This window comes from Lycium barbarum, chromosome 5, assembly GCF_019175385.1.
Source record: "Lycium barbarum isolate Lr01 chromosome 5, ASM1917538v2, whole genome shotgun sequence".
NCBI classification, from domain to species: domain Eukaryota; kingdom Viridiplantae; phylum Streptophyta; class Magnoliopsida; order Solanales; family Solanaceae; genus Lycium; species Lycium barbarum.
The window spans coordinates 143,213,596-143,269,874 of record NC_083341.1 but is presented as its reverse complement, the minus strand read 5'-3'; the positions used below and the strand labels follow the sequence as shown (position 1 = coordinate 143,269,874).

Sequence of the window (56,279 nt, the reverse complement as noted above, 5' to 3'; positions counted from 1 at the left end):
TTTGTGTTTGGTTTTAAATTTTTAAAAACAAATAACATTTGGTTTGGTTTAGCATTATTAAAACAAAACCGAAGGAAAAACCGAACCAAACCGATAAATTTTATATACAAATTGTTGTAATTATATATATACAATATTAGTAGTTTTATAAATAGTTTCAAATACTTTGTATACTTCATCAAAGTTTTATTTATCTCTAACAGGTTAATGAACTTACACCTTAATTAAACTAATTTCTTAAGAGAAAGCCATGAATCCAAACCATTTATTCAAAGAAACAACAATGAAATTTACCTAACATTTTTTATATTTCTCATAAACTTTATTCACATGATTAATACTTATAAGTCCTAAAACATTTTCTCCATAATCCAAGAAAATTATAGTCACTACATAGAAGGGTAATAATGAATTATAAGTTGGAAAAAGATGAAAAATTCTTTCCTAATTGTAGGAAAAAAAATAAAAGAGAAAATTATAATTAAGTTTCTTAAAAAACCGAAAAATCAAACTAAACCGAATCAAATCTGACTACAACCAAACTGATGGTTGTTTATTATATTTAGTTTGGTTTGGTTCTAATAATTTTAAAACCGACTAGCTTGGTTTGATTTTGGTTTTAACTAAAAATCGACTCAAACCGAACAATGAACACCCCTACCAGGGGCGGAGCTAGGTGGGCTCCAGGGGTTCATCCGAACCCCCTCGGTGAAAAATTATAGTGTATATACAAGGTTAAAATTATTTTTTTATGTATATATAGTAGATGTTGAAACACCTTAGTTTCTTCATGTATTTACTTCTTATTTTTTTGAACCCCCTAGATGAAAATCCTAGCTCCGCCACTGACATATAACTAATAAACACACTCCTACTATGCATATAACTTAAGGAGTACTTTTCTCAGCCAAAAACAGACAATATTTTAATTTAAAGACAATTACATGCTCGAACACCGGTAAAAACATGCATATAACTAATAAAAGCACTCCTACAATGTATATAACTCTAAATTTCTAAAAAACCACTCCTACTATGGATATAACTTATATATACTCTAAATCATGTTCAGAGATACAAAAAATAAAGACAAAAAAGGAATTTATACATAAAGATAGTTTACACGTCTACATGCATAAGGTGATGATGTTATAGTCCGTGATACTCATTTGTCAACAACAATAACGTACATCTATTTTACGGAATCATATCAACTCACGAAAATTAAAGACTAAAAAATATCTGCTAAACCAAAAGACACCCTTAAGGAAAATGAAAACTATTTCTTGCCTTTATATAATTTTTTTGGTTGGTGTTCTTTGAGCTTCTCTTTCACATATTTATTGAATTAGCCTACATTTAATTAGTTAATGGACTCTTAAATTCTACAGTTTTTTTGTATTAACGAAGAGGTTGGCTAATGAAGAAACGAGTTACTAAGTTGTATAGAAGATGAAATGTGAAAAGTTAGAATTGTAAACAAAAATAAGAAAATAAAACGGATGACTCATATTAATTGTATACTGAATACTTGCTGATGTGGCCATCTTTGATGTAACAACTCTTTGGCTAATTTGAGATAAAACTTCATAAACCGTCTTTTCCATACACTGATGAAGAATTTAGGGGAGGGCAAATGAGTCAATCAACTTTTAAAGGGTATTTTCGTAATCTAACTTTAGGCTTAGGGGTTTTTCATTTTTAGTATAATATGATATGATGATTAGTAAATCACATCCGAGTTGGAACATTCTATTCTGATGCTCTATGAATTTGTGGAGAATGGATTGTGTCTTGTAATGATCCAAGGTATACAAATAAATACGGCATGTTTTTTAACTTTCATTGGTGTTCTACTCACTTTTACCTTTTGTCTTGTCATAGTAGATAAAGTATTTGTAGTATAGTTCAGCAAGGTGTTATGAGATGATTGAAAATTCTTTTTCCTTTTGTTGTACTATTATATCTCAGCAAGGTGTTCAGGTCAGCTTGCGCGGATGCGATTATTTCAATAGAACATTTGCTATCTTTTACAGTTATCGGGTAATTTTGTCTATCAAAATCTGAATACAGAAAATAAATCGTCTTGTATTTTTACTTTCATTGGATTTGAAGCTGAAACATTATGATTCTTAATCTACTTTATTAACCATCACGTCACACCTTTAGCCAAAGTTCTTGTGTTCAAGACCTAGGAATGCAAAAATTTCGATCGGGAGCAATTTACTCCCTCAAATATTTCTTTGTCATGGGCAGATATAGTCTTTTGGTTATGAGTTCATCTAACTCATTCTTTCTACACCAATTATAGATATATAAGTAAAAACCTAAAATCTCAACAGATCATATGATATTTGAACCCATAATTTTAGCAGTATAATGAGTTTAATGCTGAAAATTTGAAAAGTTGAACCTATTAAAATTAGTTCTAAATTCACCATTATTCTTTGTATTCTTAATCGTCATGCGCGATCAAATTTTAAAAGTTGAACCTATTAAAATTAATTCTAAATTCACCATTATTCTTTGTATTCTTAATCTTCGTGCGCGATCAAATTAAGTCATATAAAACGAAATATAAAGAGTAATAATAAAAGAAGGTTTATTTATGTGCTCGGAGGGACCTGTTAATTTGCTTGTGCTGCACATTTCTAACTTAAGGTAGGCATACTTATTAGATAATACTCTTGTCTTAAAGTTGTCGCTGCCTTGAGAATCTTGAAGGGGCTTTCATGATTTCGTCCTATGCCCTTGGCTTTGGACAAGAAGATTGGATCCATATTCCAATGGAGATAGTACTTTCAATTAAGATAACCAAGATCAATTACGAGGTTCGAATTTTCAGTAAAGGGATTCAAATTCTAATGAAGTAAATAGAAGAAGTCAAGAGAACTCAACGTTTACTATATATACATAAAAAATACTTAATTTTTAACCTTATATATACAATGTAATTTTCCTACAAATGAGGTTCGAATGAACCACTTGTATCCCCCTAGCTTCAGCCCTAACCAAGATTGATTGATAGGTGAATGTAACATATGCGCAGTGAATACATATTATAATTTAATACCATAAAATCTTGGGTTCATCTTTGTTGTGGTATTAGTGTAGACAAAAAAGGGGATCTTTATACAAATAGCTGGCCGGATTTACTGTTTACTTTTTTCAATTGGTACGCATACATAATACACCAATTATACATCTACCTGCTATTTTTAGTTTAAACAATCGAGTGAACTGCTATTTAGGTTAATTCTTCCAAAAAAAAAATCCAACCAAACAGAACAGAGTCCTTATCTGCTAAGCAAGACAAGCCCATAAAACATGGCAATGATTTTAAGTGTTGAACTACATAATTTAATGTTAGAAAACAGCAAGCTTTAGATAAGTGGGCTCAAAGATACAATCTTTGTTAAAGGTTAAATTTGAACGACAAGAGTGGGACACTGCAAAGAGAATGTTTACCAAAATATAAGTGTTTAAAGAAGATGCTTTGCTCTACTTTAAGATCATAGCTGGCTGTATAAAATTGATCCTATAACATGGATAAACGAGTATGTATGTTCTTCTAACTTTTCTATATTCTCAATCCTTAAAGAAAAACCATTCCTTTCTAACCCTCAAAACCTTTAAAAAAAATGTAAGCCACAAGATTACTGGATTTGATAGTGATATTAGTTAAGTTTGTTAGGAGTTATTTATGTTAAAAGATACTCCCTCCAGTCCACTTTACTTGTTGAATTTTTAGTTTACACTTCCCTTGAGAAATTATGTGTTTTGACTATCATAACCTTGTAATAATCTTTAATCATTTAGAATGTTAATTTCTTTTTAGTAAATATTCTCTCTTTAATCTCTTCACTTAGGTTTTCTATGCGAATTAGTCAATGTTTATTACTTCCAAGAATAATTATTACTAACGTCAAAATGGGAAGAATGTACTCAATTATATTTTGATTTTTTAAAATGATAAATATTTTGGACCATCTATTTTTAGAAAGAGCGACAAGTAAAGTGGACCGGAGGAAGTAGTTTTGTTTGTGTTTTATACTTTAATCATCCTCGTGAAGAATCGCATTCTGATACATCAAATATTTTTTGTAGTAATAGTTGGATTCACTTTTGCCTCGTTCATTGAATATGATAAAGGGAATGATGATAAGAGTAATGAAAATATAAGGATGATAGTAGGAAATATCATCCGAAAAATCTAAATAGAAGATTGTTGTTATCAAAGATATTGACGTTGGCCACATACACTTTATTAATACCAACTTCGAATTTTAAGTACTTATATGGAATCATTTGCCATTTTATGTAATAAGAACGGTAGAATATCATATGGTAAATTTCAAAGACCTTCTTTCAAATTTATTTAGCATTTATCTTCATTGTGGTAAGGATATTGCATTTGCTTTTTTTGTTTGATATTTTTCAAGGGAGAGAGAGAGTCTAAATTTGCCCTTGCACTATAGTCTAAATTTGCCCTTGTACTATTTGAAATTGTTCAATGTTGCCCTCCGGTTTTTGATCATTTATACCCTTATCATTACAACACATTAAATCAACTTGTGCGTTGTCATCACCAGAGCTTCATCGTGGAATAGATGGACTTCACACATCCAAATTCTTTCCTCTCAAGTTTTGACTATAGTTAAAATTGCAATCAGATTTCCATTAGGTATCAAGGTAAAAAATGAGATTGTTCTCAATGCTTAAACTGATTGATCTAAGTGAGCTACGAGGTTAGTCTTCAAGGATCAACTTGCTTCAAAGTGTCCTCATAGCTTTATTCCCGACTAGAAATCTATAAAGGGCTTTAAGGGAGACCTTCTCTCTCTATCTGCTTTCCCTACTGGGGGCACAAGAGGCACTTTTTGTCTCGACCACTCCCTCATCCCACCTGGCTCATGCTAGGGGGGAATAACCTCAATCTGTAGAAGTTGCATCCTCAAGAATTAAGTGATTGTGCCAGTGATCAAGATATCAACCACATAAATAGGTAGTAAAATGGGTATGGATCCATGTGCCGCTAGGGGTCAGCAGCGTCGGGAGGCGAAGGTGAACAACAAGGACTCTCCCACCCTTCTTCCGTTTGGATGGGTTCGGGCTTAAGCCAACTTGGCCAAGGGGGAAGAGTTTTGAGAAGGATAACTCCTTTTCAATAAGAGGAGTGTAACCTACTACTAATGTATGTAGACCAAAAACTTTTCATTTGACAACGAGGGCAATATTAGACTAAAAGTCTAACGGATGGCAAAGTTGCTCAATTTCGGGTAGTACACGGGTAAATTTGTCCCTTAGCTTTGCTTTTTTGTAATGAGACCAATTTCAAATGATACTCTATATATAATATTACAAACTACCCTTTTGTGGAACAAATTAGTACTGCATGTTGTAACATATATATCTCTCCTTTTTTTGGCAATATATACCTCTCTTTTTATGTTTTAGAATTTGATCTCTTCTATAAGGGCCCTCTCTCAACTACAGTACTGCATCTCCCCGTTTTAAAGCCAAACAATTCTTTAGTATTTAACTTATCATTCCTTAATTATATGTGCAATAATAAAATAATTTTCAAACAATGTGGATGTACAGATTTGAAATGATTTAGAAATTAATATTTAACTAAACAGATGAGTTCTATCAAGTTTATGTTGAAACAGGTATTGAGGCCAGGGGAGTGAAAATATATTGATGCTCATATACCACCTTTTGGTTGCACCAGCATGAAAAGTAATTACTTATTAGGAAATGAAAATATGAATTTGAAACTTAATTCGACAATAAATGTGCCTAGGCACCAACAGTTTGTAAGCTGAAAGTGGTAGACAAAAATAATGTAACTTCAACTGATATAAAATTAATTAAAACAAGATGAAACTATCGTATGTTTTATGAACGTATGTAATCTTAGGAAGAAAATAATAAGACAATTCTTCATGGGGCAAGAAAGGTTAATAAAAAGTGCCATACATAGATAGATATAAAATGAAAAGATTAATATACAGCTTACTGACGTTAATTTTTTGAGTAAAGGTGAGATGGTAATATTGTCCAGAATACAGATAAACAAATCTAGCATAAGGCAGCATTTAGCTTCAAAATAATAGACTAAGGACGACCCTCTTATCGTTTAAACATGATCCACTGAAGCAGGCGCTGCTGGTGTAGCTGGTGCAGCTGATGCTATGGTAAACTGTACACCTCTCGACTGTCCAGAGTGTAACACAAATGCAAATTGTGTTGCTGCCAATGCTGCAGCTTCCTGCTCCACCAAAACCATGAATTTGAATTTTTCGATCAGTTATAACTAAATAAAGACGTACATCACACTTTCTTGGAAACAATTTCATAGATGCAGGAAGTTTACTACTCCCTCCGTCCCAATTTATGTCAAAGGTGTTACTATTTGGGGAGTCAAACAAAATTTCTTTGACTATAATTTTCTCAAACTTCTTAAAAATATTCTAAATCATTAGCCGAATTCATGTAGTACTTTTCATATAGTTTTCAAGTATGTAAATTTTATTTTAAATATTTGAAGAATCTATACCCGAATTCATGGTCAAAATTAAGTGTTTTGACCCTCTTACTCCGAACACCTTCACATAAGTTGGACACAGGGGCTAGTAAATTGTTTCATCAAGTTGGAAAGTCATCTACAGCAAATATTACGACTAGCAACCAAACTAACACCCACCTCTCTTTGCCTACGCTGCTGCAAAATGCTGATGGCCCAGAGCATGATGTAGCAGGGAAAAAGAAAGCCAACTGCCCGAAGCAAGAAAAGCTGCAGATACGAATCAATTAGATCCACCATCAAGAAGAGAACTTTTTAATGAGAAATAGACAGATAGTAAACCATGTAGGTATGCGTAGCCAACTTACCGAAAAGAAAGCAGTTGGATCTTCATCGTCTCCATCCGTGTCTGTCATTGGTAATGCATGGCGCAATAGTAGAAGAGCCATCAACTGTCAATGAAAATCATCATTTTTAAGACTGACAATCATTAGACTGAGAGGGGAAAGGATAGACTAAAAGATAAGGAGGAAATAAACAAGATATGGTCCCTAATCCTGGACACCCAATAACCATAAAGGAGAGACCAGTCGAGATAGATCACCAGGAATTGAGACAGCCAATCTTTCATATCTTGAAGAAAGCTTAGGTTGTAGTAATGGGGTTCAGGTATATAAAGCTTGAACAAGCTATTGCACTCTGCATTTTGGTTGATGTGTCTTCACATTTCATTTTCAAAACCAATTAATATGTGAAAAATTGAACTCCGAAATAAAAAAGCAACTAAGCACAACGGGAAAAGAAACATTTTTTCTTCTTGCCTATCACTTGCTTGCCTAGAAATTCAGTTAAGAGAAACAAAACCCTGGATTGGACTAGTGTATTCTTTTGACTGAAATTCAACCAACGAGAATATACCCACTGCTTGAAGGTGAACCATTTTATGAAGCAATGACATGTTTGGTAAATAAGTAGTACAAGTGCTTACAATTAAAGCAGCGGATCGGCAGAATGCGGCACCACTTGCATTTGCAGAATTGTAATCATCGTATTCAGCTTCCAGAAGTTGGCGTTCAGCCTCTGCAATTGCCAAGACGCGAGGATCATGTAAATCCAAAGGAGTACCTGAGATTTGCCATCCTCCGCTGCACCAAAATAAGAAGGCTCATAAAATTAGTTTTTTTATAAAAAAAGTAAAAGTGAATGATTTGCGCCCTTGTGTGGCCTAGTGGTCAATGGTCAATGAAGTCCAGGAAAACCATGAGGTCAATGGTCAATGAAGTCCAGGAAAACCATGAGGTCTCTATAGTTCAAATCCCAGGACAAAAAACACTAGGTGATTTCTTCCATCTATCCAAGCATTGGTGGACAAAATTACCCGGTACTTCAGTGGAATTAGTCAAGGTGTGCGCGCAAGCGGGGCCAAACACCACCATGACAAAAAAAAAATGTAAAGGCGCATGGTCAAGCCTCATGACTAATTCCACACCGACTAGCTAATATCACAACCAAAGAGGTCATCACATTAATCGTGGGTTATTTGAACTGAGAGGCTTGCAGAAAAAGAGAATTTTTCAAACAAAGTAGTGTACAAAAATAAATGAAAGATGAACCAACTTATACTCACCCAATATCAATAATTGTCTCCTCAACCACAGTTCGAGGAGGAACAGTATAACCAGGCTGGTATTGCTGCATATTGAAATTGAAATTTATCAGAAAAGAATCATCTAATGAGCTGATACAAAAGGAAAGAATTTCAAATGAATCAAGCTCAGTCTGTCGAGTTCTCTGAAATCATCACGAGTCATACTATTTATTTTAGAGAAATATTGAAGGTCAAAGCACTATGGAATAGGGCTAAGCAAGAGGTTGGAGTCACTTGCATGATCATTTTTAGGTTCAGTATTCACCGAAAGCAGGTGACAGAAGATTTCTAACTATGCAACTTGAATGGTTGTGTAATTCACTAATTCCTCAAACTACAGGGAAGGAAAAGGTGAGTGCCACACTAACTTTTTTTTTAAATGGTTGCATGATCATTTTTAGGTTCAGTATTCACCGAAAGCAGGTGACAGAAGATATCTAACTATGCAACTTGAATGGTTGTGTAATTCACTAATTCCTCAAACTACAGGGAAGGAACAGGCGAGTGCCACACTAACTTTTTTTTTAAATGGTGACGCCCAAGCCATCTTGCACGCAAATTGACTAATCCACCTAATACTCGCTGCACCCACTAGCACAGATGGAAATAAATCACACAGCTTTTTTTTTTTTTTTTGTCTCTACTAGGATTTGAACTATGGTAGGTCTTAAATTGCAGTCTCATTGACCGCTGGGTCATATCCTAGGGTGCTGCTAGGATTTGAACTATGGTAGGTCTTAAATTGCAGTCTCATTGACCGCTGGGTCATATCCTAGGGTGCTGCCATGTCATTTCTGAACTAGGAGTACTAGTAATTTATCCTTGTCCATTCACCCTACTGCGACGCATTAAAGTACTATGTGACTCGTGCAAAATCAGCAAGCCAGACATTCTGGGCCACTAATTCTCCACATTTTATCTCACATGATCTAATCTCAATGGACTGTATATACCGTCTAAACTCATCTCAATTACCAAACTACTCCTAAGGGTAAAGGCCATTCAATATTTTAATACACAAGACAATATGGAAACCAACTGGGAGATTGACACATACCTGATGGCAAATCTCACAAGTAATATCCCCCTTCTCATTGCACCAGTGTTGAACACATGCTCGGTGTGTGTACTGCAGTAAATGTTTTCCACCAAAATAATCAGCAGAGAGACAGAGAAGAAAGGTGCTACCATCTATGCAATTAAAGTACGATTAAGTAGATAAAATCAAATAGTAAGCAGAAAAAAACTTTGATGAGGATGAAGATGTATAAAAAAGAAAGCAACTGCAACAGAAGAAAAGCATTGGCAAGGATATTACAGCTATATCTCATTAAGTGCTGCCACGGAATCAAAAAGTTCCAGGCGAAGTAGAATATGATATGACTATGCTAATAGTCATATTAGCATCTTTGGCCAAGCTTGGAAGCCTAAAGTGCTTATTTTTCTTCAGAAAATGTTTATTTTAGAAAGTTGAGGTGCGCCAAAAAAAAAAAAAGTATTTTTTTCCCCAAAAGCACTTTTGGAACATTGGGCAAACAAAAATTCTGCTTTAATATAGGAAAAAGTGTTTTTCAAATTAATTAGTGAAACACAAACGGCTACTCTCCAAAAGAAAGTTAAGATGTTTAGCACATCCACTAGCGCAAAACTAGTTGGGATCCACTTACCAAGTATCAATATTTAAACAGTGTCAATGAGTTGATAGTCAAATGCAAGTATGAGCTTCCAAGGCAAATATGAAGAAAACAAAGAATAGAGAAAATCTAAGCCCACATTTCCCTTTGACCTGTAAACAATTTTTCTAAATGAAGTGAGAAAAAAAAGACTTGACCTTGAGACTTCCGCTGCAAGCACAGGGAGTCTCCAACTTGTCCAAAGAATCTTCCTCCTGGCAAATCCTGCACTCTCCTCTACCAATTAGCGGCGCCTCCTCCTCCTCCTTCTCGTCTACAGCTATTGACGTAGATGGTCCCACCATTTGCGGACCCTCAAGCCCATCCATGTGCACCACTAAACAATCTCCCATTCTATTCCTACACCAATAATCACTTCCAAAATTCATAAATCAAGATTTTCTAAAATGCACAATAAAGTTAACATCTTTAATCACAACAACTACTACTTGTCAATTCTGCTATATGAATCTTCTATAACCATTTCCACCTATTTGAATTACTTTCTTTCCAATATACCAAAAAATATTGTGCACAAAACCAAACCCTAAAGATAAAATGTAACCTCAGCGAGATCAAGGAATTTCTCAAAATTAGCAGAATTAAAGTATAAATTAAAAGAAAGAAAAAAAGAGAGCAAAAAAAGCAATTGTACCTGGGGAAAATGAAGAAATTGAGGAAAGGAGATAAAAAAAAAAGATTAAGCTAAAGTAATAGAAGGGTGCCTTAGGTTTTAACAAAACAAAGCTAATTAGGAACCACCGAATAATGGTTGCTGTCTTGTTCGTATAAAATGATTTAGGCTTAGGAATTGGGGGTCTCTTTCTATGTACGCTCTTTATAAATAAAAAATACCATGTGGATGAGTACAGCCTAATATCCCTATTTTTTGTTTACAACGGCTCCTTTTGTCTCCCTTGGTTTTGCTGCTTTAAATGAAGTTAGTGCTTTCAACCTCTTTTAATAATTCTTTTTTTTCAACGGTTTTAGAATTTTATCGATGGAAGGGGCAAAGTTGGCAAATTGCGGATTTCTCTCATTTTTGAAAGGACTAAATATGTACCAAATTAATTATCCAGTTTTTTCTTTTAATTTTTGCCCCTGAGTAATGAACAAGTAAGTCACATATCGATCATTTTACTTTAAGGAGAACAATTATTGATGGGCCAAACATGCTCCATAACTCCACTTGGTAAGCCTTACAATCTAAAACAAACGAAACATGAAAGCTTTATAAGAACATATCTTCAACATTTGTGAGTAATTTTCTTCAGTCACACAACTTTTGGGGCGATACATAGTAACTGTGTCGACTTGTTTTATGGAAAACACAGTTTTACAAAACAGACAGAAATCCCGAAATTGTTTTAAGTACTTTCTTTGACAACAGTTTACAGTTTCAAAACTTTATAAAACTTATTGTTTATGAATTTGTTCTCAAGCTTTGTAAAAATGCATATTTTTTACTACCATCTAAATAATGAATAGTAAGGCCAATGAGAGTGTTCAATTTGAGAGTCCAACGTTAGACACAGTTCAACAGACCTTGGCTCCATTGCCCACACAAAGCTTGTTAAATTGAACAGATTTAAATTATTTACCACCCAACATAAATCTTTAGTTCTACACCACCCTCCAGGTAATACAGGCAATTCAAGAGAACTACTTTGTAAACGAATCGTGTAATGACTATTGTGTAAATGGTACAACATCCTTGTAACCAAAAGAGACCAGATCTTCTACACTCTAGTATCTGCTTCATCATACCGACTAACATTCTCACCGGAAGCTTTTTCTGGTAAAGCTTTTCATAACAATAAATAGAGACGCCTTCTTGAATTGGGAGTCAACCTCATTTCAATCGTCCCATAAGATCGATCTCACTTACGCCGAAGTATAGCATCACTTGCTCGGGGTACCAAGCAACAAAGTGCACAGAGATTCTTGGCAGAGGCAGCTGATCCACTTTGGTCCTTTTGCCTTATCCACAGATGCAGGAAAATGGCTTCTGCTCCTATAAAACAATCTATGAACATCTACCAATACGTGTGACTATGTACTTTCCTTTCTCTAGATCATATATAGTCTTCAATTGTGGCTTTCTCCACTTTGACACATACCATGCTGTGAACATCACCAAAATGAAAAAGGCAAAGAAGAGAAGCAAAATAAGAGAGTCCTCACTGAACATATTTGCAAACCACCCGGAATGCTCTTTGTCCAACTCAGCCGTGCTCTGCAAGATGAATGCTCCCAATGCCCAATCAAGTGGAATATTTTCAACTTGATTAGCATATCCAATCCTGCTCAAACACATACTTGAATTAGGTGGGATAGTCAAATATTTTACAAATTCTATGCTTTTCTTCGAAGAAATTTGGAAGTAAAATGTATAAATTTTTGAATTAGGTGGGATAGTCAAATATTTTACAAATTCTATGCTTTTCTTCGAAGAAATTTGGAAGTAAAATGTATAAATTTTACGCTTTACGGGAATTTCATTTCCTTTTTGCTTTCTTCTTCTTCTTCTTCTTTTCTTTTCTTTTTTTTTTTTTTTTTTTTTGGGGGTAACAATATTGCTTTCTTCTTTATTTCTCTCCTTTCTGTTGACTCCTACTTTTTTCTTCTCATCTCGTGTTTTTCAGTAAATTCTAACTACAATTACCTTTATGAAAGAAGAAAGGAGAGACGAGCCTCGAGCATAAGATACTTAACCATGACTCCATTTTTAAAACTTGGAAAGCTAAAAATGTGAAGAGCAGACGGCAGTATGTTTCCTCTTTCTTTTTATGTCAAGCAGATAGCAATAAGTATTGAAAAGGAAACTAAAGAAAAAGGAAATCAAACTCTGTAAGTACCTATCATCATCCAAAGCAATTCCAAGACTATCATGAAGTAATGCCAATATATATGCTGAAGAGAAGCAATAACGATGCAAATCCTCCTCTTGAAGGGAGTGGTACTTGCTTTTCAACCTTGACCAGTCCTCTTCGCAAAAACTTTTTCCAGCAGCCATAAGATCAGAAAGAAAAGCTTTTTGTGGCAAACCAAAAAACTGTTCAGAAAGATTTGGGAGGAAAAATTTCAGAAACATTTTTAGCACATCAAAAGCAAGATCTCAAGCCATAAGTAACACAACAGAATACAGACTTCTATCAACACATAGGTGTAGTCACAATATGAATGCGCACCTTGGAAGTGTGGAAAAAATTTTCTGTAGCCAAAAAATTTCCCTGGAGCTTTGGCATAAAAGTTGACCCAATGTAGCAGCTTTTATAACGGCAACTCTCTGCATTATGCAAGAAGAAGAGCTTCATTCAGTGGTTTCAACTGAAAGGAAACTCCCGACTAGAATTAAGTACACAATTAACATTGCATATTTTCTTTTACAGGTAAAAGGAAAAGCAAACCTCTGCCTTTCTGCAACAGTGATAGTGAGGCAGACCTGCACTCTGAGAAGTTACCGCTGGGATACAGTCCTGCATTCTTATCCGCAAAACTACTGGGGGAGAGCTTCAATGACCTTATATTGTGTGTATATCCTCGAGGAGAACAAGGATCCATCAGCTTAACACTTTGAGCAGCTGCATTGATGGAAACAGAAAACAAATTTGTGAACGTTAATATTTTGACTTGCAGAACCATGAGAACTGATGCCTTATTTAACCCCCCCCCCCCCCCCCCCCCCAAAAAAAAAAAAAAAAAAAACAGAACTGATGCATCAGTCCACGTTGGAAGCAGGATAGCAACTAAAGCCATGCTAACTTTGGTGTTCCTAAAAAACGTCGCTCGAATAACGTAAGAAATCACTTCAGAATGACGAAAAAATTAAATACAAAAGGTGTATATCAGCTTTTTGCTGTGGGGAACGTCTTTTGAATCAATGAGGAAACAGCATATTTAATTTGGGAGTTTAAAGGAGTAAAAAGCTCGAGCATACAGCAAATTTCACTGAATTATTTACAATAATGGACAAACATAATGAACCAACGCCAACAACATACCCAGTGAATCCCACAACGTGGGGTTTGGGGAGGGTAGAGTGTACGCAGATCTTACCCCTACCTTAGGTAGGGAGGCTGTTTTCGGAAGACTCTCGGCTCAAGAAAAAGCATAGGAATTATGAAAATGAAAACAATGAAAGTAAATAAGCCATGATAAACCAACAGATACTCGCAGAAATCAAGGGACAAGAAACTATAGAGCAATACAACTACTCGTAAGAAAGGATAAACGCGACTACCTACTAGCCTTCTACCCTAACATGAGTCCTCCATACCCTCCTATCTAAGGTCATGTCCTCGGTATGAACCAACGCCCCAAACACAAAATAAAAATTAAAAGGTTCAAAATGAAATCAAAAGAACCTATCAGAAGCTCTCACTCTTAAACCGAATATCTATGTTTTCATCACGTGAGAGTTAGAAAGATGTCTAAGATGTAACAAGAGAATCAAATACTATCAAACCATGAAGTAGTTGAAGTTCATGTAATAAAGGGAAGGAGATTCTAACATTACCTTGATCTTGGCCCCTCGCAACAAGGGACTCCAAGAGTAAGTCAAATGCTACGTTCTGCAAAACATCACAAGCAATGAAATCTTAACATATAGCTATAGATGTTTCATAGATATTAAAAAGGGCATGACGACAATTAATACCAAGTCAGAATACCCATGCAATACAACTTCAAAATGCATATGACAAGAAGATCAAATTCAGTGTTATCATATTATCTTGTGCTGACTAATTCTGCCGTGAAATCTTGGTTCTCTACTTAATGTTTTTCTAATGACCGAGAAATAATCAGGTCCAGTTGGAGTGGGCGGTGTTCCTAATAACTTTGAATTAACAGCTCCCAATTCCACAACATTTAGCTCATAGTGCAGAATACAGTCACTTATTTGATCATGTACTCACCAATGATACCTAGGGTTATAGAATAAAATGATTTGCAGTGATCATGATAAAAAGCTGACTAAAAGAAATAAAAGTTACCTGACCAAATTGAAGCAAGCTATGACTGTAGATCTTGTAGGTAAAGTTTCTGAATTTAATCGTACGAGTATATTCTTGGGGCATAGGCTCATTAGAAACAAAAGTCACCTGAATAGATTATACAGCAACGATTATAGTAACATATCATACTCTCATACCATCATGGAGTTGCATCACGCAAACTGATAAAAATAATTTTAAATGCAGAGAAACCATAAGACGGGCCCGATCCATTTCAGATCACAAGAGCGCCAGGAATTGAATAAGCCGAAACACTCCCAAGATAGTAATAAATTGAATTTTCAAAATGATGAGATCAACCTGGGCAGATGCACCACCAAGTTCAATTATTCCAGTTGTTTGCAAAGGATCACTACCAAGAGTTCCAAGGGCATAATTAGCAATAACCCAGGCATATAAACCCTCATCAGATCCTACAATCAATAAAATATGATGAAATGAGCAACTAATGAAGTCTAATATAAAGAAAATGGGTAGTGGCTGGCAACATGAATCAACACAAAATCAAATGCAGAAAAACATGAACCATTTTTTTTCCCGGAGAAATGGTAAGATTATAAATGTAGCACCAAGAAGATGCTGTCAAAAGTATTTACAAGGTGCCAGAAGCGTACCCTACTATCTTAAAAGGATTTTATGAGATCTATCACTGCTTCAGCATAATTTACACAGCTTTGTGAGAAACAGTATTATCACACACAAAAATTCTGAACTCAACATACTGCTACCATTTTGCTTCAATCTCCAAAGGATTGGACGTATTTTTAGTTCAGAACAAACAGATTTATATAAGTATATACAGCTCAACAAAGTAGTTTAAATCAAAATATGACCGGGTCGGCTATATGAATCATCTGCATACATTCCACTCTAGTTCAGCACTCCATATAGTAGTTAAACATATTTTTTTTTAAATTAAAATAAAAAATAAAAAAATAGTAGACAAACTTTTTTATTTGTATTTGCTTAATATTGGCATGAGATAAATTTAAATGGATTAACATGATCAGTGAGGATTGAGGACTCATATAGCCGACCCCAACTTGTTTGGGATTAAAGGACAGTTGTTGTTGTAGCAATTAAACTTTTTTACCCTGGCCTTCAACCTACCCACAAGTTTCCTCTTTTAACTGTGATATGTTTTTTTTTTTCTTTATGACAAGGGAATCCGCAGCCGCTACCTTTGGGTGCGCACAGGCCACATAGGAGAGGTAACCCGCACTAGGCAAGCCCCATGCAACGAGCTTGACCCAGAAGGTAAATCCCCTACTATCGTAGGCGGTAACTGTGATATGTTTTTACAAAATCATATAGGCAGAGTATACATAACTACACCACAACGATAAAAATAATGTGTCAAACCTCATACCAGAACACCAATTAGTCAACTGTAACTTAAAAAAAGAACATTCAAATCGACTTGATCATAAAAAATGCAAAATACACTACATTGTATACACAACTTAATACATCACTTGTACCTGAAATAACAGAAGCCCAATCATCCTTAAACTTAAAACCCGAATCCCTAAGTACCCCTCGACAAACTTCTAGAATCTTCTCCTGAACATCCAAATCCAACAACCTCATTCCAGCAGTAGCCATTAACCTAATCTCAGTTTCACTCCAATATTCCTTAGGTACTTTTTTCTTCCCAAATTCAACCAACTTGATCACCGATTCACTAGCCATTTCCGGGTCCAATTCATAACTGGATAACCCGGGATTCACCCTCATTGAAACCAAACCTTTATCCCCAAAATCAAACAGAGGTACACCGCCATCCCTTACCTCGTACTCAAACACATGAATCCTCGTACCTGTACTTCCTCCGTCAATCACAATCCTATATTTCTTAACCACAGAAAACCTAATTTTACTCGAAAACACGAAAACGTAACATATGAAAGCGATAACAAACACTATAGAAGTGTAACAAACAATGTTTCTGTTCGATTTAGAATTGTTTCGATTTGAAGATCTGTTGGGTCGATATTGAAATTTCGCCGAATCCATTGTATTAGAAGTAGTAGTAGTAGTAATAGGATTATTATTATTTAATTTACGGGCATTGGATCGGCGCATCAAAAATTGGGAATATATGAACCATATGATAAAATGAATAGCAATTTTGCATATGAATTTAGGGTTTTTTTTTTTTTTTTTTGATCGGAGATTTGAGAGGGCTAATCCGGGTTTGGGCCCTCTCTTCTCCGGTAACCGGTTTTTGAGACGGTTTTTTTTTGTTGTTGTTTGGTGGGCCGGTGCCGGTTCAATAGGTTCCGGCAAAAGGGAGATGTGAGATTCGTGGAGAAGGAAAGTGAATTGAATTTGACTTTTATTATTCTTTTGGGTGAAATTAATATTGACTTTGCGTCAATAACTCAGAGTAAATAACAAAAATGATCCCTAATCTCTCACATTAGGTTCAAAATAGTCTCCTGCGGTTTTGATTCTTTAAATTTGTCCGAAAAAGAAAAAAAGAAAAAAAAACTAATCGCCATGGGATATCTATCAAATTCTAATTGTTAAAATGTAAATCGAAATGCAATAATAGAATATAATAGGAGCTTATCATGAATCTTTATAACTTATGTTACTTTTTGTCAGTTTCAAGAGTCTGGTGCCATTTTTAAAGGATAATTTTGTTATTTTTGGTTTATTTTTTTATTTGGTGTAGTTTTTTATGTTGCGATTTTGAAATTTTTATGAAGATTACGGTATTTCTGTTTAAATTTTTTTATCACGGTTCTAGTTAAATATAATAATCAAAGTTTGATAAATATAATAATCAAAGTTTGATAAATATTTGATGGAGGCAAAAAAATGTTCATCTTTTTATCAAACTTGATGAGCCAAAACTACTCAGTTGATACTTAAAGGACTATTTTGTACACACTATCAAAGATAAGCAGCTGTTTTTAACATTTTACACTTTACTTTTTCACAACTGTTGTAAAATAAAATTGTGTGCTAAAATTATAAAGTAACAAAAAGGCACAGGGAGAAAAAGAGAAAGTAAGGAGTAGTACTTTTCTATTTTCTATTTTTGGATGATTTTCATCTACACCACATATGACTATTTATAAGCAAAAGTAAAACTTGGACAAAAGAGCATGCTACAGTTATGGCCACATGGCATCCACATATGATATTCACATTTATTCATAACACTCCCCCTTGGATGTCCATATAAATTAAAAATTCTAGTGAAAGAAAAATACTATACATAGTTATTTGTAATACGCATTGTTTGTTGCCTCATTAAAAACCTTATCAGGAAAACCCAATGGGACAAAACCTTGGTTAAGGGAAAAAGAGTGCAGCACGTATTTACTCCCCTTGTTGGAAACATCACTTAATGTCTCGAAGACGACGCATTCCAATCTTGTATATTAGCTTCTCAAATGTTGAGGTTGGTAATGCCTTAGTGAAACGAACTTGTTGAACATCTATTTCACTATTCTTTTGAAGATCATGAGTAAAAAAGAATTTTGGTGAAATATGTTTTGTTCTGTCTCCTTTAATGTAACCTCTGTTGATACTCATTTTTGTCCTTCCTTTATTAATACCTCAAACATTGTACTTATTTATTACATATTAATCATAAAATTAACCTAGATAATATTTCTACTTTATTATTACATTACCTATATATTTATGGTTTCTCTATTATTAGTAAATTTATAACATTAAATTATAGTTTATTACTAATTACTACTAATTGCATGATTATTCCATATATTTTCCAAGTTATTGATAATAAGAAGCTCAAAGAAATGCAAGGGAAAAGGAGTTTAAGTCCTAAAATAGGTCTTGATATCTTAGCCATTACAGGACCAATCAACAGATCATACTTTAGCTTAAAATTCTGTCCGGATCAGCCTAATTTCGAGTCCACCAGGTGAAGTCCATTCATCTTTACCTCCAGCCCAACCAATGCATACACATTTTAATTTTCCTAAACCTAATCTCAAAAAACAGCCGCACACTTCTTCCTTCCCTCTTTGAGCAAAGTTCCAAGCTCTTTCTCAGCCATGGCAGACTTTGCCATGCCATTTTCATACAAGTTTCTCCTCTCTCTTTATCTCAACGTTCACAAACTTCTCTCTCTCCTATCTTCGACAATTGAGTCAACGCTAGAGGACAAGCTACTTTTTCTCTGGTCTGAAGAATCCACAAACAACTTTGTTCAAAATTCAAACAGCTATTCACTTTGAAATCCCGCCCAAAACGAAACCCTAGAGTTTCACTTCACCTATAAATATTGTCTCAAGCACTCAGCCGAAGGGAGTTTTTTCTTTGAACATTCTTGAAATCTTACCATACACAACAATTTATTTTTTGACTACTACTCTAAACCTTGGGATCTTTTAAACTTTTCATTCGTTCGGATCTGTTCATAACGAGAGAGTAGATCTGAAGAGGCCCCGACGTCCCGTTCACTACACCCGAAACAGGTGCTTACTGTTCTCCTTTTATTTTTATCCATTTTAAGCGATGTTTGTATTTCCCTTTAACTTTTATTTCGATCATGCCATTGGATATCATGAAATAGTTACTGAATCTGTTTTCTCGTTTACTTAGTTTCATGTTTCTACTATGAAATTTTTAATCTTTGTTCAGTCATAGCTGCTTACGTAGGAAATATGTATTATGATTTCTTTGAATAATAAGGGTTTAGTTTCAGAGCATGTTTAAAACTTTATACATAGTATGAATCATGTTTGGGTCATATAAGTATCATGTGTATGATGTGTCACAAGAAAGCACGAATTAGGTTCCTCTCAAATTGTATAGCTGCATAATAATTTATTTATTTGTGTGCATGTTCTGATTTGTTAGTTAAAAAAGTTCTTTACTTATTTTAGAAATTATGTTATTAGGATTTTTTTCAATTACCAAAAATCTTATTAGAAGGTTTCATTTAAAAAGGCTCATCTTTCAAAGATGATTAAAGGAAAGCATATTCTTGTATCTAACACTAGCAGAAGTTGGGTCCTTCTAGCCTTGCCCCAAAATAGTAGAAATTGTGTCTTTAAGCTTCTTGAACTCCAGGATGATGACGTAGTTGAGACTTGATGCTTGTCTATTTTTCTCAAAATGTGATTTCAGTATGTTCCTTGTTGTTTTCGTATAGAAGTACCTATTTCTCTTTAAAAAAAATAGTTCTTCTTTCATATCTGTTATAGTTGGTCATATTTGGTATCGGGAATCTGTTTGAGTATGCAAATATATGCTAAGGTCTTCATATATATCCTTATATGAGAATCATGTTATGGTTTACTGCTTGGTTCTTTATTACCTTTTTGACAGTAAGATTTCTCTCTAACTTCGTCATTTCTTTCCTTTCTTTGCATGAACACCGGAGCCGAAGAGTTTCACTTTGAGACTCAACGACGCCGCTACCACATGGAGCCGGTACATCCTCGATCATTTCCAGCTTTACATCGCTTAAAGAGAACCACAAAATAATCAAATCTTTCTGTCGGGAGCCTATTTTGGCTAATTTATTTATTTGTTGATGCTGCTTGTTTACATGTTTGGTGTGACTAACATTCTACCTAGTTGTGTGGTTATTATAAAATGCTTAACTGCTTTATTTTAACCAAGTCCCATTTTATCCATGTTAGGATGTCTTAATCAGCAATTTAGATCTTAAATCAAGTGGAGTTTAATTGTTCCTCTTGTAGGTTTGACACCTTTTTTAGTTAGAAAGAAAAAGATATGCTTTCAAACTATCACAAATTTTACACACTAAACGTTAGCTTGTTTTGAGAATTAAAAAAAAAAAAACGAACTAGTTTTTATGGATAACTTTTTCACTTTAGCTCCTTTCCAATATTTGAAACATGTATTTGTTAAAACAACCTTTGCATAGTTTATACTGAACTGATAGTCTTTTCATAAGTCTTTCACGTTAAGCTAATCACAACTTTCGAAATACACAAAGGTTTTCTCTAAACTTTATTTAGTTCACTACTTTTCATATGATATTTGTATTTTTAAAATGCTTCCACATTTGTATACAACAATCAGCCTCAATTTTTCTCAACTTAAGTCCGGTCGGTTAACCATTTTTAATAGATCTTAAAGGATGCTTAACACCTTCCCTTTAGATTAATTGAACCCTTACCTAGAATCTTTAAGTTTAGTAGACCTTAAAACGAAGTTAACTTTAGACATGTACTTCATTTAACTTTAGGTGTCCTAATTCAATATAAAAATTAGGTGGCGACTTCTTAACTTTAATTAATCCCGGAATTACCGAAATGTTGTAAACCATTTTGACTTCAGTTGAAATGGGGTATAACAACCTCCTCTTAGTTGAGCTATGCATGTAGCATTATCTTCGTATAATGTTGTTGGAATATTCCTCTTCAATGGAAGGCCACATGTTTCTTGGATATGTTGAGTTATTGATCCAAACGCATTCTCGAGTTGCTTCATGAATGGCTATTATCTCTGCATGATTTGAAGAAGTAGCAACCATAGTTTATTTTGTTGAACGTCATGATATAGCTGTACCTCCATATGTAAATAAATAACTTGTCTGGGATCGACCTTTATGTGGATCGGACAAATATCCTGCATCTGCATAACCAATTAATTGTGAATTGGATTCATTTGAATAAAACAGTCCCATTTCAATGGTCTCTCTGAGGTATCTGAATATATGCTAAATACCATTCCAGTGTCTTCTTGTTGGGTAAGAACTAAATCTTGCTAATAAGCTTACAGAGAAAGCTATATTTGGCCGAGAATTATTGGCAAGATACATTAATGCCCCAATTGCACTGAGATATGGTACTTCAGCACCAACAAGTTCTTCATCATTTTCATAAGGTCGAAATGGATCTTTATTGATATCAAGTGATCTTCCAACCATTGGGGTACTCAATGGATGTACTTTATCCATGTAAAATCTCTTTAAAATATTTTCAGTATATGTTGTTTGATGGACAAATATTCCATTTGTAAAATGCTCAATTTGTAGACCAAGACAGAATTTCGTTTTTCCAAGGTCTTTCATTTCAAATTCCTTTTTTAAACATTCTTTTATATATATATATATATATATATATATATATATATATATATATATATATATATATATATATATATATATATATATATATATAAGCTCTTCAAGAGTTCCAATAATATTCAAGCCATCAACATATATATATCTATTATGACAAATTCTGATCCAGACCTTTTCATAAAGACACAAGGACAAATTGGGTCATTTTTATACCCTTCTTTCAATAGGTATTCGCTAAGGCGATTGTCACACCCCATTTTAACCGGAGTTAATTTAGAAGTACAACATATTGGTGATTTCTATGTTTGTTTGTTTTAAGGAGTCGCCACCTAATTATTTATGGTGAATTAGGACACATAAAGTTTATTAAAGTTATTGTTTAAAGTTAACTCTGTTTAAGATCTGCGAAACTTAAGATTTTGGATAAGGGTTCAATTAGTCTAAAGGGAAGGTATTAGGCACCCTTTAAGACCCATTAACAATGGTTGACCGACCGGACTTATGATTAGTTAGGCTAAGTGTAAATAGTATTATAGGATAGAAAATAGCTTTGTAAATATGACTAAAGTTGTAAATAGCCATGTAAGAATGCTATTTAAAATAGGACTTGTAAAAAATAATAATTTGTATAAAAGAATACTTCTAATGCTATTTTGAAGACACGACTTATAAACGTTGTTAAGGTTTTAAACGAAAGTATAATAGTGTTGTTTAAAATAATACTTGTGGAAAACATAGTATTTTGCGTAAAAGAAGACTCTAAATGTTTAAATGAGACTTAAAAGATATTGCCAAAGCCTTAAATGAAAATATAATAATGTTATTCAAAAATAGGATTTGTAGAAAATAGGATAATTTGCCTATGAATAATAGCCTTTTAAAAGATTATTTGACAGTATGATCTTTAGATAAAATGATATTACATGAATATGGTGGTGTAGAAATGTCTAGACTTATATTCTTAAATATGATGAAAAGGCCATTTGAATCTGGAAAATGAGAGAAAGGACGTTGGGTGTTTTAGTCTTTAAACTCAAGTCATATTCTATGTGAGAAAGAAAATTATTATAGCTATTGCCCTCAGGGACGTGTAATGCTATATGTGCTAAATATGCTTTGGGTTGTTTAAAATATATGAATGTATGTTAAATGTTCAGCGTCAGTACCAATGGTCTCTTTTAAAACGGAACGTTGAAAAACAAGTCGTGATTAAGGTGAAACCTGCAATACTTCATTCATTTCTGGAAATATTACTAACCGGGCAGAGGGTCTAAATGTTCAGCATCAGTATCGTGACTTTAGCAGCTGATTTTATAGTTGAAATTTACTTAAAACAAAAGTCATTCTTACCAAAAGTACTTGCTCAATACCCTTTATATTCTACATGTTCCATTCCAAACAAATGCTTTCAGTCTATTGTCAACTATAGGGAACTTTTAAGTAAATTTTGTTATAACTATATAGTGCCTCACGTTAATCAATCAATGACATTAAAATGGAAATAAAGAGGTTAGTCCTATAAGGAGTTTTAAACACAATAATGAGCAAATCAGAGGAACGTAGGATGATAATAGGAAAGCCATTTTGGCCTTCGTAAAGGGGCAACAATATTCTGCCAATTTCAGTCAAGTGAAATAAGAGTATAGATGATGGAAGGGTGTGAACTCCGTAAGCGGTGTCGTTGAGTTTCGAAGTGAAACTCTTCGGCTCCGGTTGTACATGCGAAAAAAAAAAAAAGGATTAGAAAGAAAACCCGATTAAAGAAATTATGGAGGAGAAAGAATAAAATTAAATGACTGCCAAACAAATTCAAACATCATGTGTAATTAGAATGTTGATAATCTGCAGAAACAAAACAAATTTCAATATCGAAGGCGACGAACTATAACCGATGTGAAAGTTGCAAGAAAACTTATGGGTATGATCGAGTGAGGAGTGGGTAAAAAATAGACAAAGAAATTGTATGCAAACAAGTGAACTACCACGATAGACAAAGAGAGATGTATGCAAACAGTAGGCAAAATAAAGATATGCAAACAGCGCACAAACAAACAGTTTTGTTTATCTGATAAGCGGTCTAAACACCCTAAACTATTCTAATTCAAACAACCAACCAGATGAGTACTGAAATTAATGCAAACACCAGTGAAGAAACCAAACAGAGATGGGACTGGTCAAAATTGTCTAAAACTAAACCGTGATTCCGAGAGGATAGCAAAACGAAGGAGAAGCGATATTCCTTTTTGTAAGCGCAATGAACTAAGGAAAACGCATTAACTCGAATGGAGTTAATCCTTAGACATACAAGCAAATAATCTCCCTGATACCAAGGTTTATCATGAGCGAACACGAACATAACAACCCATTTCTATCTTTAAATCTAACTAGTACTTCAAACAGTCATGAGATGAAGGAGCGGTTTTATGATTTGCAAAAAAAAATGGCAATTTGAACAGCTATCATGTTAAACTACATATTCCGAATTGATCTATTCCAAAACCAACACATAGTACACGCCAAATCTCAAACATTATTTTCTAAATGCACAGCTAACAGTTTCAACTATTTTGGAAGGAGGCAGAGTGAAATAAAGGATCAAAAATCATATTACAAACTTGAATATATAGATTCATTCAAAACCAGAAAAAAACAGGACAGAGAGTAGGCTGGTTACAGAAATGAATTTCGATCACTTAAGTTAACCCGTCTTGAAATCGTCATAGCACACAGCAGCCCAAAACAATGCTCAAAATCAGTCACTATTCTTTTAACATGGAGAGGACTCATATATACTTGTCGTAATCAACAATATTCGCATACGCACAGATTGACTAAACCAACTTATATTAAGAAACTAAGCTACGACTGACCCAAGATCGAAGAGGCGTAACTATCAATCGATATGCATTCTAAACCAAAAACACCGTATAACTAAGTAAAACTGAAAACTAAACTAAGGTAAGACACAAACATGCAAGTATTGTTAACTTTTAAACTGAAATTAAACCGACTGCAACACCAACATACACGAACACACAAATATTTATGATTCGAGATAAAGCAAAAGAAAAACACTGACCTTTTGTGGGTGCAGCGAACGAGGCGTCGGGGTCTCGAATCTAAACTCGAACGTAAACGACACTCGAATTCTTTTTGAGTTCTAAACTCAACAAATCCGCAGAAGAAAATTTCAAATCCAAAGAAAATCAAATTGAATTTGTTGGAAACCCTTTGTCGCGGCTAAAGTTCACCGGAAAAGGAAAAATCAAGTGTTAGAAGATAGTTGGGTCTCCCAAACACTGAATAATTCGTTCTTTCTAAAAATATGATGAGTCCTTGTTGTTCAAAGTGTAAGCTTTTGTTTTATGGAGAGATTTTTTGGATTTCAGATCTTGGGATTTTCTGTCAGTTTCTTGATTTCTTTGATCTTGTTTCTTGCTAAAAAAGGATGGGGTCTTTTCGTTCCAGAAAAAATTCTCCTCTAGAAGGTGGAGTCGTCCCCCTTTTTATAGGGAATTTTGAGGTGAGTGGAGGAGCGGGATGCGGCGGTGATGATGAAAAAATGGAAAGAGAGGAGCGTGTGTCGGTTGTGGGTGAGTGGGACGAGGGAGATGAGGCGAGAATGAGGGAAAAGGGAGAGGCGGCTAGGGTTAGAGAGGGAAAAGAAGGAGAAAGGGAAAGAGAAGGGAGAAAATAAAAATGAGGGGCGGCTGAGGGTTTTAGGTTTTTAGGGAAAAATTGGGCCGGGTCGGGTAGTTTTGGTTTGAGCCGGGTAGGACAAATGGGTAATGGGCTGAAAAAATGTTGGTTGTTTATTTGGGTAAAAAATAATATTGTGTTTGTATTTTTGGCTATTAATTTGGCTAAAATATTGATCCTTCCTCCGCTATTTAATTATTTTCTGGGCTTCTAATTTAATAACATATACTATGTAAAGACAATAAATAATTAATATATATATATAAAAAAATATTTTACAAAGTGTTGTCTTGTAATTAATTTAACGAGTCCAAACCCGAAAAAAATAGAATGATGACGAATCATCTAAAATTTGTAGTAAAGTAATACTTGTAATGTCGAAAATAAAAGTAATGATATTAGTAGTAGTAGCAATAAAATATTGTAAAAATAAAGTATTTAGCTCGTCAGTAAATTTAGAAACCCGAGTAAATTAAATAAAAGAGGGACAAAATTGGGTGTCAACAACGATTATACCACATACGCCCTGATTGTTTTAATCCGTATAAAGATTCCTGAAGCTTTATTGAATAATTTTCCCGGAAATCTTTATATGCTTCAGGCATTTTGAATCCTTCAGGAATTTTCATGAAAATATCATTGTCCAGTGAGCCATATAAATAAGCCGTGACAACATCCATCAAATTCATATCAAGTTTTTCATGAACTGCCAGATTTATAAAATATCTGAAGGTGATTGCATCCACCACAGGAGAATATGTCTCCGTATAATCAATGCCAGGTTTTTGCGAAAATCCTTGTGCCACAAGTCGTGCTTTATATCTTACGACTTCATTTTTCTCATTTCATTTTCGCATAAAAACCCATTTGTACCCCACTGGCTTTACACCTTCAGGTGTTCAAACTATTGGTCCGAAAACTTCGCGTTTTTCAAGCGAAGCTAATTCAACTTGAATTGTAGCTTTCCATTTTGGCCAATCATTTCTCTGTTTACATTCCTCGACAGATTTTGGTTCAAGATCCTCACTTTGTTGCATTATTTCAACAGCAACATTATAGGCAAAAACATTGTCGACAATTACATCATTTCGGTTCCATATTTTCCTGAGGAGACATAACTTATTGAGATCTCTTCATTTTCATTATTTTCAAGTACCTGAACCTCTTCCGAGGTTTTATCAGTTGTTATGTCTCGTTGCTCTTCTTGAGCAACTGCCTCCATATTATTATCATTTTGATTATTTACTCCTTTTCTTTTTCAAGGATTTTTATCTTTGGAACCGATCGGTCTACCACGTTTTAAATGTGGTTTCGACTCATTTGCTTTAATTGATTGTCCTACCGGGACATCAACTCGAATTGGAGCATTAGCAGCTAGAATATGAGATTTAGTAATCCTTGATAGGTCAGTGAATGCATCTGGCAGTTGATTTGCAATATTTTGCAAATAGATTATCTTTTGAACTTCAAGTTCACATTGATTTGTACGAGGATCTAAATGAGATAATGATATTGCATTCCAATCTATCTCCTTTTTCAGCTGTTGACACCCAATTTTGTCCCGCCTCTCTGCCAAAATACCTATTTTTAAGCTTCTAATATTTTTTGAAAAAAATAAAATATATATATTATCATTTCGGCATTTTTACCAGCTTACGCATTTATCTTTGCATAATTAAATAATAGTATTTATTTAGTGCGGATTTTCAAAGAAAAATAATATATATTATTACACGGCTATTATAACACCATATGATCTTATTACCCGAGTCTAATAATCACACATTTTTGGTATTAAGTAATATTTTGTCACCCTCGGTATATTCATTAATTAAAATGGGTCTTTTATTCAAATTTAAAGCCAAACTATTTCTTGCACTCGGTCCGCATTTTGACTTACCGGACTCCAAATTAAAGCCCGATTGACTCTTGGTAATTTTAGGACTAGTCCGTATCCCTTGTCTCAATTTTTTAGAATAATCCATGTTTAATTTACTAGTCCGTTCTTTTAATACCCAGTCTAAAATTTGACCCGGTCCACAAATGGACCGGGTCCAATTCATTTTTCAGCTGAATAAGGAAACCCTTTTAGGGTTTCCCCATCACTTTCCTCCATCCCCGCCGTCTCCATCTATCTCTCGTCTCCCTCCCCATTTTCATCGTCATCTCCACCATCTCCCTTCCCCTCCTCCCTTTTTCGCCCATCGCCACCTCACTGCTTCATCTCCTCCCCTATTTCCCCATTTTCGCCACATATTCCCTCCATTATCGTCCTCTCTGACACCTCTATCACACCCCCACTCATCACGTTACCCCCACTGCCACTTCACGCCGCTGTCCTCGCCACTTCACCTTGTCTCCACCCACGCGTCTGACACCTCCACTACCTCTACCACTCCCACGCGTCTGTTCCCCCCACGTTTCCTCTGTCACTCCACTTCCCTTTGTCCCCGCTCCTCTCAAATTCAAAAAAACCTAATCCATCCTATAAATAATCCTATCCTGAGTCGTTTAGAAGGGGGCTGGAGTCGGAAGAATCCCCTTACAAAAACGAGTTCTTGAACCCCAAAACTCCACTATAAAGATAGGTTTTTCAGTCGCAAAAAAGGACCGGAAAAATTAAAGCTCTGAAAATCACAAGAAATCCCCCATAGACGAGATTAATTCTTTAGCTGTATTATTCGATATCCAGTCAAAATCCACACCATTTTTGTTCTGTTTTGTCATTAGCATCTGTCTAGATTCGAAGGGTATACAAATTCGATTTTTTTTAGTGTTTCGAAGTAGATTTGAAGTGTTCGAGTGGATATCGAGACCTTCGCTCCACTTCGCTGCACCCGAAGAAGGTAATCTTATTCTCTTTAAGTTATTTTTAGTATTGCTTGCTTATTTTCTGCCTATACATTAAATTGTTAGTATAGTCATGTTAATCATTAAGTTAAGATTTTTTTTGGTAATTGATATTCATTGCTTTGTGACGCCATCTGTTAGTTAAGCACGTTTACATGAGTTCGATTCTTGTCTAAACATGTTCATGAGTTAGTTCTTAATTTGGTCCCGATTAGTTAGGTTCAGGGATCAGTATGCAAGAGTTAGATAAGTAGATGCCTATTTTAATCATGTCCAGTTTGTATAGGTTAATTACTGATCCTGAAATCCTGCTTAGTTACTTCTGCTGGCAATCCAGTCCCTGTTGTGTTTGTTGTTACTAGCTGAAAATATTCTTGGTATTCGAAAATGTTGAAGGAGGTTCAAAATGCAATCTATACTTTCGATATTGGCTTAATGCTGTTTGGTAAAAATGGAACAAAATATATGACTATGTTTCAGTTAGCCTTAATCTTGATATTTGTTCATGTTTGTATTATCTGAAGATTATCTTAGTGTAAATCTTATCTGTATATTGGCTTGTTTAATCAAATAGTATGATTGATAATCCTTAACTAACATACAGTAATCCCTGCTTTAAAACTTTAACAAATATGTCCCCTGTTTGGTTCAATTTCTTTTTTTAGTAGTTACTTTCATGATTTGGTTCAGTTTAATATCTTTGGCTCGGTTGCATTTTGTTATTCAGCAGACTTAAGACATTTAGTCCGTTTAGCATGACTAGTTGTTAGCCTGGTCCATTTCGAGTATATCTTTGGGAATTATATGAATACGATTTGTCTAGTTTCATGCGTGTCCTGTGTTAAACCAGGGTAGAAGTAGCTAGTCGATTGTTACATAATAGGGCCTAAGCATGATTGGATTCAGTTTAGCTATGCATAATAATGTAATCAGCCTGCCTTTATGTCGTTGCTTATCTGAGTAAAATAGACTAGAAGACATAAGAAATAAACTTATTTCAAGCTTATGTGTGAATTCTGTTAGCTTGAGGATTCGGAGTATATGTATGAATTATGGATATGGTATAATGAACTAGTCCCCTGCATTCGAACCTGGCATCCTATCTTTGCGTCTGTTAAGTATGTCCATTGGCAAACATGAATCTCCTCCATTGCTATGTGTGAATCTGTGTTGAGCTAACAGATCCAGCCAAGCTTATCACGCATTATTTTGAATGAGATGTGGTCTGTCTTCCAAACATATACCATTCCTTGTATTCCTTTTAAAACTGATCAGTATGTCCCCTGTATTCCTTTTAAAACTGATTTTACAAACGAAGGAATGGTATATGTTTTAAATTTTGAATGCAAAAAGGGTTTCTATGGTCTTGATTCATGCTGGATTTGTCTAAGGTTCATCTGCCTTGTGTCATCCATTCCAAACTGTTGTCCAAAATGAGTATGTGGTCTGTCTTAAAGAGGATATCACTTTGATTAGATTACTGTTGAGGTGATCATTAGTATATCTTAGTTCTAGCATTTGATTGAGCATGAGTGCAGTTTGCTTCAAAGGTTTGTTGGTTTCCAGCATATAAATGCTCTATTGCTGAATTTTGTCTTAAATGGATAACCATGTATAAGTGTTCAGATGATAACATAAATCAAATAGTCCTTCAATCATGTTGTTTTACATATGGTTAACTGTAGCATATTTTCAATCCCTGCATAGTTCTTCCCCTACTCCCTCGCTGTTCAGCCTTATCCGAACGCAGTGTTTGGCATTTCATGACTGTTCCCAGTTCTGCTGCGATCTGAGCAGTTCTAGTTAATTTTCTGATTAATATCTAACTGTATATTATGCTTGCCTGGAATGTTTATTCCGGTCTGGATTACATGAGGCGTTCGCAAATTTCCTCCTCTGTTTCTGTATAAAATTGAGATATACCCAAATACTCCCAGAATATACACGAATTATTAATTTCTTTTGAATTCATATTCACATGTTTAACTTATTCACCGGCCGGGTACTAATCCTTTTCCTTCTCATTTCATGCATGACCATCGCATGCGGGTCCAAAATACTCGTTCTTCTCCCGCATTCGGAGTTGGGCCAAAGCCCCAACGCAATCTTCTCGGGTCGTCCCCATCAATCCTGCCCGCAACAAAAAATAGAAAACAATATTCTGGGCCAAAGCCCAATACACAGGAACAGCAGCAGCAGCCCAACAATATGAAAACTGCTGGGCCGAAGCCCAACAGAAAATGGGTCCAGCAGTCCCCAAATGGGCTGGCCCATTTGATACTTATTACCCTCTTATTTTATTTTTGTGCATATAAATTTGTATTATGTAAACTAATTCTTTGTTTGTTTTGCTTTCTTAGTTTAGATAAATCTTAAATAATTAGTAGGCTTAGTTTTAGTAATGGGTAGTTAGTTTAAACAAAACCAATAATTTATCCCATAAGTTTTCATTTTTTTTCTCTCCACATTAAATTATTCATAGAATATATGATATTTGCTTCTAGAATAATTGATGGCATAAATTCATATTTTTGATTTCCAAAACACCACTATTACATAAATGTAAACTCAAGCATATTTTATGAATATTGTTTTCAAGGTTCACCCAATTATATATTTTTTAACCAGGCATAATTAAATAAAGTTTAAAAGAGAAACAAAGTTCACTTCCTTTTGCTTTCCATTTAAAGAATAGTCTAGATTTTTGTACATAGTCATACTCATATCACACTATCTTATTCAAAGTTCAAATTTGCGAAATCTTCTATTAAAACTATTACTCATATGCAAATTATCTCTTACAGGTTTTATTTTTTTTATTTAAAATTATATCAACATATTTTTAAGTGTTACTTAGCATTTCAAACCTTCTTTTGCTAAACGGCATTTGAGATTTCCTTTCTCTATAAATTAGCGTATTTTCTATTCGTCTTATTCTAGCTAATATTTCTCATTTAAAACCTTAGTAATATCTATAAGCATTATTTTAAATAGCATTATTACATTTTTATCTTTTAAACCTTAGCAATAATTTACAAAATTATTTTCTTAAATATTATATTTGCATCTTTAGCCCTAATTAATTAACCTAAGTTTGGTCGGATAACCGTAAGTTAACGGATTCTAAAGGATGCCTAACCCCTTCCCTTTAGGATAATATAGAGCCCTTACCTAGAATCACACTGGTTAAGCAGACTATTAATTGAGGTTTAGTTTTAACTTTACCTTAGTTAACATTTAGGTGTCCTAATTCACCGTTAAATCAATTAGGTGGCGACTCCTTAAATAAAAATAAACAGGAATCACCAATACGTCATACTCTCTAAATCTACCTGGTTAAAATGGGGTGTGACAGCTTGGCGACTTCACTGGGGATTTTAGGCTCTTAACCATAACAACTTAGGTTAATAAATCATTTGTTGGATGCTTTGTTTATTTTGCTTTATTTTGTCTATATTGTTGCTTTATATGCTTTTAAGTATTTTTATTCCTTATATGTATTTTCTGTGTAATATGTTATTACTGCTTTCCTTAAACTGGCATTCCGTTCATATTTCCTCCACTTTTGGAAAATTCACACTATCACACGTACACGCGAGGTGTGCTTAGCGCACCCGCAAATTTCTTCATAGAATCCAAATTTTAAGGGAGTTGGCGCATGCGCGGGGGTGCCCGAATAACGGGGACCGCGTAGCCTTCTCACTCGAGCAGTCCGCTCGGGAACCTTGTGTCTAGCAAACCCATTCTTAGTCTACTTAGGGTAGAGCGAAGCCAAAACCTTGTAAGAACATGCATCATTTTAAACCTAGGAGGCTTAATACCCTTGGTGTATTAAGTTCATTAGTCAACCTTACCAAATGTCCAAAAGAGTCCATGACTCTAAGTGACACTACTCACTATCTATGTGCATTATTTGAAGGATAAATATGTGGAATATGTAGACCTAGTACTCTATAGATAAGTATTTCAAGAAAAACTGACCTTTTGTTGCAGGTTGACGTGGAGCATCTAAAATTAATGTCGGAGGTTGAAGACAATTAAAAGAAATTAGTGGAGATAAAGCGTTAGATATCCTAGATCAACTTTAAATTGTATTATTAAACTGGCATGTAATAAATTTTATTTTCTTGTAAATTAGTTGTAAGAAGAGTTATGGAATGATACATAAAAGACATGTTTGTCCTTCAATGTTCGTTAGGCCTACCTCTGGCATAAAGAGGTCCCTTGCATTATAAAACGCGATGTATTATGTGCAATAATGTGTTTATATGCAATAATATTATCCTTACCGTATACTGACTCATTTTCCTTTTCTTTTTCTTGTTTTTATCTTTTTTCTTTTTAAACTTATTTTCAAAACAAAAAAGGTTGACTTGTGCTAAAAGGGAACTGGCGGAGCATCCATATTTCACACGGTCTAAAGCCAAGAAATCAGATTCTGACTCATCACTAATCACCTGGTTAACTAAAAGGACTCGTTCTAAAATGGAGCAAAGTTTGATCAATGCAACCACTTCATCTGAGCCATCTCTTAGTTTACCAATCACGAGTGATCCCACATCCTCTAATGAACCAGAAACACATTTGGAGACCATTGCTCGTCTGGAGCGACGAGTTGCCGAACTAAGTCATATGGTACTTCATAACCGGTCATTTTCTCAAACACCGCCACATATGACTCCGTCCCAGGGAGTTCGTCAAACTTTGCCTGTGCCACATCCATTCCCAAATTTGGACGAATTTAACCAAGCAAATTATTTCACCACTTCTCAGCCAGTTCGTTCCGAACACCTCACTCAAAATGCTCCCTTTTTATTTACAACCACCTCTTCAAAAGCTCAATTCATACTGCCAGCACATGACACACATCAAGTTCCGCCGGTGTATACTTATACCACAGCTCCACCCATGACACAGATTCAAGGACAATGTCGCACAGATGTTGATCATTATGTCGAAGTTGAAAATGAGGCACGGTCAGTTAATGATGAAATGATAAATAGAAAGCTCAAAAGTTTGGAAGATGCCATGAGAAGTTTGCGTGGACTTGGTAGTAACCAAAGCGTGAGATATGAAGAATTATGTGCATTTCCTGAGGTAGAATTGCCACCAGGTTACAAGATTCCAAAATTTGAGAAGTTTGATGGGTCGGGGAACCCTTTCTTCCATTTGAAGGTCTATTGTGAAAAGTTGATTGGTGTGGGGAAGAATGAAGGGATAAGAGTCAAACTATTCAATCAGAGTTTGAGTGGAAAAGCCTTGGAGTGGTATTCTAAGCAAGATACAACCAAATGGCGTACTTGGGATGATTTGGCAAATGCTTTTGTGGATCACTACAAGTTTCATGTTGAGATCGCTCCTGACAGAATCTCAATTACAAAGTTGAAGAAGAAGTTCACCGAATCATTTCGAGAATATGCTATACGGTGGAGGGAAGAAGCATCTAGGGTACACCCACCCATGGAGGAGACAGAAATGGTTACTTTCTTCATTCAAGCACTAGAACCGGAATACTATGAACGTTTGGTGACAATGAGTGGAAAAACTTTTGCAGAAGTGATCAAAGCTGGGGACATGATCGAAGATGGCATTAATACAGGGAGAATAACAAGTCTAGCAGCTTTGCAGTCTACCAGTAGGGCTATACAAACTGGTACTCTCGGAAATGGAAAGAAAAAAGAGAAAGAAGCAGCATCGGTGATGGCCTTGGGAAACACATCATACCGCCATCAACGACCACCGCGATACCAGCCTAACGCTCACCACTCACAATATTTCCAATATTCTCCACATCCCTACGACCAAGCTTTGTCATCTTACCAACCTCAATCACCACAAATATCCTACCCTGTTTACAACACACAACCAGCATATCGAGCTCCACGACCACCAACATATCCAGCTCCACCATCACAAACTCATCATCCAAACAATGCATCCGCACCTCGCCCAAATAAACCGTTCCGCAATTTCACACCATTGGGAGAACCACTGAGCGTTGTTTTCGAAAGACTGCAAGCTTCAGGCTTAGTATATCCCGTGGAAGGTAGAATTCCAGATCCATTACCCAGAAGCTTTGATCCCACTAAAACATGTGCATATCATTCGGGGGTAAAAGGCCATTCCACTGATCGTTGTTACGCATTGAAGCATAAGGTTGAGGATCTTATTGAAGCAAAACAGATCACGGTCAAACCACCAACACCAAATGTGGTTAACAATCCACTCCCGACCCATGATGGGGCCACGATAAATATGATTGGAATAGATGAAAATGTTGACGACCCAGCCGAATTTATAGTGCCTGTGGATCGTGTGGAGGATCATGATTTTGTAGCCGTTGCTTCTCCGGTTGTAGTGATAAGGGGTTGTGTGCCTGTCGAGATATTAGGAGCTTCATCAACGCCTGTGGAAGTAGTTCAAGCACCAAATCAGTTACCAGTGCTCGATACAAAAGCCGTACCATGGAATTATCAACAAATTGTGATGGAATGTCGAGGAAAGGACACGATCACTGACAAGGTTAAGACATCAGGAATGACAAGGTCTGGAAGATGCTATTCTCCAGAAGAGCTAGTTAGATTGGGGCAAGTTAAGGAAGCCAATGTACCTCCCAAAAGGGTCGTGACTGAAACCGAAGCAGAAGAATTTTTGAGGAAGATCAAGGCTAGTGAGTACTCAGTTGTGGATCAGTTGCAAAAGACCAATGCTCAAATTCCTATTCTCTCTTTGCTTTTGAGTTCAGATATGCACAGGAATGCACTGTTGAGGATTTTGAATGAAGCATATGTTCCAAGCGAAACGACTAGTGAGGCGTTAGCTGGGATGATTGAGCGCGTGCTTGATAGTCATCGAATCAGCTTCGATAATGAAGAATTGCCGCCGGAAGGATGTATGCATAACAAAGCACTCTATATAACTGTCAAGTGTCGTAATATGTTTGTGGCTAAAGTATTGATTGATGGGGGTTCTGGACTCAACATCTGTCCATTAGCAAGTCTGAAGAAGATCGGATATAATGTTAGTGAGCTCAAGACCAGTGATATGAATATTCGAGCATTTGATGGGGCTCAAAGGCGCCCTATTGGGGAAATAGAGTTGAAAGTGTTGATTGGCCCTGTTGAATTCATTATGGATTTTCAAGTACTTGATATTTCCACGACATACAACATGCTGTTAGGTAGACCGTGGATCCATTTGGCTGGGGCCGTACCATCTACTTTGCACCAAACTGTCAAATTCGAGTGGGATCAGCAACAAATATGTATACACGGAGAAGGAGACACGTCTTTCTATCTAGAGCAATCCACCCCATTCGTCGAGGCAGAAGGAGGGTTCGACGGAGCAGCTTACCACGCTTGGGAGGTTGTGAATGTCACTAAGGAGAGTGAAGTATGTCAAACTCAAGAGTTCAAAAGATCATGTGCCGCAATTATGGTTGCAAAAGAAATGGTGAGAAATGGGTACCAACCTGGATTTGGGCTAGGGAAAACACTAAATGGGCGAGTTGAGCCAGTCGTTCTCCCTACGCAACAGTTTACATTCGGTTTGGGATATGAGCCAACTGAGGAAGAAGTGAAGAAAGCACGAAAGAATAAAAGGAAGGAGATTGCATTGCCAAAACCTATTCCTACCATTGATCAAACTTTCTCAAAACCTTCAGATCTGATTGTTGAAGTTGCCTATGATGATATCGTGGAGGGAGTCAAGAACCTGTTCGTGGAAGATGAAGATGATCATGCTGCGATAATCAGAGACTTTGCTGAAATATTGACTTTATAGGCTGCTGAGCCAGGACCTGAGTTGCAAAATTGAACTTCTATCTTAGCCCCGGTTCGTCGAGAGTTTCAGTTTTTAAGTTTAAATTTCCTTTTGTAGTAGGCCGGAGGCATCAACTAGAACATTTAGTTCCTTTTGTCATGTTGCCTCTATGTTTTGTTACGGCCTTTTAAATTAAGATTTCTGTCATTTTGTTTGTAACGAACTACGTTTGGCCTGACTTCCTGTTGGATACGTAGGCAGCCCATATCGGGTTCGGCCACTCTTTTCAAATCATTCCAGTATCTTTGTTTGTGGTTGGAACTACGTTTGGCCTGACTTCCTGTTGGATACGTAGGCAACCCACATAGGGTTCGGCCACTTTTTCAAAATATTTCAGTGTTTTGTTGTATGAGTGGAACTACGTGTGGCCTGATTTCCTTTTGGATACGTAGGCAACCCATATCGGGTTCGGCCCCCCCTTTATTAAAAAAAAAAAACAAAAATTCAAAAGTCTTTATTTTTATCACGAACTACGTCTGGCCTGATTCCTTTGGGATACGTAGGCAACCCGAGGCGGGTTCGGCCCTTCTATCTTAAAATTTTTATCTTCAGTTTGTCCAAACATTTTGGTTCCTATAAAATACATAAGGATTTTTATACAAGACTTGGTCTTCCCACCATTTAAATTCATGTGTCTTAGTATCTTGAAACTGGGACAAAGTTTTGAAATCGGTCAAATCACTTTCAAAAAATTTTCATTACAACTTTCTCACTTTTCGATTGTTTAGAACTAAGTGTTTCCAGGACTTGAAACTGGGACAAATTTTGAAGTCGGTCAAATCACTTTCGAAAAGTTTCATTATAAGTTCTTATTTTTCAATTGTCCAGAATCAAGCATCTCTAAGACTGAAACTGGGACAAATTTTTTCAAACAAAAGTCCATCCATATTTCTAAAATGTGAGTAAATTCAAAAATCGAGTCTTTTTAATCATGTTACATATTAGAGCTACTAAGTATTTCCTTTCAAAGTCATCCAAATCTCATTACTTTTATTTTCAAAATACATTTTTTTTATAACTGAAACTCCCCGGCAAAGCAAGATATGTGGTGAGACATCGAAGAACGTGGACGCGACCGAGACAAAAGTCAATTCAAGGGCCAAGTTCCCCGACATGCACAAGTCAACCAATTTTCTTTTAAACTCACAATTTTTCTTTGTTGAGACAGGTCCAATTAACATGAACACGGTGCATGTATTAAATTATGAGCGTGATCAAAAAGTTAACTTTCTTCAAAATGCAAGTACTCTTCAGCGTGGATGCAAAGGTAGCTTATGCCGAACGGTGGGCGTCGTTCCACTCATCACGAAATTTCAATTGCAACAGTGGACACAAGTTCATCTTCTCAACCAAGGGCTGTAAGTATAATTCTTTCAGACCCAACTATTTATTCTTATCACTAACAATTGTTTTAGCTCGTGACATTCATCGATGGATCGAATACATATAATCATGGACACTGACCTTGATCACCTGTTATTGGTTAGAATTCCTCAATTTCGTCATCACTTCATACATGTTCAAATCATTATCAAATTCTTTTAGAATGAAGTATGTTAATAAGATAACAAGATCGAAATATTGCATCGTATATCAAATTGTGGGGTTAATTATAGATTTAACCCCCGTCACAATGGGACATCGAGTAAGATGTGGATATCTTTTTACAATATTATCTCTAAAGTGGACGTGGATTTACATTTATATTGTGGATACGAGTATGGGAGTGGGAGTAGAATTATATTACAAAAATATACATATAATTGTAGAAAGTGGATACAGATTTATGTTTCGAAAGTAAAAGTGAATTTATTTTTTGCGCCGTATAATGCAGACGTGAAAGTAGATGTAAATTTACTGTTGTACCGTATAATACGGACGTCAAAGTCGACGTGGATTTATATTTTGTACCGTGAAATGCGGACGTAGATTTATATTTTGAACTGTGAAAGTGGACTTGGATTTATTTTTCTGCACCCTGAAAGTGGATGTGGATTTACATTTTTGCACCATGGGAAGTGGACATGATATAGGCACCCACCTTAAAATGCGGGTATTTCCAAATTCAAATTAGGCACCCACCTTAGAATGCGGGTATGTCAATTTTCAATTTTAGGCACCCACCTTAGAATGCGGGTATTTCAAAATTTAATTTGGGCACCCACCTTAGAATGCGGGTATGTCAATTTTCAAGTTTAGGCACCCACCTTAGAATGCGGGTATTTCAATGTTCAAATTAGGCACCCACCTTAGAATGCGGGTATTTCAATGTTCAATTTAGGCACCCACCTTAGAATGCGGGTATGTCAATTTCAATCCAGGCACCCACCTTAGAATGCGGGTATTTCAATGTTCAGTTCAGGCACCCACCTCCGAATGCGGGTATCTTATATTTCAAGTTCAGGCACCCACCTCCGAATGCGGGTATCTTATATTTCAGTTCAGGCACCCACCTCCAAATGCGGGTATCTTATATTTCAAGTTCAGGCACCCACCTCCGAATGCGGGTATCTTATATTTCAGTTCAGGCGCCCACCTCCGAATGCGGGTATCTTATATTTCAAGTTCAGGCACCCACCTCCGAATGCGGGTATCTTATATTTCAGGCGCCACCTCCGAATGCGGGTATCTTATATTTCAGTTCAGGCACCCACCTCCAAATGCGGGTATCTTATATTTCAAGTTCAGGCACCCACCTCCGAATGCGGGTATCTTATATTTCAGTTCAGGCGCCCACCTCCGAATGCGGGTATCTTATATTTCAAGTTCAGGCACCCACCTCCGAATGCGGGTATCTTATATTTCAGTTCAGGCGCCACCTCCGAATGCGGGTATCTTATATTTCAAGTTCAGGCACCCACCTCCGAATGCGGGTATCTTATATTTCAAGTTCAGGCACCCACCTCCGAATGCGGGTATCTTATATTTCAGTTCTGGCATCCACCTCCGAATGTGGATTCAACTTTCGAAACAGGGGCTGCAAGTGTAACTTCTCCAACCCTGTCTTATTTACATATATTTCTTTATTGCTAACAATTGTTTTTAGCTGGTGGCTTTTGGCAATATCAAAGTTGGCATCACACATCAAATCGTGGAACTATTTCTTCGGCAGCGAACTGGGGCAATTTGTCGGGAAGGATAGTCAAACTTCCCGACACGGGTCAAAGATCTACCTCGAAAACTCGTCTCTAATTACAAGTATTCTCTTGCGTTCCAGCAATTCAATTTTCAGAATTCTCAAGTTTCTATCACAATACCCAGTGTTATCATAATTCAGCACTGGGACAATATTTTGCAAGTTTTGCGCCAATTGGGGTTCAAGTGTCGTAATTGTCCCAGAACTACACTCGACCTGATTCTCGTATAGCCCGAGATATGTAGGCAACTCAGAGACCGGAGTCCGGTCATAATCCTCTCAAGTTTCCTTTAGCCGGGACAAAATAGGCTACTGAGTCAACGTCTTTGCCCGACAACTCTTTCATCATTATCGGGCAAAGAGGGACAAGTTGTTGACACCCAATTTTGTCCCGCCTCTCTGCCAAAATACCTATTTTTAAGCTTCTAATATTTTTTGAAAAAAATAAAATATATATATTATCATTTCGGCATTTTTACCAGCTTACGCATTTATCTTTGCATAATTAAATAATAGTATTTATTTAGTGCGGATTTTCAAAGAAAAATAATATATATTATTACACGGCTATTATAACACCATATGATCTTATTACCCGAGTCTAATAATCACACATTTTTGGTATTAAGTAATATTTTGTCACCCTCGGTATATTCATTAATTAAAATGGGTCTTTTATTCAAATTTAAAGCCAAACTATTTCTTGCACTCGGTCCGCATTTTGACTTACCGGACTCCAAATTAAAGCCCGATTGACTCTTGGTAATTTTAGGACTAGTCCGTATCCCTTGTCTCAATTTTTTAGAATAATCCATGTTTAATTTACTAGTCCGTTCTTTTAATACCCAGTCTAAAATTTGACCCGGTCCACAAATGGACCGGGTCCAATTCATTTTTCAGCTGAATAAGGAAACCCTTTTAGGGTTTCCCCATCACTTTCCTCCATCCCCGCCGTCTCCATCTATCTCTCGTCTCCCTCCCCATTTTCATCGTCATCTCCACCATCTCCCTTCCCCTCCTCCCTTTTTCGCCCATCGCCACCTCACTGCTTCATCTCCTCCCCTATTTCCCCATTTTCGCCACATATTCCCTCCATTATCGTCCTCTCTGACACCTCTATCACACCCCCACTCATCACGTTACCCCCACTGCCACTTCACGCCGCTGTCCTCGCCACTTCACCTTGTCTCCACCCACGCGTCTGACACCTCCACTACCTCTACCACTCCCACGCGTCTGTTCCCCCCACGTTTCCTCTGTCACTCCACTTCCCTTTGTCCCCGCTCCTCTCAAATTCAAAAAAACCTAATCCATCCTATAAATAATCCTATCCTGAGTCGTTTAGAAGGGGGCTGGAGTCGGAAGAATCCCCTTACAAAAACGAGTTCTTGAACCCCAAAACTCCACTATAAAGATAGGTTTTTCAGTCGCAAAAAAGGACCGGAAAAATTAAAGCTCTGAAAATCACAAGAAATCCCCCATAGACGAGATTAATTCTTTAGCTGTATTATTCGATATCCAGTCAAAATCCACACCATTTTTGTTCTGTTTTGTCATTAGCATCTGTCTAGATTCGAAGGGTATACAAATTCGATTTTTTTTAGTGTTTCGAAGTAGATTTGAAGTGTTCGAGTGGATATCGAGACCTTCGCTCCACTTCGCTGCACCCGAAGAAGGTAATCTTATTCTCTTTAAGTTATTTTTAGTATTGCTTGCTTATTTTCTGCCTATACATTAAATTGTTAGTATAGTCATGTTAATCATTAAGTTAAGATTTTTTTTGGTAATTGATATTCATTGCTTTGTGACGCCATCTGTTAGTTAAGCACGTTTACATGAGTTCGATTCTTGTCTAAACATGTTCATGAGTTAGTTCTTAATTTGGTCCCGATTAGTTAGGTTCAGGGATCAGTATGCAAGAGTTAGATAAGTAGATGCCTATTTTAATCATGTCCAGTTTGTATAGGTTAATTACTGATCCTGAAATCCTGCTTTGTTACTTCTGCTGACAATCCAGTCCCTGTTGTGTTTGTTGTTACTAGCTGAAAATATTCTTGGTATTCGAAAATGTTGAAGGAGGTTCAAAATGCAATCTATACTTTCGATATTGGCTTAATGCTGTTTGGTAAAAATGGAACAAAATATATGACTATGTTTCAGTTAGCCTTAATCTTGATATTTGTTCATGTTTGTATTATCTGAAGATTATCTTAGTGTAAATCTTATCTGTATATTGGCTTGTTTAATCAAATAGTATGATTGATAATCCTTAACTAACATACAGTAATCCCTGCTTTAAAACTTTAACAAATATGTCCCCTGTTTGGTTCAATTTCTTTTTTTAGTAGTTACTTTCATGATTTGGTTCAGTTTAATATCTTTGGCTCGGTTGCATTTTGTTATTCAGCAGACTTAAGACATTTAGTCCGTTTAGCATGACTAGTTGTTAGCCTGGTCCATTTCGAGTATATCTTTGGGAATTATATGAATACGATTTGTCTAGTTTCATGCGTGTCCTGTGTTAAACCAGGGTAGAAGTAGCTAGTCGATTGTTACATAATAGGGCCTAAGCATGATTGGATTCAGTTTAGCTATGCATAATAATGTAATCAGCCTGCCTTTATGTCGTTGCTTATCTGAGTAAAATAGACTAGAAGACATAAGAAATAAACTTATTTCAAGCTTATGTGTGAATTCTGTTAGCTTGAGGATTCGGAGTATATGTATGAATTATGGATATGGTATAATGAACTAGTCCCCTGCATTCGAACCTGGCATCCTATCTTTGCGTCTGTTAAGTATGTCCATTGGCAAACATGAATCTCCTCCATTGCTATGTGTGAATCTGTGTTGAGCTAACAGATCCAGCCAAGCTTATCACGCATTATTTTGAATGAGATGTGGTCTGTCTTCCAAACATATACCATTCCTTGTATTCCTTTTAAAACTGATCAGTATGTCCCCTGTATTCCTTTTAAAACTGATTTTACAAACGAAGGAATGGTATATGTTTTAAATTTTGAATGCAAAAAGGGTTTCTATGGTCTTGATTCATGCTGGATTTGTCTAAGGTTCATCTGCCTTGTGTCATCCATTCCAAACTGTTGTCCAAAATGAGTATGTGGTCTGTCTTAAAGAGGATATCACTTTGATTAGATTACTGTTGAGGTGATCATTAGTATATCTTAGTTCTAGCATTTGATTGAGCATGAGTGCAGTTTGCTTCAAAGGTTTGTTGGTTTCCAGCATATAAATGCTCTATTGCTGAATTTTGTCTTAAATGGATAACCATGTATAAGTGTTCAGATGATAACATAAATCAAATAGTCCTTCAATCATGTTGTTTTACATATGGTTAACTGTAGCATATTTTCAATCCCTGCATAGTTCTTCCCCTACTCCCTCGCTGTTCAGCCTTATCCGAACGCAGTGTTTGGCATTTCATGACTGTTCCCAGTTCTGCTGCGATCTGAGCAGTTCTAGTTAATTTTCTGATTAATATCTAACTGTATATTATGCTTGCCTGGAATGTTTATTCCGGTCTGGATTACATGAGGCGTTCGCAAATTTCCTCCTCTGTTTCTGTATAAAATTGAGATATACCCAAATACTCCCAGAATATACACGAATTATTAATTTCTTTTGAATTCATATTCACATGTTTAACTTATTCACCGGCCGGGTACTAATCCTTTTCCTTCTCATTTCATGCATGACCATCGCATGCGGGTCCAAAATACTCGTTCTTCTCCCGCATTCGGAGTTGGGCCAAAGCCCCAACGCAATCTTCTCGGGTCGTCCCCATCAATCCTGCCCGCAACAAAAAATAGAAAACAATATTCTGGGCCAAAGCCCAATACACAGGAACAGCAGCAGCAGCCCAACAATATGAAAACTGCTGGGCCGAAGCCCAACAGAAAATGGGTCCAGCAGTCCCCAAATGGGCTGGCCCATTTGATACTTATTACCCTCTTATTTTATTTTTGTGCATATAAATTTGTATTATGTAAACTAATTCTTTGTTTGTTTTGCTTTCTTAGTTTAGATAAATCTTAAATAATTAGTAGGCTTAGTTTTAGTAATGGGTAGTTAGTTTAAACAAAACCAATAATTTATCCCATAAGTTTTCATTTTTTTTCTCTCCACATTAAATTATTCATAGAATATATGATATTTGCTTCTAGAATAATTGATGGCATAAATTCATATTTTTGATTTCCAAAACACCACTATTACATAAATGTAAACTCAAGCATATTTTATGAATATTGTTTTCAAGGTTCACCCAATTATATATTTTTTAACCAGGCATAATTAAATAAAGTTTAAAAGAGAAACAAAGTTCACTTCCTTTTGCTTTCCATTTAAAGAATAGTCTAGATTTTTGTACATAGTCATACTCATATCACACTATCTTATTCAAAGTTCAAATTTGCGAAATCTTCTATTAAAACTATTACTCATATGCAAATTATCTCTTACAGGTTTTATTTTTTTTATTTAAAATTATATCAACATATTTTTAAGTGTTACTTAGCATTTCAAACCTTCTTTTGCTAAACGGCATTTGAGATTTCCTTTCTCTATAAATTAGCGTATTTTCTATTCGTCTTATTCTAGCTAATATTTCTCATTTAAAACCTTAGTAATATCTATAAGCATTATTTTAAATAGCATTATTACATTTTTATCTTTTAAACCTTAGCAATAATTTACAAAATTATTTTCTTAAATATTATATTTGCATCTTTAGCCCTAATTAATTAACCTAAGTTTGGTCGGATAACCGTAAGTTAACGGATTCTAAAGGATGCCTAACCCCTTCCCTTTAGGATAATATAGAGCCCTTACCTAGAATCACACTGGTTAAGCAGACTATTAATTGAGGTTTAGTTTTAACTTTACCTTAGTTAACATTTAGGTGTCCTAATTCACCGTTAAATCAATTAGGTGGCGACTCCTTAAATAAAAATAAACAGGAATCACCAATACGTCATACTCTCTAAATCTACCTGGTTAAAATGGGGTGTGACATCAGCTGCTTATTTTCTCCCCCTAATACTGGGTATATCGATTCATCAAAATGGCAATCAACAAATCTTGCCGTAAATAAATCTCCAGTCATAGGTTTCAAATATTTTATAATAAAAGGAGATTCATACCCAACATATATCCCCAACCTTCTTTGGGGACACATCTTTGTGCGTTGTGGTGGAGCTTTTGGAACATATACCGCACATCCAAATATTCCGAAGATGGGAAATATTCGGCTCCTGACCAAAAGCCAATTGTAATGGGGAGACTTTACGATAACTTGTGGGTCTAATCCTCACAAGAGTTGCTGCATGCAAAATAGCATGATCCCATACCGAAATGGAAAGTTTTGTTCTCAGAAGCATTGCTCTAGCAATTAATTGGAGGCATTTGATTAATGATTCTGCTAGACCATTTCGAGTATGAACATGAGCAACTGGATGCTCTACTTTTATCCCAGTTGATATACAATAATCATTAAAGGCTTGGGATGTAAACTCACCAGCATGATCAAGACGAATAGTCTTAATTGCATGATTTAGAAATTGAGCTCTTAGCCTTATTATTTGAACAAGTAATCTCGCAAATGCCAAATTGCGAGTAGATAATAAACAAACATGTGACCATCTTGTAGATGCATCTATCAAAACCATATAGTATTTAAATGGTACACGTGGTGGGTGAATGGGCCCACATATATCACCTTGTATACGTTCCAGAAATGCAGGGGATTCAACCCCAACTTTAATTGCTGATGGTGTAGTAATTAATTTGTCTTGAGAACATGCACCACAAGAAAATTCCTTAAATTGAAGAATCTTCTGGTTCTTCAAAGGGTGCCCGTATGAATTCTCAATTATTTTGCGCATCATATTAGAACCGGGATGGCCCAACCGGTCATGCCAAATAATAAAATCATTTGAGTTAGTAAACTTAAGAGGTTTACTATGGCATGTGTTTCAACCATGCTAATACTTGTATAGTATAAGCCGGAAGAAAGAACGGGTAATTTTTCGAGCACATATTTCTTACCCGACATCATTGTAGTAATATAAAGATATTCAATCTTTTCATCATTTGTAGTCTCAATATGATAGCCATTTTGGCGAATGTCTTTGAAACTCAGTAGGTTTCTTTGAAACTTACTACAATATAATGCTTCATTAGTTATCAAATTTGTTCCTCCGAATAATAATAAATTAGCTTTTTCGGAGCCTTCAATTAATCTTGTACTTCCAGATATTGTATTAACATTGGCTTCTTTCATCACCAAATAAGAGAAGTATTTCTTATTTCTTAAAATAGTGTGTTGTAGCACTATCTATAAGACATATATCATCGTAATTGATCTTGGGTCCAACTGATGACTGGGGAATTTCCATATTCTTCATAAAAATTAAAGGTACATTATAAGAAATGTGAGAACAAACAACTTTAGGAAACCGCACTAGAAATGTAGAAACTAGTAAGATATGATATTTTAGGAAATACACTTAAGAAAAACAAACTAGTGATAAATATAAAAGTAAACAACAACTTTTCTTATAGTACTATTCCCCAGTGAGATGATCAGTTCTTTAGTCAATATCATCATAGAAGTCTCGAGTTTCTAAATGAGTAATATTCGAGAGGCTTTTAAAATCATCATCTTTATAAGGAAGATTTGCCTCAATATCATCATGTTTGTTTAAGGGAGTTGTTTCATCATCATTATTACGAAAGGTCAAGTATGCCTTCACGTTATTTTCTCTCCCTTTGAGAGAGTCCTGATAAAGCTTGACAAAATGATCGGGCATACGATAAATACGTGTGCAATGACCTTTCATACCACACCGGTGGCACATATTAACTTTACCTCTTGAAGGATTATTTTGAGAACCCTTGTTGATCTCTTGTTTATTTTCACCATGCTGATGATAATTATGACGTCCCTTTTCACGTCCACGTCCACGACCATGGCCACGACCACGGTAATTATTTTGCCTTTTTTCAGGCTTATCATAACCGGTTGCTGCATTCACTTCAGGGAATGGAGCAGACCCAATGGGACGGGATTCATGATTTTTCATTAATACAGTATTATTCTGCTCAGCCACAAGTGGGCATGAAATTAAATCAGCATACTTTTTGAACCCCTTTTCATGGTATTGCTGTTGTAGCAACACACTTGAAGCATGAAAAGTGGTAAAAGTTGTCACACCTCAAAATTTTTGCATCATTTGCGTCGTAAGTAAACTAACGTGAACTCACAGAGGTCATGGAACCCTTATAAGATTAAAGAATACTTTTAATAAGTGCTAAGCAAGTGTCTAAAGGTTTTGGGATCAAGTGAAATGAAGGAAATAAGTTTGTCAAAATTTTGGAAAAACTTGGCAGGATTTTGGACATAAAATTTGGTCCAACTTGAGAGAGGCATATCTCCAAGAATATAAGGAGTTACGGAACCCATAACCTATGTAAATTGAAGTTCAGAAAGTCTCCTTTCCAATGCAATTGACAGATTACAAATCTGAGATACGAGGACAATTATACGGCCCGTATAATATTATACGACCGAGTTATACGAACCATATTTTTATACGACCAACTTATACGAACCATATAATAAAAAGTCGGTGGAAATTTTCAAAATTTAAGTATGATGACCCCTCTTCATTTTAAACATTTTAGTCATAACCCCAAGCTCAAGAAAGCTCTAGAAATCTCTCCAAAACATGTTCAAACAATTTTCCAAGCCAAGAGCAAAGATCAAAGTGAGGATTAAGGTGCTTAGGGTTTCAAAGTGAGGTTTAAACTTATCTTTTCTTCTTGTAAAAGATTGGGAAGGTATTTTAAGGTGGAGTAACCTTGGAATTGAAGTGTTCTTGCATTTTGAGGTAAGATTCCATCTTAGTTTCATGTTTATGAGTTTGTTTGGTAATTATGTTAAGATTTGAGGAGAAGAAATTGGAGGAAAAGTTCAAATATGCATTTGATGATATTTTGAGTTGTAAATTAACTTGAGCTATAATTATTAACATGTTTTGAGTATAATCTTGTTATGAGGATAATAATGGTGTTTTATTGTGGTTTTGGGAGTTGTTTTGAGGATTGGATGAAGTAGATGATATAGGGGAAATGCTGCCCGAATTCTCGTAACCCGAATTATCCTTCAATATACAACTCATCTAAGTTGATGTATGAAGATAATGGAGGTATGATTAAGGATATATTTTTGAATATAGGTTCGGGTGAAGGGCACGCATCGGAATAAAGGATCCCTTTGAGTGGTGGCTTGACGAATAAGGTATGTAAAGTGTTCGTTTCCCTCTTTCTTTGGCACGAATCCAACTAGAACATAAACATGAACGTTCCATAACAAATGCACTCCATTCCTATGCTATGTATTTCAATCTTAATGCCTTAATTATTTGATTGATTTTTGAAATATTATCATGTTTATGATCATTAAGTTATTTCCTTAGATCCGATACGAATTCCATAATCCATTCGGAGGTTACAACCTTACGTCACTCCGAAAGGCCCGATGTTAGTTCATTGGCTCCTCATGCATTATATATATATATATATATATATATGTATGCACTATTTTACTACACCGAGCCGCGCTATAGTCGGCCGGGTACGACACCTATTGTGCAACCATTGATCAGTTGGTATTACACACCGAGTCCTGAAAAGGTCGGGTACGTTACACACCGAGTCCTGAAAAAGCCCGGTACGTTACACACTGAGTCCTAAAAAGGCCGGGTACATTACACACCGAGTCCTGAAAAGGCCGGGTACGTTACACACCGAGTCCTGAAAAGGCCGGGTACGTTACACACCGAGTCCTGAAAAGGCCGGGTACGTTATAATGATGATACTATTTATATATATGTATATACTTGCATATGATTTTTAAACTCATGCATTGCATATTGTACGTTCTCAGATGGCTCAAGTTACTTCTATCTTCTTTATATTTATGTCTTACTCTTGTTATTGATTCCTACCTTACATACTCAGTACTTTTATCCGTACTGACATCCCATTGCACGGGACGCTGCATTTCGTGCTGCAGGTCCTGACAGATTTATTGGAGAGCAGCCGCAGTAGGACTTCCAGCTTCAGCGGTATCAGCAAGTGCCACTACTCCAGACTTGCTATCTTTTGGTACATTTATGTTAGCATGATATATGTTCATATGTACACTCTTAGAGGCTCATAGACATAGTGGGGTATGTAGATATTATGTCTGTCCTTGTCGGCCTTGTTTTGGTTTTGATATTCTCCTGATAGCCTTGCCAGCTTTATGATACTCATGATATTGTAGCGGCCTTGCCGGCTAGCCTATGTACAGATATATATATATATCACATATTTCTGTATTTGGGCCTTTTCTACGTGCAGTTTCCGTCGAGTCATATTATATGATAATCATGGTAACTGTTACGTCAGGTGGTTTTCGACCTATGGGTCGGAGCCCGTCATGCTCCTCTTTGGGGTGTGACAAAGTTTTCTCCAATAAGTGTTCATCAGTGACAGTTTCTCCACACAATTTTAATACATAACTTACTTGATGGATAGCAGAATTATAATCAGTTACAGTTATAAAATCTTGGAGCCGGAGATGCATCCAGTCATATCGAGTTTTCGATAATACCGTCAGCTTTAGGTGTTCATATCGATCCTTCAAATTATTCCATAATTCAAGTGGATCTTTCACAGTTAAATATTCAATTTTTAATCCTTCATGAAGATGATGATGAAGGAAAATCATAGCTTTGGCTTTATCTTGACTTGGTGATTTATTTCCCTGTTTAATAGTATTCCCCAGACCTTTAGCGTCAAGGTGAATTTCAGCATCAAGGACCCATGATAAACAATTTTGTGATATCAAGTGCCACAAATTCAAGCTTTGATAAATTTGACATAGTGAAAACTATCAAAGAAAATATCCAAAGTTAGGCATAATAAGAAATACTGTCAAAAAAAACTTCTACGGTTATGGGCATTACATAATCGTGTACTATATTCTTTCTTGTTAAGACAAATAGTTATGTTTGTAAAGTAATTATTATACTATGTATATTAAAATAACCAATTGTGGAATCAGGTATAAATAATAAGAATAGTGATAAAGCATAATTTCAGTGGGTAATCAGGTCTATTAGCCATATATTTTATATTGTTCATAAAACTTTAACAGTTTTCAAAAACACAGATAATAAAATCAATATTTATTTGGCAGAATATATTAATGTGCAGTGAGAATTGACAATTAGGCCTAATAATCTTAACACTAGATCATCGAGACATACCTCGCGAGAAATGGCGTTCAACTTGTTCCAAAGGGAAAACACAATTTATAGAGTTTCGTGCTGATAATGTATTGTAAAATAAAATTGTGTACTAAAATTATAAACCAACAAAAAGGCACAGAGAGAGAAAGAGAAAGCAGGATAGAAAGCAAGGAGTAGTACTTTTCTATTTTCTATTTTTGGATGATTTTCATCTACACCACATATGACTATTTATAAGCAAAAGTAAAACTTGGGCAAAAGATCATGCTACAGTGATGGGACATGGCATCCACATATGCTATCCACATTTATTCATAACAAGAACCTTTTTCTTCCAAATATATACCTTTTCGCACTCAGTAACAATAGGGATCCAGAAAAGGGAAGAAGAGAGAGAGAGAGAGAGAGAGAGGAGGACAATTGTGAGAATGAAATGAATTGTGTTATTTATAAAGATCTAGGTCAATGTCAACTCAATACTTTAGTTTAAGCTTTACTTGGCACAAGTAGAATGGTTACAACATTATTGCAGAAGGTGACCTAAGTTGTTAGTAGATCATGTCAATAAGCTCAATCAAGTACCTTTGAAATTAGACAAAGAGACTGAGAAGATAAGAGAACTACTTCTCAGCCACGCAATAAGATTCAACATAACTACAGGGAATTCAACCTGGTCGCTGACAAGCTTGCTTCCCTGAGTCATAATCTCGCAGCTACATAATTCTTCACTAACGACAGTAAGCTCCCTCACAAATTAGAGGACTTATGACACTTGACATATGAAATACCTCAGCCATGCGCATAGCTAACAAGAAGAACTCTGACATATTTTTTAATCTCATTAAATCAAATGAGCCTTTTTATTAACCTTATACGAAATGCATTTACCTCATCTCAATGTACTAAGGAGTAAGGATAGCCTATTCTATCCTTTCATGCATTTACATCATCTCAGTGGAATGAAACAATATCAGATACTTGTCTTTGCAACATCTTGCTAACACGTGTATCACTCAATAATTCTAAATTGATAAAACATTAGATGCATCTTAGCATCAGATATAATATCTCGACCTAACTTATCCACTACAGTCTACAAGTTCATCATGCTCCTTAAAATAACATAATGTTTTTGACACAATAAAGGAAGAATCTCATGTATCAGCATTAAAATGCCAATTGTTCATCGCTTTCCAAATAAACCACGTAATGTACTACGTACACGGACAAATTCAAAAGTTCCATTGGTTCAGGAAATTGCTTAACAGTTACCAACAAATTAATTATGTCACCGACTAGCAAAATCATTAGTTAAATTCATCAACAAATATATTCTTAACTCAATCCATCTAAATTTGAATGTGTTGACACTTTGTTGGTTGTGACTACACTTGACAAAAATGATTTCCTCAAATCTCCTTTTTTTCACTTTTGTTTTGTGCCAGCTTCGGTAAATGGTGTTAATGGAACTTTAATAAAAGCAAAACACCTGTCCACAATGGGAAGAAAAATAGATTTTGATGGTCATCAAGCAGTCAAATTGAAGCAATGAAAGAAAGGAATCGGAATGAGGTGTATGTAACATAACCTTTAATCATACTGTGAAAGTTGTATTCTGCATCGGGTATTTATATCAAATTATATAAATTTATTATAGTTAATTAATTTAATAAGATAAAAATATATATTAATTGACTATAATTAAGTGTTAGAGGTTTATATACATACACATGTTATAGATCTATCGATTTAGTATAAATAAGTAAGGTGGATAAGTTTTTATCAATCAAAATCTGAGTAAAGATACCTTCCTTGAAAGTTGAGTAGCAAAGTAGGCAATTGAAATCTTCTAGCTTGAACTTGAAAGATCATTCTTTTTCACTTTATATATTCACCAGAAGTTTGACCTCATCCTTTCCTCTTGCAATGTATCAAGCTTGAACCTTTACATATCTTTGGTTTTCATTTTTCACTTTCGGCTGTGGCACTTTGACAGTTGGCTATGACAAATAGCCACTCTAGAAAATGGGAACATTTTATTCGAATAATTTACTTCAAATCAATAATAAATACATGACATATAGTAGGCGTTTGGCCATGAGTTTTGAAACCATGGTTTCAAATCAGCGTTTGAATATGCATTTGAAATCATGGTTTTAACTTTTTAAAATATAAATTTAACCCATAAATTTATATTTGATTAAAAAAGACCCATAAGTTGGTAGATATTTTTAATAATTACTCCCAACAATCATTTACCAATCTCATTAACTTCCACCAAATTGTATTTATGTCTACCAACCTTTTAATTTTGTAAAAAAAGACCCATAGTTTAATTTTATTTATTGAACTACAATTTGATCAATTGATGTTGTATTTTTAGAAAGGTCTTCTAGTATTAATTTTGAGCCGGTTGTTATGAATTAGCGTATTAATTTTGTTATGAACTATGACTGAGAAAATACTCCTTAAATTATTCAAATTACATGTCCAAACATGATTTCAAACCATGGTTTCAAACCATATCCAAACGGGGCCATAGTATCTTTCTTATATGTGTATCCAACAGTTCAAAATTGTTAAATTAAGTATATTATAATATTATATTTACATATATAATTTTTAAAGTGTTTTTTACGCTAAAGTTCAAATAGCTCAAATTTACATTTTTATTAATAAAGCTATACGTAAAGTATAAACAAAGAGGTAATACACATTGAAAATTTGCATTCCTTGAGTTTTTTTTTCTATATATATATATTAAATACATATTAATTAATTAATCAAAATTAACAAGTGTCATATTTAAATGATTTGATAAATGCAAGTATAAAGGTTTTAGATTGCATTCTTATGATTGTTTGGAGACGTGTTAAATACTGAATGGTACTTTCAGTTTGTTCCTGACCGTTCGTTTTTCTCTCTTTATATATACTCTGTTACTGCTCTTTTCTCTACAACTAAACTACAATCATCAATGGCTGGTGTCAAAGCCATAAACTCCATTACATCTCCCATTCATACAACAAGAATTACCAAACTAACAATTTTTACAGCCCCCACATGGTTTCAGTCTAAACCAAAATTTCAACTACTCAGAAGCAAAAATGTTGGACTATTTCTAGCTAAGTCTAGTGCAAAGCCAAATGCAAATCAAGAAAATGCAGCAGATGAAGACTTGTTAAATGCTCCTAGTTCAAATATCCAATCACAACCCACTTCAAATCAAGATTTATCTTCCTCAATTTCCTCATTTTCAAGAGGTTTAGTATTTGATTTGGGACAAAAAGATTCTTGGGACAGCTCTGACATTGGTTCACCTGTGGTGAAAAGGTACTCAAGGAATAATGTCTCATAAATTCTTAATGATTGCTACTCCACCCGTCCATTTTACTTGTCATGTTTTTATTTGTATGCCAAAATAGTAGCTAAAAGTATAATTTGGCTAAATTATTCTTATTGAATTTTTTATCTCAATTTAATACTGCTCTTTTTCGCTACATTAATCTCTCCACGTTCATTGAGTAAGAATAAAGATGAAAACTAATAATTTATTATATCTTGATTTTTTAAAATGACAGCTAATTTGGACTATCTACTTTTACTAATTGGGACAACTAAAATGGGCAGGAGGGAGTACAACTTTCTCTCTTTCTCCATTTCAAGAAAATAGGCAGAAGCACCTTATTTATGACAGTGCAAAACCATTTTAACTTAAAAAAACTAAGAAAGTCTATTCCTATATGAATATAACTAAAAATCCTATTTTGATTTGAATTTAAATAAACTAAATTTATAACAATTTGATTTTCCTGTTTTAACTTTGAATTAATCTTCAACAGGTACCTTAGTGATGAGGAAGAGAGATGGTATATGTGGTACCATGGGAGGTCTAATAATGGTAAAGAGTCAATTGGTTTGGCTGTTTCTAGCAATGGAGTCCACTGGGAAAGAGGTGAAATGGCTGCTAAATTGAGTGATGATGTGGGATTAGTGATGAATTGTGGTGATAATTGGTGGGGTTTTGATACACAAAGTATTAGGCCATGTGAGGTAGTGATTATGTCAAGTGCTAAAGTGAGAGCAAATAGTTCTGTCTATTGGCTTTACTATACTGGTTTTGGTTCTGAAAAGATTGAATCTTTAGACAGTTCTTTAGATTTCAGTTTAGAAAATCCAGAAAGAATGCAATGTGAGGGTGAAAATAGAAAGTTTTTTAAGTCCTTGCCTGGATTAGCAATGAGCCAAGATGGTAGACATTGGGCAAGAATTGAAGGGGAACATCATTCTGGTGCTTTATTTGATGTTGGTTTAGATGGTGAATGGGATTCTTTGTTCATAGCCTCACCAAAGGTAGTTTTTCATAGTAATGGTGATTTAAGAATGTATTACCATTCATATGATGTCGAGAAAGGGAACTTCGCGATTGGCTTAGCAAGGTCAAGAGATGGAATGAAATGGTTAAAATTAGGAAAGATCGTAGGAGGAGGAGGACTTGGCGCTTTTGATGAACTAGGAGTGTTGAATCCACACGTTGTACGAAATCGAAAAGATGGGAAATATTTGATGGTTTATGAAGGTGTGGATGCAAATGGGAACAGAAGTATTGGGATGGCGATATCTTCAGATGGATTAAAGGGATGGAGAAGATTTCAAGAAAATCCAGTGTTGAAGAAATGTGAAGAAGAGAGGTGGGATAGTGAAGGGGTGGGATCACCATATCTTGTTCAGATGGATGGTGATGAAAATCATGAATGGAGATTGTATTATAGAGGGATTGGGAACAATGGAAGAACTGGGATTGGTATGGCAGTGTCACAAGGAAATGAATTCCAGAGTTTTAAAAGGTGGACAGGGTTTCATTTCTGAGGCATGTAGCATTATAATATGAGTCATATTTTTGGTTTTTACTGAATTCATTTACATACTGATAAATCTTGCAAACATCTCATTCCTTGTTTGTAGTTTCCCCTTTTATTTATTTTTATAAAGAAAAGTGGTGTCCGGTTCAGCTTGCTCGCCTCGACTATTTCAACAGGCACCTATTACTTTCCATCAGTACATGTACCGGTTAACTATGTCCACTCAAAATTTATGCAAATAGAAAGAAATCACTTAGTATTCCATGCCTTGTTTATACTAGTAGATGTTCTGAGGTGTATGAGTTTTAACAGTTAAAGCAAGGTCTGTAATCTGGAGCTTGTCAACTGACTTGCTAATAAAAGTTCTAGCTTTCTTGGAAGTCAGTTTGTTAAATTTTGGCTTTGATCAAACACTATTGAATTCATTTACAATGTCAGTCAACTTTTTGGCTTTCTGTACTGAATTCATATACATACTGATATATCTTGCAAGCATTTCATGCCTAGTTTTCAATTTATCTCCTTTAGGTGTATGTCCATTTTCAATTTTACTTTAAACAGTGAAAGCAATGTCTGTATTCTGGAAGTATCAGTAACAAAATTTCTAACTTTCTTGGACTTTGGTACATTTCAATTAAGTTGTTAAATTTTTGTTTTTAATCAAACACTATAAATCAATAAAAGTTTCCGGAATATGATGACCATTCTACTAATAGCAGACACTGGGATGATGGTTAAAACATTACTGTGTCTGGATTGGAGGTTGATTGTTGCAAATATATTTATTTGAGGAAAAAGGTCCTGCCTTTGTACATGCGAAAATGTCTAACTTTGTCCTCCGTCAGAAGTTTGACTGAATAATGACTATAATGTTGTCAAAGAAACTATTGGAAAGATGACAAGTTATTCGGAACTCCTCTCCTTTCCATTTATTTGATAATATTGTTCTTATACTTCTTATTCAGTCTCATAATTCTATATTGCAACTGACTCTCGCTTATGTCTACATGAGTCCTTAATGAAATTATCGAATGCATTGTAATTCACAACTAAGCTTAAAGTTGACGGATGTAAAGGAAAAAGTACTACTTTGATTGTCCTAACTTGGAGTGCTTGAAAATAGATACATTTTGGAGCATTTATCATTTGGAGATCAACTCCTTGAACATGAGAGAGTTTGATGGAGATCAATTCTGTGAAGCTGAGAAAATTGTTCACAAAATATACGATAAGGGGACCGAGAAAGATGCCCATTGGCTCTAAATATTTGTTAGTATCAAAATAACTAGATATCATGAGGACGCTACCAAAGCAAACCTCGAAAGATGATAAATCAGACTACAAAAAACCAAACAAAAAAAAAATACAAAAAGAGATAAAAATCTATCATGGTTCAGCCAATTGACCTACATGCATAGGCAGAAATGAACAATCCACTTGATTAAAGAGAGTACAATACTACACAAAATATCGAGAGAACAACCTCACAAAATTCACTCTATAGGTTGTATTAGCCCAACAATATTAACCCCGTATATTTAGTATTCACAACATTTAAAGATACTTATTCACGGTCTTTCCCATATCAAGAATCTTGAAGGGGGTCCTTGGCTTATCGAGGTGGATTCTTCTTCTTCTTCAAGAATTTTCTCCGATTTGGGACTTTGTAATTGCTATTG

At 35.3% G+C, this 56,279-nt stretch overlaps 3 protein-coding genes and 1 long non-coding RNA gene across 8 annotated transcripts; 2 read left to right on the top strand and 2 right to left on the bottom strand.

Moving 5' to 3' along the window:
• Positions 1 to 5,963: 5,963 nt before the first annotated feature.
• LOC132642080 (uncharacterized) lies at positions 5,964 to 10,806 on the bottom strand. Of its 4 annotated transcripts, none has more exons than XM_060359350.1 (8): positions 10,706 to 10,806; positions 10,009 to 10,210; positions 9,235 to 9,306; positions 8,157 to 8,221; positions 7,518 to 7,674; positions 6,898 to 6,981; positions 6,710 to 6,799; positions 5,964 to 6,274 (listed from the first exon to the last, which is right to left on the bottom strand). In XM_060359350.1, exons 2-8 carry the CDS (start codon positions 10,201 to 10,203, stop codon positions 6,143 to 6,145), a joined length of 795 nt encoding a protein of 264 aa, XP_060215333.1. In that variant the 5' UTR covers positions 10,204 to 10,210; positions 10,706 to 10,806; the 3' UTR covers positions 5,964 to 6,142. The 4 variants fall into 4 exon arrangements, with proteins under 4 accessions (XP_060215333.1, XP_060215334.1, XP_060215332.1 ...); XM_060359351.1 differs by lacking the exon at positions 10,706 to 10,806 and adding an exon at positions 10,506 to 10,690 and having other exon boundaries at positions 10,009 to 10,225; XM_060359349.1 differs by lacking the exon at positions 10,706 to 10,806 and adding an exon at positions 10,506 to 10,689.
• Positions 10,807 to 11,405: 599 nt separating this feature from the next.
• LOC132642079 (probable apyrase 6) lies at positions 11,406 to 17,271 on the bottom strand. Of its 2 annotated transcripts, XM_060359348.1 has the most exons (9): positions 16,350 to 17,271; positions 15,169 to 15,281; positions 14,848 to 14,955; positions 14,370 to 14,424; positions 13,261 to 13,434; positions 13,042 to 13,139; positions 12,709 to 12,905; positions 12,035 to 12,153; positions 11,406 to 11,864 (listed from the first exon to the last, which is right to left on the bottom strand). In XM_060359348.1, the coding sequence occupies exons 1-9, from the start codon at positions 16,951 to 16,953 to the stop codon at positions 11,731 to 11,733; spliced, it is 1,602 nt and encodes a 533-aa protein (XP_060215331.1). In that variant the 5' UTR covers positions 16,954 to 17,271; the 3' UTR covers positions 11,406 to 11,730. The 2 variants fall into 2 exon arrangements, with proteins under 2 accessions (XP_060215331.1, XP_060215330.1); XM_060359347.1 differs by having other exon boundaries at positions 11,839 to 12,153; positions 16,350 to 17,267.
• A 1,495-nt stretch (positions 17,272 to 18,766) lies between these two features.
• On the top strand, positions 18,767 to 48,770 carry LOC132642078 (uncharacterized). The gene is made up of 3 exons (XR_009583048.1): positions 18,767 to 20,289; positions 47,678 to 47,739; positions 48,517 to 48,770. It is a non-coding gene; the product is annotated as an uncharacterized LOC132642078 (long non-coding RNA).
• Positions 48,771 to 52,634: 3,864 nt separating this feature from the next.
• LOC132642077 (uncharacterized) lies at positions 52,635 to 54,980 on the top strand. Its single transcript, XM_060359346.1, has 2 exons — positions 52,635 to 53,071; positions 53,581 to 54,980. The coding sequence occupies exons 1-2, from the start codon at positions 52,716 to 52,718 to the stop codon at positions 54,605 to 54,607; spliced, it is 1,383 nt and encodes a 460-aa protein (XP_060215329.1). The 5' UTR covers positions 52,635 to 52,715; the 3' UTR covers positions 54,608 to 54,980.
• Positions 54,981 to 56,279: the final 1,299 nt, after the last annotated feature.

Coding starts and splice junctions, on each gene's coding strand:
- LOC132642077 (XM_060359346.1), top strand. CDS start 52,716: ATGGCTGGTGTCAAAGCCATAAACTCCATTACATCTCCCATTCATACA. Junction 53,072..53,580: donor GGTTCACCTGTGGTGAAAAG/GTACTCAAGGAA, acceptor AATCTTCAACAG/GTACCTTAGTGATGAGGAAG.
- LOC132642079 (XM_060359347.1), bottom strand. CDS start 16,953: ATGCGCCGATCCAATGCCCGTAAATTAAATAATAATAATCCTATTACT. Junction 14,956..15,168: donor TTGGTGGTGCATCTGCCCAG/GTTGATCTCATC, acceptor TAATCTATTCAG/GTGACTTTTGTTTCTAATGA. Junction 14,425..14,847: donor GCTTGCTTCAATTTGGTCAG/GTAACTTTTATT, acceptor GATGTTTTGCAG/AACGTAGCATTTGACTTACT.
- LOC132642080 (XM_060359350.1), bottom strand. CDS start 10,203: ATGGGAGATTGTTTAGTGGTGCACATGGATGGGCTTGAGGGTCCGCAA. Junction 8,222..9,234: donor CTTGTGAGATTTGCCATCAG/GTATGTGTCAAT, acceptor TTCAATATGCAG/CAATACCAGCCTGGTTATAC. Junction 7,675..8,156: donor GAGACAATTATTGATATTGG/GTGAGTATAAGT, acceptor ATTTTGGTGCAG/CGGAGGATGGCAAATCTCAG.